Source organism: Oncorhynchus mykiss, chromosome 25 (genome assembly GCF_057628025.1).
Source record: "Oncorhynchus mykiss isolate SJ-2025 chromosome 25, ASM5762802v1, whole genome shotgun sequence".
Lineage (NCBI taxonomy): Eukaryota > Metazoa > Chordata > Actinopteri > Salmoniformes > Salmonidae > Oncorhynchus > Oncorhynchus mykiss.
In genome coordinates this window covers 38,626,889-38,698,977 of record NC_143046.1, presented here as the reverse complement: position 1 = coordinate 38,698,977, position 72,089 = coordinate 38,626,889, and the positions used below count along the sequence as shown (strand labels likewise).

The window sequence follows — 72,089 nt, the reverse complement described above, 5'->3', positions numbered from 1 at the left end:
CAGACTGAAGCAATACATCACAGACTGCTGAAAAAGGAAAGAGGAGAAATTGTGCGTTTCGGGCAGACGGCCTCTGGGGATCAAAAGCGTATTTGGCGGCAGGGGGATGCAATCATAAAATGAGGAAATTAGTCACTGTGGTGCAAAGCAACATAAAGCCAGTAGGTGCCTGGCGCTTAACAGTGCGATTTTCCCCCCAATCAAACTCATCATGGTATATTATGGGAGAGGGGGTCAAATTGGCCTGTTACCCAATATTGGTCAAGTTACATGCCTGGTGGAATATACTGTACAGTATCCTGAGGTAGTTTAACAGGGTTACACTATGTTAAAAAGTGAGAGGGAATAGCTTTAGAAATTAACTGACATAAGGTTCAGTAGGCTTACACATGCAACTTTTGGCTGATAATTCCTAAAACAAGAGGCGGCTAGAGTGATCGCTGACTGACAGTTCATGCAATTTTTGTTGAGAGGGGGACTAGATAAAAGAGGCGTCTAACCATCTTTGCATATTAGTTATAGTGAGACAATTGTGATAGGGGGGTTGTGCAATAAAAACATCTGTTGCACTGTTACACAGTGGTACAGTGGCAGTACAGTAGCTGGGGTGAATTGAGCTTCTATAGCAGATTATTTTCATGTAGTGTTCCTACTCCCTCAGGCTCATGGCTGCATGATGATATTACATGGATACACACACAATAACTTGCACAAGAGCTTAAACTATGTGATGTCTGCTTAGGCAGAAACTGCATTAAGCAGAAAACAAGATAATCCCTTATTGACTGAGAAAGGAATAGGCTAAATCAATCTGAGAAGAATTGGGTAACACTGTCAACCTAAGACTGACCAAGTTTGTGAAATCATACCCTTTTGTGAGGTACTGAATTGTTAATTCTGGGTTAAACTTGGAACCTTGTTATACTAGAGACATGATACATCAGGAGTAATACTATAGTATATGAGGAGTGATAGAGACTGGTTTTCACATCAGAAGTTAATGGTTATCTGTAGGAGCCAGATGGCTTTGGAATGTACTGAGTAGAGGGGAGGCAGTCACATGATTGCTACAGGTGATACGGGTGGAGAGCTTTGGATTAGGCATCAAGGTGGTTGAGGTCAGGTCAGGTCACCTTAAGGGAGAAGGAACAGTTATTACTCCATCACTTCGTCTTCCCGTCAAACCCTAAAAGATGTAAGGATTGGAGAGAAGGAGAAGTGCATCTAAATTGGAGTATATATACTTGTGTTGGTGGAAACATGTTTTGTCTGATGCAGCTGTATTGACCCTCTGGGAGAATAAACTTGGTTAAGCTTTCATAGTGTCTGTTGAGTTTTTTACTCTGAGAATTAGAACCTAACAGGATGGAGCATCAAACATTCCCCAGCAAGAAACTGGAAAAATAAAGGCTCAAACAGAAAGGGGAATTAACAGTCACTAACAACAACCAAAAGAGGTGGGGTTCTAGGAGGGGTTCAAAAACACACATGGGGTTGTTCCCTGAAAGTTGACAAGCAACAACTGGGACTGAAAAGAAACCCACCATGAGTGCCCACAAAATTAGTCCCAAGAAGAGGCAAACACAATTAAAACCCACATCAAGCTTAAAGACAGGAAGCAAACCAAAAGGTGGAGGAAAACAAAAACAGGGAAGATCAGAAAAAATATTTGTTTATTTAGAAATCAAATAGAGAGAGCCAACTAAAGGTGTTAACCCTCCACATCTCTCGAGGCAACTGGAGCACCGGACCAGCCACAGTGAAACACTTTCTGACCAACGAGATGAAAAACCAGCACAGGTGTAACATACACTGACTAACGAAGTGATACCAATTGGTGCACCCAGACTCTAAATATAAATGAAAAAACAAGGCCTGTAACACCTTCCCCTTAACACAACAAACACAATACCAGACAAAAGTTTGGACACACCTACTCATTCAAGTTTTTTTTTACTATTTTGTTTACTATTTTCTACATTGTATAATAATAGTGAAGACATCAAAACTATGAAATAACACATATGGAATCATGTAGTAACCAAAAAGGTGTTAAACAAATCAATCTATATTTTATATTTGGGATTCTTCAAAGTAGCCACCCTTTGCCTTGATGACAGCTTTGCACACTCTTGGCATTCTCTCAACCAGCTTCATGAGGAATGCTTTTCCAACAGTCTTGAAGGAGTTCCCACATATGGTGAGCACTTGTTGGCTGCTTCTCCTTCACTATGCGGTCCAACTCATCCCAAACCATCTCAATTGGGTTAAGGGAGGGTGATTGTGGAGTCCAGGTCATCTGATGCAGTGCCATCACTCTCCTTCTTGGTCAAATAGCCCTTACACAGCCTGGAGGTGTGATGGTTCATTGTCCTGTTGAAAACAAATGATAGTCCCACTAAGTGCAAACCAGATGGGATGGTGTTTCCCTGCAGAATGATGTGGTAGCCATGCTGGTTAAGTGTGCCTTGAATTCTAAATAAATCATGGACAGTGTCACCAGCAAAGCACTCCCACACCATCACACCTCCTCCTCCATGCTTCACGATGGGTACCACACATATGGAAATCATTCGTTCACCTACTCTGCATCTCACAAAGACACAGCGGTTAGAAACAAAAATCTCAAATTTGGACTCATCAGACCAAAAGGACAGACTTCCACCGGTCATGTTTCTTGGCCCAAGCAAGTCTCAACTTATTTTTGGTGTCTTTTAGTAATGGTTACTTTGCAGCAAATCGACCATGAAGGCCTGATTCACACAGTCTCCTCTGAACAGTTGATGTTGAGATGTGTATGTTACTTGAACTCTTTGAAGCATTTATTTGGGCTGCAATCTGAGGTGCAGTTAACTCTAATGAACTTATCCTCTGCAAAGATAACTCTGGGTCTTCCTTTCCTGTATCGGTCCTCATGAGAGCCAGTTTCATCATAGCGCTTGAGGGTTTTTGTGACTGCACTTTCTTCACACTGAAGAAAGTTCTTGAAGAAAGTTATTGACATTTTCCAAATTGACTGACCTTCATGTCATAAAGTAATGATGGACTGTTGTTTGTCTTTGCTTATCTGAGCTGTTCTTGCCATAATATGGACTTGGTCTTTTACCAAATAGGGCTATCTTCTGTATACCACCCATACCTTGTCACATGATAACTGATTGGCTCAAACACATGAAGAAGGAAAGAATTTCCACAAATTAACTTTTAATAAGGCACACCTGTTATTTGAAATGCATCCCAGGTGACGACCTCATGAAGCTGGTTTAGAGAATGCCAAGACTGTACATAGCTGTCATCAAGGCAACGGTTGGCTATTTGAGGAATCTCAAATATTAAATATATTTTGATTTCTTTAACACTTTTTTTGTTATTACATCATTCCATGTTTTATTTCATAGTTTTGATGTCTTCACTATTATTCTACAATAATAATACCAAAGCGACCATCTCCTTCTCGATAGTTGAGTAGTGTTTTTGAAAAGTACCCCTTATCGTCTATCTGCAGGAACACAGCCCCTGCTCCTACATCGCTGGCATTGGTGTACAAAGCAAATGGACAATGGAAATCCGGAGCTGCGAGCACCATTGTAGAGACCAAAAGGGTCCCAGCATTTTGAAACCTGAACAGGAGAGACGAAGGTAGGAAAACAAACCATCAGGAGAAACGAAAGGAAACAACTCGTTGGCGCTCTCAGTTAAATGGACCAGCCAATATCCCTTCAGCAGATCCAACTCGCTAATGTACTTAGCAGGGCCATACAGTCCACACAATCGTCAATCCTGGGCAAAAGGTAAGAGTCTGACTTAGTAACGGTATTGAGTTAGCGAAAATCGGAAACAAAACCGCAGAGACCCATCCACCTTAGGTATTAACCTTTTGTGACTAGGGGGCAGTATTTTCATTTTTGGAAAAATAACGTTCCTGTACTAAACGGGATATTTTGTCAGGACAAGATGCTAGAATATGCATATAATTGACAACTTAGGATAGAAAACTCTCTAAAGTTTCCAAAACTGTAAAAATATTGTCTGTGAGTATAACAGAACTGATATTGCAGGCGAAAGCCTGAGAAAAATCCAGTCCGGAAGTGCCTCATGTTTTGAAAGCGCTGCGTTCCAATGCGTCCCTATTGAGCAGTGAATTACTTTTTCTCCGTATTCCCCAAGGTGTCTACAGCATTGTGACGTAGTTTTACACATTTATGTTGAAGAATACCCGTAAGCGGCAACATTGCGCAAGTGGTCACCTGATGCTCTCAGAGTGATTCTGAGAGCATCAGGTAGCCATTATTCCAATCGGTCCTACTGAAAAACCAATTGTCCCGGTGGATATATTATCGAATAGATATTTGCGAAACGAAACACCTTGAGGATTGATTATAAACAACGTTTGCCATGTTTCAGTCGATATTATGGAGCTAATTTGGAATATTTTTCTGCGTTTTCGTGACTGCAATTTCCGGGCGATTTCTCAGCCAAACGGGAAGATCAAACGAAGCTATTTCGCCTACAAAAATAATATTTTGGGAAAAAGGAACATTGGCTATCTAACTGGGAGTCTCGTGAGTGAAAACATCCGAAGCTCATCAAAGGTAAATTATTTAATTTGATTGCTTTTCTAATTTCCGTGACCAAGTTACCTGCTGCTAGCCTCTTAGAGTCATGTGAGACGCTAGCGTCCCACCTAGTCAACAGGAAATGGAAGTGCGGAATGCCAAATGCTAATAGTACTCGATAAAACTCAAACTTTCATTAAAACACACATGCAGGGTACTGAATTAAAGCTACACTCGTTGTGAATCTAGCCAACATGTCCGATTTTTAAAATGCTTTTCGCCGAAAGCATGAGAAGCTATTATCTGATAGCATGCAACACCCCGAAATACCTGAAGGGGACGTAAACAAAATAATTAGCGTAGCCGGCGCTACACAAAACGCAGAAATAAAATATAAAACATTCATTACCTTTGACGAGCTTCTTTGTTGGCACTTCTATATGTCCCATAAACATCACAATTGGGTCTTTTTCCCGATTAAATCCGTCCATGTATACCCAAAATGTCAATTTATATAACCCGTCTGATCCATCCAAAAGCTCCGTTCCAAAACGCAACGTCATTTTTAAAAATTAAATAAGTTGCCTATATTCTTTGACAAAACACTTCAAACTACTTTTGTAACCCAACTTTAGGTATTTGTAAACGTTAATAATCGATCAAATTGATCACTGGGCGATCTGTATTCAATAGCAGCTACTCTTGAAATCATCGTCCTTTGTCTCTCTCCCATAAGTCTCTTCCTGTTTACTGGACGAAAGGAAGGGCCTATTTGTCATTCCATCAAGGATTTAAACCAATGAAAATGCCAGTACTGGAGACATCGTGTGGAAGCTGTAGGAACTGCAACCTTACCGTTATTTATTTCCCTTTGCGATAGACGATTCAGAGACTGGCGGATGAATACTTTTTGGGGGTTTTTGTGACCAGGTTTTTCTTGGGATTTCGCTTGCTGTTCACGTTCTGTTATAGTCACAGACATTATTTAACCAGTTTTAGAAGAGTGTTTTCTATCCACATATACTAATCCCATGCATATACTATATTCCTGGCATGAGTAGCAGGACGTTGAAATGTTGTGCGATTTTTAACAAAATGTTGAAATAAATCAGGGGAGCTCTAAGAGGCTAGCTGGACAAAATGCTATGCTAGGCTATCAATAAACTTACACAAATGCTTGTCTAGCTTTGCCTGTAAAGCATATTTTGAAATTCTGAGATGGCAGGGTGATTAACAAAAGGCTAAGCTGTGTCTCAATATATTTCACTTGTGATTTTCATGAATAGGAATATTTTCTAGGAATATTTATGTCAGTTGCGTTATGCTAATTAGTGTCAGTCAATGATTACGCTCCCTCATGCGGGATGGGGAGTCACTAGAGTTAATGTACAGGGCGAGCTCCACAGACTATTACCACAATGTGCAATGCCGTGCTCAAGCATGAACTCCACCTCACTGTGGAGTTCTCTCTTTTCAGGATTCACTTGATAGGCATGTTGTTTGATTGGGGAAGTGTCCCGAACATCAATTTCATGTTCTAGTACATTTGTCTGAGTTGGTACATCCGAGAACAAACCCAGACATTCCAAAAGAAGTACAACAATGTCACCTTTTTCCTCCGGAGACAAGTGTGACAAAAAGACAAGAGGTTTCAAGAATCTCTGAGTTACTCAGCCGGCACACAGGCATAGGATATATTCGCATTTCTTTGTGCTCTTGAGGAAGACTATAGTCAACGGTGATAGCAGTGGCCACAGGCAGAAGATTACTACCGGTTTCGGCCCGATCGTAGTGGGAGAAGTATGGATTCAACATGTTGACATGACACAGTCAGGTTTTTTTTTCCCTGAGCTCTGGAGTGGCGATGACGTAATCCACATTACTGATTTTTTTTCATGGTGTAATGGTTTGGAAAGCCATCTTGCAACAGTGACCACAGAACATGCAACAAAACTCACAGGCACGGTGCGATTTATATTGAAAAGCGCTAACACGCTCCAACAGATTTGTTTTTTTGTTCTTTGTCCTGAAACAACCCCTCTCTCAGCAAGCTCAATGGGTCTCTGACATGATGTACAAACACAAGCTAATTCTGACTGACTGAAACCAAGAGATTCCCGAACAACCTCCGCACTGCAAAAGGCACAAGAGGGTCCCCTTCATCCTAGTCTTTCCCTAACTCAAAGCGGTAAGCTCTCAACATAGACTTCAGAACAACTTGAGACTGTGTGGCAGGCACTTGAGGAGCAACAGGTAACACCCAACTGCTGTAACACTTGCTGGAAGTGGACCTTTGACATGATATTCAAACCTTGGTCCGATTGCACTACCTGCGGATGTACAAACATTGAAAAGAATGTCACCTAGGCCTTAAGAATGCTGGGAGCCGTAATTTTCCTCAGTGGAATGGCCTCAGGGAAACAAGTGGCAGCGCACATGATGGTTAAGAGAAACTAGTTAGCAGTATTTTCTTTGGGCAAAGGACCAACACAGTCCACCAGAACCCTGCTGAAAGGTTCATCAAAAGCAGGATGAGGCTGCAAAAAGTGCAACCGGTGCAGCTCGACTCGGTTTACCCGTCCTCTGGCAAACGAGACGGTATTTACAGTAAATCACAACATCCTGTTTCAGACCAGGCTGGAAGAAGTAATGTAAGATACGGTCATTCGTCTTGTTGACGTCTCGGACAGATCGAACATGTTAGGACCGCTGACATTCTCCTCAACACTAGTCTTGCCCCAACAACTTTCTTAGACATAGCATGTGTAATGGCACATGCTGAGAACACTCTATGGTACGTTTCTGATAATCCATTAGGTTACTCCACTCTGGGTTGCTTACAAACAACAGGATATGGCACAACCTTCCCTCCAGACAAATCGTTTCCCAAAATGAATGAGACCTCTTCCACTGGTAGGCTAGGCCTCACCCCAATGACAATGGAAGCAGAAACAAGATCAGACTTGAATTCCACATTATACATGCAATCCATCTCCAAACCTTGTACTAATACACTGTAACCAGTTGCTGAAGTGTCAGAAAAAAAGCTGAACACCCTCCAGAATTAAGGAAGAAGTGGCTGGCTGCCCCAGTGTCTTCACTGGCTGCTTTACTGCATCGCCATTGTTTAGGACATACACCAGTCCTATTCACACACTTGATGGGCTGGAGGGCTTCCACAAGAATACATTTATTTTTCTGTTTCAACTTAGGACACAGAGACGATGTGCGTCATTACTGCCGTGAGAAAAGATACCTGGGGGATACAAAAAAAACAACGTTTTCTGACAATCCTTGTCTTTGGTCACTGGGGGAAAAGACTGAAATTTGCAGTAGGAGGAGACTTCTCTGGATTGCTTTTTGTTTAGGGATAACTACTGAGTGCTTTGTTTGTGAAGGTAGTTCCATGTGTCAACGCAACCTCATCTGCAAGGACTGCAGCTTTCTCAAGAGTAAGATTCTTGTGCTCATAACATGCAGGGAGCAACCCTTTTGTGAAGGCAATAGTGCTCGGGAAGTATGAGTGTCTTTGAATCCTGAAGGTCCTTGACCTCTTGAGAACCACACCACAATGAAATACATGCTAGTTCCCTTGCGAATTCAACATGGCTTTATGATTTGGTCTTTCACAATTTACGGGACTGTTGTCTGTATGCCTCTGGGACCAACTCATAAACTGAACAATAGCAGTTTTAACAGTGTCAATCTGAGCTCTGGTCAAGAGATAAAGCGGCATACACTTTGAGCTTCTCCCACAAGAAAACTCAAGGAGCTATTTTAGGGATGTGGCAATCCGTTTAAACAGAGTAAAATGTACATCCACCTCCTTTTCGTTGAAAGGTGATATAAGCGGGCTGTTCCGACCAAGATCAAACTTTGCTGAGGTAGCAGGATGGCCTGACTTGATTCAGAGTACTTCTAGATCTCTATTTATCGTGCTACCAGCACCATCTCTTTTAATCGAATGGCATGCTCACGTTCCTGTTTTTGTCTTAACTAGCATCTCCCATGTAGGGGTTTCCACAAATGCTTCCAACTTAAAGTCCACAGCTTCTTTGTTTATGAAGTTTCAAAATAATTCCACCAATCATATAACCACTCTGGTTGGATGTCTGCGACAAAATACCACAAGTGTCTTTAGAACACTCAAATATCTGATTAGAGCAACTACCATATTGCAGGGAAACAAAATCCTGGACGAGCCCCTATTTTGTTAGGTTCCCTAGTAAGAAACCATAAATTGTTGCTCAAACAGTAGGGGGAACCAACAAAGAGTCATTAACAACCGAAACAAAACAGGTGGGGGTCTAGGAGAGGTCCTCAAAGACATTCATGGGGGTGTCCACTGAAAGTTGACAAGCAACAACAACTGAGACCGAAAAGACACCCACCATGAGCTCCCACTAAATTTGCCCAAGAAGATGCAAACAAAATGAAAACCCATACCATTCTTAAAGACAGGAAGCAAATCAAAAGATGGAACAAAAACAGGGAAGAAGGATTTTTTGTTTTTTATCAAATAAGGAGAGCCAACTAAAGGTGTTAACCCTCCCCATCTCTCAAGCCAACTGGAGCACTGGGCCAGCCGCTCTTAAATATCACCTGTGCCAGCGAGATGACAAGTCACCACAGGTGAAACACATACTGACAATGAAGTGACACCAATTAGTGTGCCCAACACGCTAACGTCAACCTCTAAATATAAACAGAAAAACCAAGGCCTATAAAAAACCCCAAACAGCCAACCTGATATCCAATGAGAACATCTGTAACCCTGAGTAATAATTTCATAGAAGAATAAACAGAAATATTTGCATATTAAAGGTTGTCACTGACAACCATGGATGACGACAAGATAATGATTCCTGGCCCACTTTTGAGGAAATTTCCTTTCAAATTGAGCTTCTTGGAAAATTTAGTTCACAGCAACCTTGTCAATTGATGAGGGACCTGAGGACACTGCATCTGCCACTGTCTTCTAATGGCAGTCGCTGATGCCTCAGTGACTGAAAATGCTCCTTGAGCATATACTGTATACAACAAGGTGGCGGCATGAATCCATAAATAGTCATGAGGCGAAAAATGTGTTAGGCCAAGCATATTACAAACAGCGACAATTCCCATGATCCAACCTATCATGGATATCATGTGGCACCCATATGAGTCCAACATTTATTCTACTGTCAAAATTGACTAGAAAGTGTAAATAGAATAATTTTGGTCATAAAGTCAGTCTCATCCAAAACAGAATTTTGTGTGGTCGTGACTACATCACAACGTAAATGTAGGTTGGGTTAGTTTCAATCCTGCCCACAGCTGGCAGTAAACAAGTAATCATCAATTCGGAGTACAGCTGCATGCAACCCAATTGTAATGTCTGTGGTAAGTTTAGGTTGGCTTTGGATATCCCTATGAGGCTAGTTAGGGACTGCCGGTAAATTACACAATGTACATGGGACAATATGTTACAATTCCAATAGCTCCAATTTTCAATGACTTAACCTCAAAACCAACTACACATTGTAAAAATTCATTAACAAATATTGAAAGCATTTAATGAGAACTGAAGAGATTGTGTAATACTGTACTCTTTCTAATGTAAGTTCCCTGTGCTTGGAATTGTAATGGTTCTCAAATATGTACATTAGAGATAGTTGAACTATAACACACTCAGAATATGTACACTGATCTCTTATTGATGTCACTTAAATCCACTTCATCTACACAGAAGGGGGAGGAGATTGGTTAAAGAAGGATTTTTAAGTCTTGAGACATGGATTGTGTCTGTGGGCCTTTGAATGGGGTGTGGTAGTAAGTGACAGGCGAACATGTTTGTGTCACTACCTGCAACGCTGCTGGGTTTTTTCACACTCAACATTGTATATGTATCCAGTGTATATGAAGAATGGCCCATGCCCCAATTAATTGAGGCTGGTCCGAGGCCAAAAAGGGGGGTGCAACTCAACATTAGGACAGTGTTCTTAATGTCTTGTACATTCAGTGTACATATGCCTAAGATATTATAATTATAAGATATTATAATTATCCTATCATTTGTTCACAGTAAAATAGTGCTTGAGATGATTGTAATGGCCTTATCTAGAAGAGCCCTGAGACTATTTCAGGGAGTTGAGGGGGCGTAAATGGCTGAGATTGGAGATGGTTAACACGGTTTATTAATAACATGTTTTAACAACACTTCCAGGTTTCTAGATGGTTCTTCTCTTCAATTTTTCTTCTGTCTCTCTCGTTCTGTGTGACTCCAGTAATATTTTCCATTATGATTTGTGTTCTCTTTCCTTCTTGCACTTCCTCTCTAACTTTCTCTCTGTCACAGACACCCAAACACTCTTTCCTTCAAACTCCATTCACCCTTCCCTTTCTTCACTCTCAGGTCTGAGCAGGACTAACTGGTTCACTCATGGCAACCGAGCCAGGAGTCATGGACACCTTGGCAATTGCTTCAGTCAGCTCAGCTCAAGCCCGGTGTTGAGACGCCCACGGCCCCATTCTGTGACAGGAAGTCATAGTGGCCACAGTTCCTTGAGTCTTGCAATGAACATAATCTAGACACCTTAATTTGATCTGCATCTCATTAACAAGTAAACCTTGCTCAAATTCAGACTAAGGTACAGTAATTGGTGAGTTAACCTTTTTGAATACAGCAAATGAGGTTGTTAAATCCAAAGAGAGTGCATTCGGAAATGATTCAGACCCCTTGACTTTTTCCATATTGTTACGTTACAGCCTTATTCTTAAATGGATTAAATAAAAACAAATCCTCAATCTACACACAATACCTCATAATGACAAAGCAAAAACAGGTTTAGACATTTTTGCAAATGTGTTAAAAATACAAAACAGAAATACCTTAATTGCATAAACTACCGTTAAAAAGTTTGGGGTCAATTAGAAATGTCCTTGTTTTTGAAAGAAAAGCTTATTTTCCGTACATCAAATTGATCAGAAATACAGTGTAGACATTGATAATGTTGTAAATAACAATTGTAGCTGGAAACTGCAGATTTTTTTAGGAAATATCTACATAGGTGTACAGAGGCCCATTATCAGCAACCATCACTCCTGTGCTCCAATTGGCACCTGTTAGCTAATCTAAGTGTATCATTTTAAAAGGCTAATTGATCATTAGAAAACCCTTTTTGCAATTATGTTAGCACAGCTGAAAACTTTTTCTGATTAAAGGAGCAATAACATTGGCCTTATTTACACTAGTTGAGTATCTGGAGCATCAGCATTTGTGGGTTCGATTACAGGCTCAAAATGGCGAAAAACAAAGACTTTTCTTCTGAAACTCGTCAGTCTATTCTTGTTCTGAGAAATGAAGGCTATTCCATGCAAGAAATTGCCAAGAAACTGAAGATCTGGAACAACGCTCTGTACTATGTCGTGGAAATTTCCTTTATTTACCAAATTATGGGAGCAAACCACACACAAGTCAGAGTTAGTTATCAAAGTCCATCTTTAATTATATCAGCTCTATCAGACTCTCAGGCAATTCAGTGTCTATAAATGAATTCTCTGAGAGCCCCTTCCACATTTCAAATGAGGTCCTTTATAGCAAAGACACACACAGGATAAGACAGCATCGGCATAATTCATCGTTCAGCTTTGTCTCCTTTCTCAAACTCAGAACCATAAACCAACCCTCCATATCAACAGGCATATATTAAATTGTCATTTAGATACAACCAACTCTAAATACAACCAATCCTATCTTGACAAGATCACAGAGACACACTGACTGGCACACAGACATTGTGGAGCCAAGAGATATGTTTACACATTATGATACTTTGACCTCTCCCCTCTCTGCGGCCCATGCAACTTAGTCTTGACATAGAACAGATAACTGCAACCCTGCCACAGTACTATACAAAAATAACATTCTTGATGAGAAGTAACTTACAAACATATGATGAATATAAAACATTTTACATATGTTACCAACAAATTCTGATTATTCCACGACAACTACTCCCTTCACAGAACAGCCGAAACTGGCTCAAACCAGAATAGAAAGAGGAGTGGGAGGCCCCGGTACACAACTGAGCATGAGGACAAGTACATTAGAGTGTCTAGTTTGAGAAACAGACACCCCACAAGTCCTCAACTGGCAGATTCATTAAATAGTACTCCCAAAACACCAGTCTCAACATCAACAGAAAAGAGGAGACTCTGGAAGGCTGGCCTGATGAAACCAAGATTGAACTCTTTTGCCTGAATGCCAAGCGTAACGTCTGGAGGAAACCTGGCACTGTCCCTACGGTGAAGAATGGTGGTGGCAGAATCATGCTGTGGGGATGTTTTTCCAAATGTATTTGCCACATGTGCCGAATACAACAAGTCTAGACTTGACCTTGAAATACTTCATTACAAGCCCTTAACCAACAGTGCATTCCAAGAAGAAAATATTTACCAAGTAGACTAAAATAAAAAAGTAATAATAAAAAGTAACACAATAAGAATAACGAGGCTATATACAGGGGGCACCGGTACCGAGTTAGTGTGCAGGGTTACGGGCTAGTTGAGGTCATTTGTACATGTAGGTGGGGGCAAAGTGACTATGCATAGGTAACAAACAAACAGTGAGTAGCAGCAGTGTACAAGAGGGGGGCTTCTCAATGTAAATTGTCCGGTGGCAATTTTTATGAATTGTTCAGCAGTCTAATGGCTTGGTGGTAGAAGCTGTTGAAGAGCCTCTCGGTCCTAGACTTGTTGCTCTGGTACCGCTTGCCGTGCGGTAGCAGAGAAAACAGTCTATAACTTGGATGACTGGAGCCTCTGACAATTTTATGGGCTTTCCTCTGACACCACCTATTATATAGGTCCTGGATGGCAGGAAGCTTGGCCCCAGTAATGTCCTGGGCCCTTCGCACTACCCTCTGTAGTGCCTTATTGTCAGATGCCGGGCAGGTACCACGCCAGGCGGTGATGCACCCGGTCACGATGCTCTCGATGGTGCAGCTGTAGAACCTTTTGGGGATCTGGGGATCCATGCCTCTCCAAACTCTCGACGCACACGACTACAGCCCCGTCAATGTTAATGGGGGCCCCGTCAATGTTAATGTGGCCAACCTTTTCCTGTAGTCCACGATCAGCTCCTTTGTCTTGCTCACATTGAGGGAGAGGCTGTTGTCCTGGCACCACACTGCCAGTTCTCTGACCTCCTCCCTTTAGGCCGTCTCATCGTTGTCGATGATCAGGCCTACCACTGTTGTGTCGTCAGCAAACAATGATGGTGTTGGAGTCGGGTTTGGCCACGCAGTTGTGGGTGAAAAGGGAATACAGGAGGGGATTAAGTAAACACCCTTGCCTACTCTTACCACCTGGGGGCGGCCCGTCAGGAAGTCCAGGATCCAGTTGCAGAGGGAGGTGTTTAGTCCCAGAGTCCTTGGCTTAGTGATGAGCTTCGTGGATACTATGGTGTTGAATGCTGAGCTGTCAATGAACAGCATTCTCACATAGCTGTTCCTTTTGTCCAGGTGAGAAACGGCAGTGTGGAGTGCGATTGAGTGCGTCATCTGTGGATCTGTTGGGGTGATAGACGATAGGCAAATTGGTGTGGGTCTAGAGTGTCCGGGAGGATGCTGTTGATGTGAGCCATGACCAGCCTTTCAAAGCACTTCATGGCTACCAACGTGAGTGCCACAGGGCGGTGATAATTTAGGCAGGTTACCTTCGCTTCCTTGGGCACAGGGACTATGGTGGTCTGCTTGAAACATGTAGTTATTACAGACTCGGTCAGGGACAGTTGGTCCAAGCATGCTTTGAGTACACGTCCTGGTAATCTGTCTGGCCCAGCGGCTTTGTGAATGTTGACCTGTTTAAAGTTTTTGTTCACACCGGCTACCGAGAGCGTTATCACACAGTCATCTAGAACAGCTGGTGCACTCGTGCATGCTTCAATGTTGCCTCGAAGCGAGCATAAAAGGCATTTAGCTCGTCTGGTAGGCTCGTGTCACTGGGCAGCTCGCATCTGGGTTTACCTTTGTATTCCGTAATAGTTTTCAAGCCCTGCCACATCCGTCAAGTGTCAGAGCTGGTGTAGTAGGATTCAATCTTAATCCTGTATTGACGCTTTGCTTGTTTGATGGTTCATCTGAGGGCATAGTGGGATTTCTTATAAGCATCCGGATTAGTCTCCTGCTCCTTGAAAGCGGCAGCTCTAGACTTTAGCTCGTCATCGATGCACTTATTGATGAAGCCGATGACTGAGGTGGTGTATTCCTCAATTCCATTGGATGAAAAAATGTTTCATAAAATAATATCTTTGTAAATATGGGGTATTGTGTGTAGATTGATGAGAATATATTTTTTTAATCCATTATAGAATAAGGCTATAACGTAATAATGTTGAAAAAAAGTATTGGGATCTGAATACTTTCCAAATGCACTGTGCATCAATCATTAGTATTATCTGTGGTTTAATCTCTATCATTTCAGAGGATGAGCTACAGAAAAAAGGTAATAATAATTTCAGTTGAAGATGATCTAATGCCTCAAAATTACCACCTCTTTTTATTTTTTTATTATACCTTTATTTAAATAGGCAAGTCAGTTAAGCACAAATTCTTATTTAGAATGACGGCCTACCCCAGCCAAACCCTCCCCTAACCCGGACGAGATGCAGTGCCTTAGACCTCTCGGGAGCTCCAGGAAAGCTTAAGCACAATTAACCCTACGTTCAATAACCTGGAATCTGTAGAGTGAAGTGGAAGGAATAATTGAACATAGTGTACAGTACATTTAAGAGACAACTCAGCAATCACTCCTGTTTGAGCTAATCAGCTATAACTATCATCCTGGTTCCTCACAATGAACTTTGTACCATATTGTGAACCTGACACTCATAGGGTTATGTGGGGGTGGTAATTGACCACATGTCAATTCTAAGATAAGATCCACACTGGATTAGGGAATCCAGTGTGGGAATAGGGAATAGCTCCTATTTTAGCTCATCAGCTCCAACTGTCACTCAGGTCTGCTGGTTACCTGTGTGTCCCATGGGGGGGTGGGGGTTGTCCATCTGTGAAAGGTAAGGTTGGATTAGAAGACAGTCTGTGACTTATAAGATACAGAGCTGTGTTAGTGGCATGGAGACTGAAGGTGGGTGGGGTTGGTGCAGATACAGAGATGTGTTAGCGGCATGGAGGCTGAAGGTGGGTGGGGGTGGTGCAGATACAGAGATGTGTTAGCAGCAGGGGGGTGGAGGAGGGTGGGGGTGGTGCAGAGACAGAGATGTGTTAGCAGCAGGGGGTGGAGGAGGGTGGGGGTGGTGCAGATACAGAGATGTGTTAGCGGCATGGAGGCTGAAGGTGGGTGGGGGTGGTGCAGATACAGAGATGTGTTAGCGGCATGGAGGCTGAAGGTGGGTGGGGGTGGTGCAGATACAGAGGTGTGTTAGCAGCAGGGGGGGGTGGAGGAGGGTAGGGGTCATGCAGATACAGAGATGTGTTAGCGGCATGGAGGCTGAAGGTGGGTGGGGGTGGTGCAGATATAGAGATGTGTTAGCGGCAGGGGGTGGAGGAGGGTGGGAGTGGTGAAGATACAGAGATGTGTTAGCGGCATGGAGGCTGAAGGTGTGTGGGGTTGGTGCAGATACAGAGATGTGTTAGCGGCATGGAGGCTGAAGGTGGGTGGGAGTGGTGCAGATACAGAGATGTGTTAGCGGCATGGAGGCTGAAGGTGGGTGGGAGTGGTGCAGATACAGAGATGTGTTAGCAGCAGGGGGGTGGAGGAGGGTGGGGGTGATGCAGATACAGAGATGTGTTAGCAGCAGGGGGTGGAGGAGGGTGGGGGTGGTGCAGATACAGAGATGTGTTAGCAGCAGGGGGGTGGAAGAGGGTGGGGGTGGTGCAGATACAGAGATGTGTTAGCAGCAGGGGGGTGGGGGAGGGTAGGGGGTGGTGCAGATACAGAGATGTGTTAGCGGCATGGAGGCTGAAGGTGGGTGGGGGTGGTGCAGATACAGAGATGTGTTAGCGGCATGGAGGCTGATGTTGGGAGGGGTTGGTGCAGATACAGAGATGTGTTAGCGGCATGGAGGCTGAAGGCGGGTGGGAGTGGTGCAGATACAGAGATGTGTTAGCAGCAGGGGGGGGTGGAGGAGGGTGGGGGTGGTGCAGATACAGAGATGTGTTAGCGGCATGGAGGCTGAAGGTGGGTGGGAGTGGTGCAGATACAGAGATGTGTTAGCGGCATGGAGGCTGAAGGTGGGTGGGAGTGGTGCAGATACAGAGATGTGTTAGCAGCAGGGGGGTGGAGGAGGGTGGGGGTGATGCAGATACAGAGATGTGTTAGCAGCAGGGGGTGGAGGAGGTGCAGATACAGAGATGTGTTAGCAGCAGGGGGGTGGAAGAGGGTGGGGGTGGTGCAGATACAGAGATGTGTTAGCAGCAGGGGGGTGGAAGAGGGTGGGGGTGGTGCAGATACAGAGATGTGTTAGCAGCAGGGGGGTGGGGGAGGGTAGGGGGCGGTGCAGATACAGAGATGTGTTAGCAGCAGGGGGGTGGGGGAGGGTAGGGGGCGGTGCAGAGACAGAGATGTGTTAGCGGCATGGAGGCTGAAGGTGGGTGGGGGTGGTGCAGGTACAGAGGTGTGTTAGCAGCAGGGGGGGTGGAGGAGGGTGGGGGTGGTGCAGATACAGAGATGTGTTAGCAGCAGGGGGGTGGAGGAGGGTAGGGGGTGGTGCAGATACAGAGATGTGTTAGCAGCAGGGGGGTGGGGGGGGTGGAGGAGGGTGGGGGGCGGTGGAGACTCAAGAGTTATCACGGTTACGTCAGTGATGAAAGAGGATGGGATACGGAGACGAGCCATGAGTGCTGTAGCATAAATACTTTCCTTCATCTCAAATGCCATTGACTACAATGACTTTGTTTTTAAGAATAGTGATAAACGAGACAAGTTCTTGTCTCATAATGCTGTTTCTATGGGAACAAGGCATCTGACTGACCCAACATAACCTAGATTGCATGTTGATTTATAGTGAAGGAATAAGACAAAAGGATCATACACTAAAGGTGATCAAAATTGCTATTTAATCAACTGGCTTCTGGTTTATTTGTTGGTGTGGCATTTGACTACATACTCCCCCAGAATCACTTGTTTATTTTCTGTTCCAAGGGAACCTTTAGACTCTAGATCCATGTGAGTGAATGAATCTCCTCCAACCATTTGAATTAGAGGCAGCAATAGAAATATCCTCTAGCGGGCACGGCAGAGGTCAATCTTATTCTCTGAGACTTTCAAAATAAGGTTAAAAACCTTGGGAGGATATTCCATGGGAAGCAGTTGATTTTAACGACAAACCGATAGATTTTCTTGGCAAAATCAACATAACCAACACATTTCGGCCCTAAAAACCGTGCATCTCCAGAGTAGTATAAGTATACCTTTTAACGAGGAGATTATTTGAGCTCATTTTTAACTCACCTGCTGTTATTGTTTTGTCTAGACTTTATCGTCTGGCACGTGTCCTCATTCCAGAAACATCTGTCGGCGAGATTGGTTGCCTTCAGTGACCACTGAAATGTTCCCTCCATTATGTCTGTTACCATGACAGCAACAGGAAAGTCGTCATGTTGGTACTTATTTGCTTGGTAAATAAGCATATAATCAAAACATGTTATTAATGAATCTATGGACCAACCCCAAGGAATATATCCACTGAAATGACAAATTTTCTTCTATCCTTTCCATCCTCAACAAACCAGATCTCCTTCTGCTTCCTTTATATGGGCCATTTGTCATGACACGAGGTCGGTATGTATCTTGGTTCATTCAGTCGGAAACAGATTTCATCTCGCAATGATACTCTGAGGTCAATATCCAAACACATTTCCAATGCATAATTAATGGCTTGTTGGTGGATTAGGAGAGGGGCAAGACTCTCACGGGGAGAAACAGCTGTGTGGCGTGCTTAATGTGCAGGTTGCATGTTGGTAAAATATGGGTCGGCCCATGGAGGGAGGAGAAAGAAGGATAGATATTCCCCAATTATCAATCTTACTGGGAATGATTTTTCACAAATGTGACTGTTTTTATGAGTAGAAGTTAATATTTTGATACCATGTGCATACTTTAGTGGGATGAGCGTTATGTTTCAGGTATCTGACAAAATCCTTGAGTTTATTTTAATGAAGAATGGGTATACGGTCATCCAAAATGAGATCAATCTTACTTTCTTTAGTTATTGTAGTAAATCTGTGATAAATGTGTTTAGAGACAGACAGATTTAGACTACTACAAATATCACAAATACATAAATGTGTGATTCATATAAACATTTATTGGTTAGTTTGTAAATTGCACATTTGTAAATAATATATATATGGTCAGTTTGTTAACCCATTTACACATGATATGTAGTCATGTAAGAGATGGTCAAAAGTTACAATTCTCGTCGTGGCAATGTCATATAACCATCTGAACAAGGAGAAGGTGTTTCACATATCAAAAGGAGTACTGGAGAAAAAAAAAGTTATATTAATAAACATTGATATATCTAATATACTGTATTTATATTCATATAAGCAATTTTTTACATGCAATTGTAAACTTTTTGCCAATGCCATCTTATCAAACTTGCAAGCAAGTTCCGGCAATTAGCACCAAAAAGCAGAGGACCTGGCTATTTACACTAATATTTTCAATAAATAATTAATTGGATCTATTTTAATTTATACTTTTTTTAAATAAATACTTAATTCTTGATCAATTTTTCATTGATTATTCTTTTCTTAATTCTATCTATTGTCAAATCATTTGTATATTATTCATCTCATGAAATACACCTGTAATGCTTTTCTTCTTTTCCTAGTGCCAATCATGAATTAATGGACGATGTGATTTATTTCTAGTGCCAATAATGATAGTTAATAATATATAGATTCATATAAATACATAAACAACTTGAATTAGGAAGAATGGATCAAAATACGAGATCACAGGGCAAAGATGGAAATTAGTAGAAAATGTGGTCTACAAGCACAGCTGGCTGTGCCCAAAATCCTTAAATTCCTTCCATGATCACAAGTACACGGACCAATAGGTGACGTTGAAAAAGAGAAAGGGGAAGAGGGCTCGGGCGTAGAGTTCGACCCGCTTGGCGGCTGAGGGGATGACGGGTTTGGGCGGTGGCGGTTTCTTGGCCTTGGCCTAGCTTTTGCTAAGGCCGTGAGGCAAGGTGATGGGCTTCCCGTAGCAGTTGAAGAGCTCAAGGTCCTGCGGCAGTGAGCCAACAATGCTGAAGTCATTGGTGCGCAGGTCTGACTTGGAGGTGCAAACCTTTTTGCACCGGGTCTCTCCCACCTGGAAAAGGGAAAAGAGGATAGAGTAACAGCTGCACAATCATTGGAGGAGCAGAGGGTCAGCCAAAGAGCAGTGCCCCTTAACCCCTTAACTGCTTAAGTGCTGTGCTCAAGTGCACAATGGCAGTGGGTGGTGAGGTGGTGATGGGAACAATTGAAAACATTGCATTTGTCGCACTACTCCAAACACTCCTGTCCAGTCACTCTCTAGCTCCCTGACTTTCTCTCAGTTAACTGCAACATACATCTCGGCAGGCAATGCAACAGGAGTCAGCTAGAGCTCCAATCACATCCCATTTCCTCCTCCCTTGCCACAGATGGCAGCTACCGCCAACGCTGAGCCATTGTGGCCAGAGCCAGAGAGACGTCGACAGTAGTGTTAAGCCAACCTGAGAGGAGCCTGACTAAACGTGGGAAAGAAAATCAACAAATGCCCTGTTCTGTTTCTGTCATACCCAGCGACTCACAGTCTCACTTTTAAGGAGCCGGGGAAGCGCGGGAGGAACGCAAATGGGTGCCACAGATCACCTGGCCCTTATTACCAGGGGAAAGGGGAGACAATGGAGGAATTGAGGACTTGCCTGACTCGACTTTGGAAAGGAATGGTGATGATGCTTGCCATACCCTTTGTACATCTCAAAACCTGTCCTCCGAGCACCTCCAATTGAATTAGGCATTCATTCGTGTGACATTCTGACATGAGCTGATTTATGACTGCGGTGCTTTGCCAACTCTGTCAGGACTCTTTGGTGTGGTTTCCATCAGATCTGTTCTGTTTTTTTTCCAGTGGTTGTAGGGTAGGATGGAGACATACGGAGATGATCACTCTTGCACGTCCATATATATACATACATATACAGTGGGGCAAAAAAGTATTTAGTCAGCCACCAATTGTGCAAGTTCTCCCACTTAAAAAGATTAGAAAGGCCTGTAATTTTCATCATATGTACACTTCAACTATGACAGACAAAATGAGGAAAATAATCCAGAAAATCACATTGTAGGATTTTTAATTAATTTATTTGCAAATTATGGTGGAAAATAAGTATTTGGTCACCTACAAACAAGCAAGATTTCTGGCTCTCACAGACCTGTAACTTCTTCTTTAAGAGGCTCCTCTGTCCTCCACTTGTTACCTGTATTAATGGCACCTGTTTCATCTTGTTATCAGTATAAAAGACACCTGTCCACAACCTCAAACAGTCACACTCGAAACTCCACTATGGCCAAGACCAAAGAGCTGTCAAAGGACACCAGAAACAAAATTGTAGACCTGCACCAGGCTGGGAAGACTGAATCTGCAATAGGTAAGCAGCTTGGTTTGAAGAAATCAACTGTGGGAGCAATTATTAGGAAATGGAAGACAAGACCACTGATAATCTCCCTGATAATCTCCCTCGATCTGGGGCTCCACGCAAGATCTCACTCTTGTGGGGTGGCTGACGAAATACTTTTTTGCCACACTGTATATGTGTATAATAGAGGTTGACCGATTAAATCGGCATGGCCGATTAATTAGGGCCGATTTCAAGTTTTCATGACAATTGGTAATCTGCATTTTTGGATGCCGAGTATGGCCGATTACATTGCACTCCAGGAGGAGACTGCGTGGCAGGCTGACCACCTGTTACGCGAGTGCAGCAAGGAGCCAATGTAAGTTGCTAGCGAGCATTAAACTTATCTTATAGAAAACAATCAATCAATCTTAACATAATCACTAGTTAACTACACATGGTTGGGGATATTACTAGTTTAACTAGTTTGTCCTGCCTTGCAAATAATGAATGTGGTGCTTGTTAATTTATAATCGAATCACAGCCTACTTCGCCAAACAGGTGATGATTTAACTAGCGCATTTGTGAAAAAAGCAATGTCATTGCACCAATGTACCTAACCATGAACATCAATGCCTTTCTTAAAATCAATACGCAAGTATATATTTTTTTACCTGCATATTTAGTTAAAATAAATTCATGTTGGCAGGCAATATCAACTAGGGAAATTGTGTCACTTCTGGCCGCCTGGCTCGTTGCAAACTGTGTGAAGACCATTTCTTCCTAACAAAGACCGTAATTAATTTGCCAGAATTTTACATAATTATGACAGAACGTTGAAGGTTATGCAATGTAACAGCAATATTTAGACTTATGGATGCCACCCGCTCAATAAAATACAGAACGGTTCCGTATTTCACTGATAGAATAAACGTTTTGTTTTCAAAATGATAGTTTCCAGATTTTACCATATTAATAACCTAAGGCTAATATTTCTGTGTGTTTGTTATATTATTAAGTCTATGATTTGATATTTGATAGAGCAGTCTAACTGAGCAGTGGTAGGCAGAAGCAGGCTCGTAAGCATCCATTCAAACAGCACTTTCCTGCGTTTGCCAGCAGCTCTTCGCAATTCTTGAAGCACAGCTCTCCTTCCAGACTCATATCAAACATCTCCAATAGAAAATCAAATCTAGAGTCAGCTTTCTATTCCGCAACAAAGCCTCCTTCACTCACGCCGCCAAACTTACCCTAGTAAAACTGACTATCCTACCGATCCTCAACTTCGGCGATGTCATCTACAAAATTGCTTCTCACTCTACTCAGCAAACTGGATGCAGTTTATCACAGTGCCATCCGTTTTGTCACTAAAGCACCTTATACCACCCACCACTGCGACCTGTATGCTCTAGTCGGCTGGCCCTCACTACATATTCGTCACCAGACCCACTGGCTCAAGGTCATCTACAAGTCCATGCTAGGTAAAGCTCCGCCTTATCTCAGTTCACTGGTCACGATGGCAACACCCACCCGTAACACGCGCTCCAGCAGGTGTATCTCACTGATCATCCCTAAAGCCAACACCTCATTTGGCCACCTTTCGTTCCAGTTCTCTGCTGCCTGTGACTGGAACGAATTGCAAAAATCGCTGAAGTTGGAGACTTTTATCTCCCTCACCAACTTCAAACATCTGCTATCTGAGCAGCTAACCGATCGCTGCAGCTGTACATAGTCTATCGGTAAATAGCCCACCCATTTTTACCTACCTCATCCCCATACTGTTTTTATTCATTTACTTTTCTGCTCTTTTGCACACCAATATCTCTACCTGTACATGACCATCTGATCATTTATCACTCCAGTGTTAATCTGCAAAATTTTAATTATTCGCCTACCTCCTCATGCCTTTTGCACACAATGTATATAGACTCTCCTTTTTTCTACTGTGTTATTGACTTGTTAAAAACTTGTTGACGCCAGGGGTTGTTGTTGACGCCAACGCCACCCCCGTTCAGCTCAAACCGTGGCGCATGTAACGCAAAAATATTCTTAGAAATATTTAACCTCCACACATTAACAAGTCCAATAGCTCAAATGAAAGATAAACACATTGTTCATCTACCCAGCATGTCAGATTTTTTTTAATGTTTCACGGCGAAAACACACCACATATTTATATTAGACCACCACCGAAACCAAGACAAGAGGCAGCCATTTTGTCCCAGAAAATATAAAATTATAAAAGCAGGATTAAAAAATGAATCATTCACTAATCTTTTGAAAATCTTCATCAGATGACAGTAATAGGACATGTTACACAGTACATTTTTTTTTCCAATAATATGCCATTTATATCCATAAATGTCCATTTACATTGAATTCATGTTCAGAAAATACTCAAAAATGTCAGCAGAAAATGTAGGTAGCGCCGCAAGATAACGTAAATAGACATCATAAACTTTGACTAAATATACATGTTCTACATATAGTTAGAAAGATACACTGCTTCTTAATGCAATCGCTTTGTTACATTTATTTTTAACGTTACAGAAATCGCCCACTATTCAATATTCTGAGACGGCGCTGAGATATAAGCTATATTTCTCCGCTATGTTGGAGTCAACAGAAACACAGATTTCAGCATAAATATTCCCTTACCTTTTGATGGTCTTCGTTCAGAATGTACTGGAAGGGTTCATACTTACTCAATACATCGTTTGGTTTCAAGTCTTGCGTCTTTGTATTAGCTACTGCTAATAACATCAGCTGAAATGCACCCAAAATGTCCTCTGGTACGGAAAAGTTGTGCATCAAAACTTCAAAATTACATATTATATGTCGACTAAACAGGTCAAACTAAGTGCAGAACCAAGCTTTAGGATGTTATAGACATACAAAACAATTTTCAATTCAACCGGTCATTGTTTGTCCTTCTTCGGAATGCTGGAACAAAGGAATGGCTGGGACCAATTCGCGCCCTAACGCACAGGTTTTTTCTCACGGCACTTACTCAATTCACTCCCATAGGGCCAATTCTCGCGGGATTTGAACGATTAAACGCTCTACAGAATGAGGACATCTAGTGGAAGACATAGAAAGTGTCCCCAGATCCATAGCTGGTTGGGAAGGGTGGGGGCGATGACGTCAAAGTTGCCCCAACTTTCATGACCACAAAACTAGTTTGGAAGAATGCCTGCCCTGTGAGTTCTGTTATACTAGAGAACTGTTATACAGACATAATTCCAACGGTTTAAGAAGCTTTAGAGTGTTTTCTATCCAATAATAATTATTATATGCATATATTAGCAATTTTTGACAGATTTTTTTTCAGTTTACTATGGGCACGCAATTTCTCCAAAGGGGGCAGTAGTCAGCCATATCTTTAACAGGTTTTGTTCACTCCATGTGTAACTCTGTGTTGTCTGTTCACACTGCTATGCTTTATCTTGGCAAGGTCGCAGTTGCAAATGAGAACTTGTTCTCAACTAGCCTACCTGGTTAAATAAAGGTGAAATAAAAAATTAAAAATGTAAAAAATGTATGACTTCAAGGCTATCAACTCCCGAGATTAGGCTGGCAATGCTGTCGTGCCTATAAGAACATCCAATAGTCAAAGGTATAGGAAATACTAATGGTATAGAGAGAAATAGTCCTATAACTCCTATAATAACTACAACCTAAAACTTCTAACTGGGAATATTGAAGACTCATGTTAAAAGGAACCACCAGCTTTCATATGTTCTCATGTTCTGAGCAAGGAACTTAATGTTAGCTTTTAGACATACATATTTTACATATTGCACTTTTACTCTCTTCTCCAACACGGTGTTTTTGCTTTATTTAAACCGAATTGAACATGTTTCATTATTTATTTGAGACTAAAAGTTCAAATAAAAGTGTTCATTCAGTTTTGTTCTAATTGTCTTTATTATATTATATATATATATATATATATATATATATATATATATATATATATATATATATATATAAATTGGTTCTATTTAATCGGTATTGGCTTTTTTTGGTCCTCCAATAGTCGATATCAGCGTTGAAAAAAAAAATAATCGGTCGACCTCTAATGTATAACTCTCGACATATACAAAGAGTGCAACATTTTGACAGTGTAGTGGTGTTGTCAAACCACCGTTTTACTTTAACGCTAACTGTCAGTTTCTTTCAGGAAGAGATGAGAATGCACCAGATACACAATTACCTCATGCATGGCAGAATGTCTCTAATGTTGATGTTTTGGAGCTGTAATCTGGATTTTCTATTTTTTTCTTTGGTGAATCGAATCAGTGGGAAGTAATTTCTGAAAACACACATTTCAATCTTTCTCATCGGCTACAGGGGAAATGAGATACTAATCATACAGTTGGTACTTTTTCACTCAACCATTAAGCTCATTAATTGGCGTTACGTTTGATTTTTCCTTTATTTAACTAGGCAAGTCAGTTATGAACAAATTCTTATTTTCAATGACAGCCTAGGAACAGTAACTGCCTGTTATCTGCCTGTTCAGGGGCAGAACGACAGATTTGTACCTTGTCAGGGGTTTGAACTTGCAACCTTCCGGTTACTAGTCCAACGCTCTAACCACTAGGCTACCCACATTCCACTAGAGTCATCTTCTCGCAAATCGCACAAGTCTTGAATTAACATACATGAAGATGTAAATTAATTTCTATAAAGTGTATGATGGAAAATAACATTTCACAAACTAAATCTGTACCTGTGTCAATCTTTATCCATGTAAGGCCAGAGTGCAGGAGATGTTAGGACAATTCAATCACTCATAAATGCCATTTATTGGTATCTCTAACTTCCCTCTCATCATGCCTAAGGATATATGCAAGGTTAAATAACCATTCCTCATTCAACTGTGAGGGAAGTGGTTAGGGACAACTTCATCTTGACCTTAGATCAGTGTCTGGGGGCAACTTATTTCTAAAATCACACAAACCTCCCCCCACTCACCAGAAACAAGCCCATCCCCTTCCCCACCTTTCCCTCACCCGCCACACACAACCACCACTCACCCACTTGCAGTGTGCTGACATGACAGGGCGTCCCGCTGGTGCCGTTGACCGTGTTGTTCCTGCCCGCCGCCTTCTCCTTCCACTTTGCCTTGGACGCCATCTTGGCCTTCGCTGCCTCAATGCGCTTGGGGCTGTTGAGCATCATCCTGCACCATGGCATACTCCACCTGCGAGGCGAAGCCAAACAGCAGACATGCGATGAACCAGACGTCGATGGCCTTCACATAGGACACCTTGGGCAGCTCTGAGGCCAGGGACGTGCACTCAGAAGACAGGGAGAGCACCGAGAGGATCCCTGGGAGGTTAACAGGATGGGGTTGAAGATGTGGCCTTGTCAATTAAACATTCAAGGAATGAGAGCATAGCTTAGCGTTGGGGATACTTCTACATTTGTCTTAGGATCTCAAATTAGCATTTGACCCCATGGACTCTCTAATGCGCGACATAAAATGCACAGCAGACAAGGAGATTCAACTTCAGACCATGAGGATCGCAGTATTTTATTCGTTTTCATCCTTGCCTTTAAATCAGAGGTCTAGACTTTGATCTAAACCAGGTGAGTGGTAAATAGCAGGGAGAAGACACAGCAGCCCTTGAGAGTTGGAATTGAATACCCCTGGTGTACAGTACATAATAATGGATATATGAATCACCTAAACTAGGCAGTGGTAATGAAACACTCACAAGCCCATATCCCAGGATTTACAGTACAAAGAGCCCAATTATAAACCTGCTTTACCTTTCTCATTCTAGTGAGGAAGATGGCTCAACTAGCCACTGATAACGGAGGGCTATGTTTTATTTTTTTTCTCCAAATGAACATTTAATCTAGGTGGTTGTATGCATAAAAATCGTTATATAAAAGCGGGGTCCTTATTTCGGATGATTATCTAAACCCATTCGAGTTCACCGTTGCTCCGAAATCATTTTCATCACAGCATGTAAGATGGCCTATTTTTACATAAGACAAGGAAGATGTTGGCTCTGTTGAAACAGCATAATGCTTGCTTTGCCGACGCTTGGCCCCCGATGGGGCGCTTTATTGTGGGAAAAAAATGAGTCTGAAACCGACACACATAGTAGGAAGCATGTATGGAAGTATTCCAGACATTTAATAACATGTACGCTAACATACACACACACTCACAGAGATGAATGAATGACATATGTCAAATGGTCACACGCGGGAGATGACTGACCTTTGCTGATCCCATTTACTGAGGTGTCATGAGGTGGCCCTCCAGAGGAAATGGCGGGATGGGATGAAAGTGACAAACAGCTGGAGGTGAATGGTCCTCTTATCCACACAGCTCTTTCCAGACCCATCGGACTGTGTGACTTGACGTCAAATGGGTGAGAAGTTGACATTTCCAACTCATGCAGGCTTGTTGACAATGGACCAGGCGAGTTACCCATACAAAATAAAAAGGTATCATTATCTATTATGTATCACGTAGGGGTGACAGTGGAAGGACAATGGGTGGTCCCAATCACATTGCACTCCCTCGGACAGACAGTGAAAAAGTAACATGGGAGATTAGATTATATGAAAAAATGGAAAGCAATCATGTCATCATGCAGTGATGGCAAATATTAGGCTGCATTTGATGCCTCGATATGTCAAGACTAGTCTCGAAATCCAAACTGAATCACACTACGTTTCACTATTGCTTCAATTAGTGAAGCGAAACAATAGTGAAACAGTGAAGCAGTGATTCAGTTTGGATTTGGAAGCTAACACCACAGACAACACCACAGTGATATGGGAGACTAATGCAGGCTTGTCTGTTACCCAAAGGGACCAAGGAATCACTGCTTTCAGGGTAAGGCTAGGATAGGGGTTTTACGGTCAGTGGTTAGGATAGGGATCAGAGGTCTTACCCAGAGGGACCCTGGCAGCGCTGGCATCAGGGTTGATCCAGAATGAGAGCCAAGAGAGGACCATGATGAGGAGTGTGGGGGCATAGACTCCCATCATGTACAAGCCCACCTGCCTCCTCAGGGTGAAGATCACCTCCACACACGTGTAGTAGCCTAGAGAAGTAAAGACAAGGGGGGACAGAGGAGTGTGAAAAGCCTGCACAACCAGATTAATGTTGGCCATCCCTTGTATAAGTATATACATTCACAAACTAAAGTGTACCAAGTTTTTCAAGCTACTGTTAGGGTAACACAGATTCATAATGAAGTAATCTAAAAATGTATTTGGGTATACAATAATATGACTACTAAATGACTGTTGTGATAACTAACTATAATTGCTAAATACCATTGCATTACATCGGTCTATGAATGAAATCATAATAATGAACTACACGTCTTTTCCAAGAGTTTAACTAAGGACAAGCAGAGGGAGAGAACGCATCATCATCAAGATACCCTATATACCAGGCTAAATGTGTATGTTCTCACACTCGTCTAATACCGGAGGCTATTTCCTCTTGGATCTTTTTTCAGAAGCAGAACAGGAGGTGCAGCCCCTGGCGTGTTCCATTTTGTCCGATTCCGCTCTCTTTCCCCCTATCTGCTAAAGCTCTGCTGTTTAATTGCATTTGTGAATAACCATGGTATCTCACTTCCTAGACAGACTGCTGTTTCTTTCCCTTGTTATCTGCTTTGGAGTAACATCATTGAAACAGTCTCTCTCATGTTCAGTCGGGCACTCGGTATAACACACTAGGGGAGTCAACGACCAATCGTATTCACCTTAAGAAAACTGAAATCACGCCCAATGGATGCCGAGCCCGCCCCCTTCATGGCTATAATAAATCAGGGCTCGCACTCATTTCTTAATTTCTTCGCTCTTCAGCTCCTGTCACGCAATTTCCAAACTTTTCAAGCACACGAAGACCACGAGATTCGGCTCCGACTTAGTTGTCTGTTAGTGGCAACAGTGCGTACTCCTCCCCCTAGATAAGGGGACTCCAACATGTCGATTGTGAACAACCAAGTAGCTTGCAGCCCACCCATGAGTAGCTCGCCAAACAATTCTGAAAGTACATCAAAATTTCACGTGTCCCACCGCAAACTTTTGTTAACAAATCTCACAAGTATCAGACACTGCAATCTCCCAGCTACTATCTAAACAATGCAACATTGATATTTTCGCAGCCCTAGTTAGCCACTATTGGACTATTGTAGCTTGCAACATGTTTAATTTTAAAAAAGTAGCTCTCATGCTACATGCTATATGCCCTAGATGTTGTGAGTGTTGTGTATTGGTTTTTGCTAAAAAAAAAAAACAACAACTTTTTGCTCTGCTTGTGTAGCTAAAGCTTCCTTACTTGTGTAGGATTTGTGTTTGCTAAAAGCCCATTAATTGCTGCTCTGCTTGTGTAGCCAATGCTTCCTTACTTTAGTAAGATGGCCAGTGTAAGACTAAGTTCAAAAAGGCTGACCTCCAACCGCGCCTTAGGGCATGTGGTTTCAGAATGACAATTTAAGATACTCGCGAGTGCGGTCCTGTTTGCCTGGGTTGAAAACACACTCAGGAGTGAGGCCAGGAGGGATCAGCAGTGGTTGTCGGAGTTGATAGGGGTGTCATCCCAGCCGAGGTGAGGCTCATTCCAGTTTCTCTGGCGCTGTTCAGAGTCTGGATTCTGGTGATAATATACTATCCCTGGTTAGCTCTAGAGAGTTTTCAGAGTCTGAATTGGATGACATCAGTCCGGGGCAGCCTAAAGCCCTGGCTTTGGATTTGGCGGGGGAGAGTGAACCATTGGTGGTTAATGCGCCTATGATGGAGCTGTGTCATAGGGCAGCAGATCACCTGAGGGCGGATTGGCCATCTTCTCCCCCACAGTGAAGTTCCTCCAGGTTTGGGGGAAGGTATTTACCTCGTGACCTGCAGTGGTGAAGCGTAGCTTACCGCTGTTTAAAGATTTAGCCTGATGAGCTAAAGTTAACCTGGGATTCCCTTCATTTAGCCATGTTGGTGCTACCAGGTTATTTAGACTTCATGAATGTAGAGGGTATGGAGGTGGCGGGACTGGTTTACATACAGCCAATGGATGGAAAGCAATTTACTTAACTCCAGAGGTTAAGAAGGGGGCTAATCCTAGCATGTTGCTTCCAAATAAACAGTGCTGGTTCTCGGCAGATCAGCTGGACAAAGTGTATCAGGATGAGTGTTGGCGGCCAGGTCGTTGATTGTGGTTACAATGCTGCAGATTTACCATGTTGGTTTGCTGCAGTAGCTGAATAGGACCGTGGAGGTGGAGAAGCCGGATTCAGAGCTACCCGACACAATCCGTGCTATGGCTGATTTAGTGCTGCATCTTTCCCGCTGTATTATCCTGGCTGTGGAAAAGTATGGGGGCGATGGTAGTGGCTCAGTGCCACCCCTGATTAACTTTGTCCCGGATTACAGAGGAGGGACAGGCGGATGTATTTGGATGAGCCAGTTACACCAATAAGGTTGTTTGGCTTGGCTATGGAGTCCTTATAGGCCGTTTCGAGGAGAAACAAAATAATGGGTGATGGGGGGGCTTCAATATCAGTTTTTGACTGTTTTGGTGCTTCTGGGCAGCGGTGGACATATTGGCACAGATGCCATGCTGGGTCAAAGGAGAGCAGGGTGAAAGTAGACTCTTCAATGACGCAGGGGGAAGAAGCAGACCTTGTGACCCTAGCTGGAGGCCGAGGTAGGGGGCAAGTTACTGGTTGCCGAAGTCCCCGAACACGGTGTGGGCCGGATATTAGAACGGAAGGTACGTTAAGAGGGTCTGTTGTTGATTCTGGTGACTTCCTGTTGGCCCAGACAACCCTGGATCCCGGAGATCATCCACCTGTTGGGTGGGGACCTGTGGAGGGTTCTATGTTATTGGGATCTATTGTGTCGGGGGCACGGGAGAGTTTGGCACCCACCACTGCAGATGTGGGTTTTGGCCCCTGAAAGGTTGAATTTGACGTCTACGGGTTTTCCTTTGAACATGATTAAATCAAATCAAATCAAAGTTTATTTGTCACATACACATGGTTAGCAGATGTTAATGCGAGTGTAGCGAAATGCTTGTGCTTCTAGTTCCGACAATGCAGTAATAACCAACAAGTAATCTAACTAACAATACCAAAACTACTGTCTTGTACACAGTGTGAGGGGATAAAGAATATGTACATAAGGATATATGAATGAGTGATGGTACAGAGCAGCATAGGCAAGATACAGTAGATGGTATCGAGTACAGTATATACATATGAGATGAGTATGTAAACAAAGTGGCATAGTTAAAGTGGCTAGTGATACATCTATTACATAAGGATACAGTCGATGATATAGAGTACAGTATATACGTATGCATATGAGATGAATAATGTAGGGTAAGTAACATTATATAAGGTAGCATTGTTTAAAGTGGCTAGTGATATATTTACATAATTTCCCATTATTAAAGTGGCTGGAGTTGAGTCAGTGTCAGTGTGTTGGCGACAGCCACTCAATGTTAGTGGTGGCTGTTTAACAGTCTGATGGCCTTGAGATAGAAACTGTTTTTCAGTCTCTCGGTCCCAGCTTTGATGCACCTGTACTGACCTCGCCTTCTGGATGATAGCGGGGTGAACAGGCAGTGGCTCGGGTGGTTGATGTCCTTGATGATCTTTATGGCCTTCCTGTGACATCGGGTGGTGTAGGTGTCCTGGAGGGCAGGTAGTTTGCCCCCGGTGATGCGTTGTGCAGACCTCACTACCCTCTGGAGAGCCTTACGGTTGAGGGCGGAGCAGTTGCCGTACCAGGCGGTGATACAGCCCACCAGGATGCTCTCGATTGTGCATCTGTACGATGGTACAGTCAGTATATAGGGTGTTGTATACATATAAGTGGCACGTTTGAGGGTTGGTGTCAGGGAAAAGGAATTTCTCCTTTGGTGGACATTTTGTTGTTGTTGCAAGAGCTCTTTGAACAGGGCCTTTCTTTTTCCACATTTAAGGTATATTTGGCAGCCATCTCAGCTTGTCATGTATGGAATGAGGGTGCTACCCCGGGGCCTCATACACTGGTGGTGTGGTTCCTGAAAGGCGTGTGTCGGCCCAAGCCAGTGTCTAAGCCTATGGCACTGATCTGGAACCTGGCTTTGGTCCTGGACGCTTTGTGTGAGCCTTTATTTGAACCATTGGAGTCTGTGGACCTGAAAGTCCTTTCATACAAGACTGCCTTTCTCATGGCCTTGGTGTCGGCCAAGCATGTTGGGGGTTGTCCACACGTACACCTTTCCTGTTTGGAGTTCGCACCTGGTTACGGCATAATGCAGTTTTTGTTCCCAAGGTAATGCTTATGTCTTTACAGGTCCCTTGCTTTCGAGCTGTTCCCATTCTCACCTCCTCCGTTTACTTCTAGTGAACAACGGAGGTTGAAACACTTGTGTCCGGCATGCACTTTATGCACGGATATGGATAGAACCAAGGATATCCGCGTTCTTGGCCAGATTTTTGTCTGTTTTGCTAATCCATCATTGGATTCTGAGGGTCATCAACCCAGGGCCTATGACAGCAAATGACAAGGGTTGCCTAGCGGTGTGCATGCTCACTCCACCAGAGGTGTGGCGGCTACTTGAGCATAGTTCTAGGGCATGAAGATTGGTATTTTGTATTAAGGATCTCCCATTAGCTGCTGCTCTTCCTGGGGTCCTTCAACATTAAGGCAGTTATGAAATGTAATATTTAAAATTGTATATAACAATTTACCCAATACATTTAGTGTTTCCGTCAGGCCACTACTCCACTATCACATATTTGCAATAAAATATCCATATGTACGTGTGTGTAGAGTGTCTTATGTGTATGTGTGTCTGTGCCTGTGTGTATGTCTCTTCACAGTTTCCGCTTTTCCATAAGGCATATTTTTATGTTTTTAAATCTGATTATGCTGCTTGCATCAGTTACCTGATTTGGAATAGAGTTCCACATAGCTATGGCTCTATGTGGTACTGTGCGCCTCCCATAGTCTGTTCTTAACTTGGGGACTGTGAAGAGAACTTTGGTGGTATGCATGGGTGTCCGAGCTAGGTGCCAATAGTTTAAAAACAGACACCTCAGTGCATTCAGTATGTCAACATTTCTTACAAAAACAAGTAGTGATGAAGTCAATCTCTCCTCCACCTTAACATGCGTGTTCATTTAAGGGCCAGCTATGCTGCCTTGTGTTGAGCCAATTGTAATTTTCTGAGGTTTCTCTTTGTGGTACCGTACCACACGACTAAACAGTAGTCCAGGTGCAACAAAACTAGAGCCGGTGGGACCTGCCTTATTGACAGCGTTGTTAAAAAGGCAAAACAATGCTTTATTATGAACTGACTTATCCCCATCTTAGCTACTGTTGTATTAACATGTTTTGACCATGACAGTCACCTCAACTTGATCAATTTCCTAATTATTTATCACAAGATTTTGTTGAGGTTTAGGGTTTAGTGAATGATTTGTCTCAAATACAATGATTTTAGTTTCTGAAGTATTTAGGACAAATGTATTCTTTGCCACCCTTTCAGAAACTAACTGCAGCTCTTTGTTAAGCATTGCAGTCATTTCAGTCGCTGTAATAGCTGAAGTGTATAGTGTTGAGTCATACACATACGTAGAGACACTGGCATGTCATTAGTAAAGATTGAAAAAAGTAATGGGCCTAGACAGCTGCCCTGGGGAATTCCTGATTCTACCTGGTTTATGTTGGAGAGGCTTCCATTAAAGAACACCCTCTGTGTTCTGTTAGACAGATAACTCTTTAACCACAATATAGCAGGGTGTGTAAAGCCATAACACAAGTTTTTCAACAGACATCAACAGACTATGATCGATAATGTCAAAAGCCGTACTGAAGTCTAACAAAAGACCTCCCACAATATTTTACATTACTATTCAGACCCTTTGCTATGAGACTCGAAATTGAGCTAAGGTAAATCCTGTGATCATCCTTGAGATATTTCTACAACTTGATGGGATTCCACCTGTGGTAAATTACATTGATTGGACATGATTTGGAAAGGCACACACCTGCATATAAGGCCCCACAGTTTATATATATCAACCTGGTCTCAAGGCATTTAGTATTAATCTGTAAGTAAATCGAATAATTAATTTAGTATGATATGTTAGGTTTGTATGTTATGCATTAATTTGTGGATGTCCATCACCCATTTTGTATGATATGTTGCTAAATGTATGAGTGTGTTACGAATTCTAGCTAGGTCAGCTAGGTCGCTAACATTAGCTAGGTGGCTAACGCTAGCTGGTTTAGGGGTTAATGTTAGGGTTAAGGTTAGGGGAAGGGATAGCTAACATGCTAACTAGTTGCTTAGTAACTAAAAAGTATTAAGTAGTTGAAAAGTTGCTGATTAGCTAAAATGTTAAAGTTATCCATGAGGAGATTCGAACTCGCAACTTTTGGGTTCCTTGACGTTTGCGTTATACGCCCACCCATCCACCCTTTGCTTAAGTAACCTTTTGTCTTATGTAATCATACCAAACGTAACACATCATACTAATTTAAGTGACGCATATGTACATTTACTACGATATATCTAGTCTGTGAGACTAGGCTGGCTATATTCATAACTATTCGTTTTCACACCATGTTTCCTGGCTACTCGCTCTACCTTTCCCTTCAATAGAGCTTGTGTTTAGTATTTTATTAGGATCTCCATTAGCTTTTGCCAAGGCAGAAGCTATTCTTCCTGGGGTCCAAACAGCTTGCCCGGAGAAATGGAACCAATGGAATAGTCACAGAAGTGCAAACCCCTGCCCTTCTGGCACTCAAACAGGCTCAATCAAACAAAGTATTTGAAAGAGAAGGAATCATACTTTAACCAGGCTTTGAGACCCTGTAGGGGTTTCGGGAGGACAGACTGAGGTTGTTCACCCACCTCCAGTCTCACTGTGTGATCTTCATGCCATGTTAAGGGGGGGCTGCCATAGAACAGGCTCCCACCGGTCACAGACAACGGTGATCTTTGTGTCTCGCTGGTTCGTCACAACAATCCCATTAAAAAGGTCAGCCTCACTGCCAGCTGCGTTGCTCCCCTGTATGAGTGTGCTGGGGTTGTGTTCAAACTGAGTGCTAACTGTGTAGGCCTTTCGCTATTGGCGCTATGCTAGTCTCCAGTGACAATCGCTGCTTTGTTTTTAGTGTTAGCATTTTGGTTCTCACACTGACAAGTGAAAAAAAGGCCTGGGTTTTTAAAGTGCTTTAGCGAAGTGTGACCTATCAAGGTTTTAATATCTCCAGGCATTGAGCATGAGGGCAACTATTTAATTCTTCCACGTGCAAGTGCAGGACAAGTGTAAAAAAACACCAATAAAGCTTTGGCCAAAGCTAGTTAGCTACATACAGTGATGCAGTAATGAGGATCGTATGGAATACTACGTTACAAGGCTACTCTTGGTCCGTGACTGGGCTGGATTTCTTCCTGTAGTCCGTGATTGACTGTAGACCCTGCCACATACCTCTTGTGTCTGAGCCGTTGAATTGAGATTCTACTTTGTCTCTGTACTGACGCTTAGCTTGTTTGATAGCCTTGGGGAGGGAATAGCTGCACTGTTTGTATTCGGTCATGTTACCAGACACCTTGCCCTGATTAAAAGCAGTGGTTTGCGCTTTCAGTTTCACGCGAATGCTGCCATCAATCCACGGTTTCTGGTTAGGGAATGTTTTAATCGTTGCTATGGGAATGACATCTTCAACGTACGTTCTAATGAACTCGCACACCGAATCAGCGTATTCGTCAATGTTGTTGTCTGACGCAATATGAAACATGTCCCAGTCCACGTGATGGAAGCAGTCTTGGAGTGTGGAGTCAGCTTGGTCGGACCAGCGTTGGACAGCGTGGGAGCCTCTTGTTTTAGTTTCTGTCTGTAGGCAGGGATCAACAAAATGGAGTCGTGGTCAGCTTTTCCGAAAGGGGGGCGGGGCAGGGCCTTATATGCGTCGCGGAAGTTAGAGTAACAATGATCCAAGGTCTTTCCACCCCTGGTTGCGCAATCGATATGCTGATAAAATTTAGGGAGTCTTGTTTTCAGATTAGCCTTGTTAAAATCCCCAGCTACAATGAATGCAGCCTCCGGATAAATGGATTCCAGTTTGCAAAGAGTCAAATAAAGTTAGTTCAGAGGCATCAATGTGTCTGCTTCGGGGGAATATATACGGCTGTGATTATAATCGAAGAGAATTATCTTGGTAGATAATGCGGTCTACATTTGATTGTGAGGAATTCTAAATCAGGTGAACAGAAGGATTTGAGTTCCTGTATGTTTCTTTCATCACACCATGTCTCGTTAGCCATAAGGCATACGCCCCCACATTATTGAAATGTGGTTTGTGTTTTGGCGCCACGTGACTGCCGTGGCTTCAACTAAGTAGGTGCTTTAGTTTGGTAAAAGTGAAGGAGTAAATCAAATCAAATTTTAGTCACATGCACGGAATATAACAGGTGTAGTAGACCTTACAGTGAAATGCTTACTTACAAGCCCTTAACCAACAATGCAGTTTTAAAAAATATGGATAAGAATAAGAAATAAAAGTAACAAGTAATTAAAGAGCAGCAGTAAAATAACAATAACGAGACTATGTACATGTAGGTAGAGTTATTAAAGTGACAATGCATAGATGATAACAGAGAGTAGCAGTAGTGTAAAAAAGGGCGAGAAGGGGGTGGCGATGCAAATAGTCTGGGTAGCTATTTGATTAGATGTTCAGCAGTCTTATGGCTTGGGGGTAGAAGCTGTTTAGAAGCCCCTTGGACCGTGCGGTAGCAGAGAGAACAGTCTATGACTAGGGTGGCTGGAGTCTTTGACAATTTTTAGGGCGTTCCTCTGCCACCTCCTGGTATAGAGATCCTGGATGGCAGGTAGCTTGGCCCTGTGATGTACTGGGCCGTTCGCACTACCCTCTGTAGTGCCTTGCGGTCAGACGCCGAACAGTTGCCACACCAGGCAGTGATATAACCTTCTGAGGATCTGAGGACCCATGCCAAGTCTTTTCAGTCTCCTTAGGGGGAATAGGTTTTTCGTGCCCTCTTCACAAGCTACGGATTCCATGAATTGCAGTGGCTGAGCTCAAACTTCATCTGAGTCCTACTATGGAGAAGCCACACAGGGCGGAGAGACACCTTAATTACACCATGCTAGCCCCTTGCTACAGAGACCATCTTTGGTCGCTCTCCCCCTTTGAACACCTCCCCCCGTTGACCACTCAAGCATGCACTTTCCCGACCCTCAAAATTACCTTCTGTCTCATGAATGATATCGTTGTTTTTCTATATTGCTTGTCTTTTGTTTTTCTTTAAAGCAGTTTGAGATTTATTTAATTAATAGCGCTATAAAAGTTGAACAAATTATTATTATTAGCGTTAGTATTGAGCCACGTAAAACATTTGAACTCACAGGGAATAATTAATGAATAGATGAAAAGGGAAAATCCAGAGCCTTTACATTCTTAAGCCAAGCACATGTAGGTCTCTGACACTCCAATTTATGGCAAAGCTTAATCAGGAGACTTGAAGTTCATTGGTTCAAAGGATTTCTCACTGTGCAACCAAATGCAAGGGGGAGTCTGGCATCAGTAAAATCAATTAGACCAATATGGTTTCATTCGCATATTCCTTAAAAATAACGGCATTTATACATACATGCATATGACAAGTAATCATGACTTATACCTGTAGTTAGCACAGTTTCACATATGCATGCATATGAGGAGCATACATGTCCCTGCGTAGAATTTGGTGCAGTTGCCATACTCTATATCCTCCTGTTTGATATCAAACTGGGGCAGGGCGATCTCCTCCATCTGGACAGGGTCCCCTGACTGCCACATAAACTGCAGGTCATCTGTTGTATAGCCAACTGTAGACACAGACAGACGAATTCACACACAGAGAAGCATCCATAGGCACGCGTACACAGGCAAACGCACGTGCAAACACACCCACACACATCATCGTCATAAACAACAGTTAATACTATATAATACTATGTATAAATCTCCATCCATAAATCTCCATCTCCATCTCCAGGCATGATTACACTATATCTCAATGTTGTTTGAAGTACATTTTTCAAATAATAGTAATCAAACTCTGCTTAGAAGATGCTTTTTCCAGTAGTCATTTTCAATTACTTACAAACATGAAATATAGGCAGATTTACATGTCCTATAGATTTTACTAGTGTTGTTTTTTTAAACCAGGCTAGTCCGTTAAGAAAAAAATCTTATTTACGATTACGGCCTGAGAAGTGGTGAAGGGCAAGTGCAGCTCTAAATAAATAAAACAAGACAGGAAAGACACAACAGGAAAGACATCACAAGACATAAGACAGTACAGACAGTAACAACAATGCATACTAAAACAGTGATAAACTGGTTATAAATTAAACAAATTGGTCTCTAAATCGGGTTGAATGGCGGGAACCCGGTTACCGGGACTTACCACCCAAAACTACTCCCTTTCCCTGGGATAAATAACAGCGAGATAACGGGGCATGATAATCAATTATTTAAATGAAGAGCATGGGCGTGAAATGGAACTGTTCAATTATATGCAATGTCTAAATCTGGCTTATCTACAGCATCTGCATGATGAATCATCAGGGTGGGACAGACAGCCCATCTCAGATTGGAGCGCAGTTCACAATGCATGTAGATCTATCACCATGGTAACTTTTTTTCTTGTGACAGGTAAGCCTACATTTGCTGCAGCATAGTCTATAACAGGGTTACCCAACTGGTGGCCCGCAGGCTGAATTTGGCCCGCGTGTGGTTTTATTTGGCCATTTTCATTGTTGTACATAAAATACTATAAAAACACCAGGATTTCAGCTCCAATTAATTTTAGTTTAGGAAACTCTGTTCCCAAGTATTCCCAAGCATAATACAGAAATATGTGACCGTATAGAAATAATAATAATTAAACATTAGATTTATATAGAGCTTTTCTATCAACTGAGGTACTCAAAGCGCTTTACATAGGTGAGGGAAACTCACCTCATCCACCACCAATTTTGTGCCAGAATGCTCACCACACATCAGCCATCAGGTGGAGAGGTGAGGAGTAATATACACTACCAGTCAAAGATTTAAGAACAGCTACTCATTCAACGTTTTTTCAGTATTTTTACTATTTTCTACATTGTAGAATAATAGTGAAGACATCAAAACTATTAAATAACACATATGGAATCATGTAGTAACCAAAAAAGTCTAAAACAAATCAAAATATATTTTATAAATGAGATTCTTCAAATAGCCACCCTTTGCCTAGATGACAGCTTTGCACACTCTTGGCATTCCCTCAACCAGCTTTATGGAGGTACAGTGGTTGCTCCACTAAAAGTTTTGTGATTATGCTGCGGGACTGAGAGGTAACGTGTGGTTTAGTACGGTACCCTGCGTCATTGCTTCATTGCTCCAGACCAGTGCAAGGGGGAGTTAGAGAACTGATTATGCTATGGGTCCCAAGGCACTACTGTGTCTCTGTAGTATTGTAGCCTACTCCCGGCCAGTCACATTGTACTGCGCCTTAGTGGCGCAGCAGACACTGCATCGCAGAGCAGGCGGTGGTGGACCCCCACCCTGCCCCACTGGGTAGCACAGAGCAACACTTTAAGGGGGCATTGCACTAATAATGGCGCTGACTTGGGAAATGTACCCGCTGTTCTTAGTGCCAGTCTTCATTTTCAAACTAAAACAATGTCACTAATAATGGTGTGAAAAATGTGTAAAAAATGCCCTTTAGATATGAATTTGGAGAGCAAATAATATATGTATTTTTTTTAATCATTAGACCTCCCACTAAACGCGTCACATTATACTTAAATCCAAACTCTAAAAGTAATTGGAAACGTAGATACAAATTATTTGTGACGTGGTTACAAAGAACTTAAACAAGATGCTGTGTTTTTATTTACAGTAGTGATGGACAGCTGGTGCATTTTGAAAACAGGTATTTCAAACACTTGTAGACCGATTAGCAGGACAATAGACTCTTTATAGCCCGGCTACTGTAGGTGTGAAAGTGTATTTTTTCAGAGCATACAACCATGCCGACAACCAACCGTGGAGATAAGTGGACAAAGGGCTGGACAATGGGCCACACCGAAAAAAAACTGCATGATTGCCATGAAAAAGGTTTGTTTTGCTAGACTCTTAAAATGTGTATGCAGCATTTGTGTGTTGTAGTCACATTTCATTTTTAATTGATCTACCGTTTCTATCATAGGCCACTATAATAGATGGGGGCTCAGGGCGGTACCATTCTGTTCATCTGATGAAGCTGCACATGGATCAGATTCAAACTTTGAAGACCGAGATCAAGTCATTGAAGGCAGACCAGCAGAAAGAGAAACATAATCTGAGGGCAGAGATACGGGTGACAGCTGATCCATTGGTCCAGAGCCAGGCAGAGAATGACGCATTGAAGAGGGCGAGGAATGAGATGGAGTCACAATCCATGCCAGGCACAACTGTGAGCTCTGGAACTCCACCTCCGACAGGCAGAGTCAACACACCTGGCGGGTTCATCAGGTCGTCGGTTCACCCTGAAATTTCCAGTCCTCTTCTGACAACAGAACTTGACCAACTGCTCACCAGGAACAGAAAGAGCCGTCCGGATCGTTATGCTGTTCTGCTATAGGCTAATAAACAAATGCAGGTGGCTTATATCTTAAAAATGCTTTAAATGCTTTATTATCCAAATGTAAAAGCATTTACTAGACAGTACTGTATTTCTTCATCAGCATCTTTATGCTTTCGTTAATAAAAATAATAAAAAAATACTCTTTCAAAATGCCGATGTTTATTCAGTTATGGATCCATAACGAATTATTAAGGTAATAAATACCAATGAATTACACAAATATTGGAACAAGGTTGTCTAATGAAGGTAAACAAATGGTTGCTTACTTGAAAATACTCTTTCGAAACACACACGGTCACGTTGTACAGCGCCATTATGGATATTAGCAGGTAGCTGGACAATACACGTGCATAGAAGAAAGGTAGAGAGAGAATGTATTTCTTAGTTAGGTTGGCTGTATCACAACTGGCCATGATTGGTTGAAATTTCAATTTAATCCAACAGAAAAGACAAAACGAAACAAAACAAAAAACAAAATTATAATAATTATTATTATGTATCACATCCGACCGTGATTGGGAGTCCCATTGGGTTAGGGTTAAATAAAAACAGAAATAAATGTTTTGGCCCTTACAAATATTATTTGACCCTTTATTCATATTACAATCGCTCACTTTCATTAAAAAAACAACAACGAAATAACCTCAAGTATCGTTATATATTATCTTATGATATTAAAAGTGGTATAGGTCTTATTTATTTAAAGAGCATGTTGAAATTAGAAGGAATAGGATTTAAAGCAATAGCCTACAACTATTTTAGCACCGCTTCGTGCTGCGCTGAGACAAGCATGGGGACTTGGTAAATCAATGAGATTTTTATTTTTACTGAATCTCCGTTTGGCTATTGGTTAGACTACAATTATAGTGTTGAAATGTTATGTTCTTAGTGTAACCTTTATTTAACTAGGCAAGTCAGTGAAGAACAAATTCTTATTTACAAGGACAGCCTACTCCTTACTCCCAATCAGGGGAAGAACCCCGGTCTCCTGCGTGCCCACACAACACAGGGATTCTTTAGCTGAATAGCCCAGTACTGTAGCGTACTCCCGACCGTCACGTTGTACATCGCCATATTTTCTGTTCCACCCATATTTATTTAAAAAGCATATTGAAGTTAGAAGCAATAGGATTTGAAGCAATAACTATTTCAATATTGTTTCACGCTGCTATGAAACAAGCATGGAGACTGGTCTTGATAAATCAATTAGATTTTTATTTTCACTGAATCTCCGTTTGGGTATTGGTTAGACTACAATTAGGGCGTGGAAATGTTATGCCCCTTAGATATGAATTATAATCCTCTTATGCTATTAGTACTGTAGCCTACTCCCGACCGTCACGTTGTACAGCGCCATATTTTCCATTCCATCTGACGGAAACCTTGGGGGTTTTGTTTTTTGTTTTTCTTGGAATAGAAACACCATAACATTAATCAAATGAATGAAGCTAGATTTCTTAAAATCAACCCCATATACTGTGTTCATAGCGGCAGGGTTGCCTAGTGGCTAGAGAGTTGGACTAGTAACCGAAAGGTTGCAAGTTCAAATCCCCGAGCTGACAAGGTACACACTGTTCGTAGGCTGTCATTGAAAATAAGAATTTGTTCTTAACTGACTTGCCTAGTTAAATAAAGGTAAAAAAAAAAGGTTTTCAATTCTCTAGTAATGCCATTATTGAAGACGATCAAATGTTTCTCAAAGATGCCCTCTGGTGGTCAAACTAGCACTAACTTGCATTAATGGTAAAAATGACTGACAATTAAATAACATGCCATAGAATTCTGCAGCAGCCAGCAATGTGTGCTGCAGTATGACAAACCTTTTAAAGGAGGAACCACTGTAGTCACCTGGAACACATAACAATTAACAGGTGTGTCTTCTTAAATGAGTTTGAGCCAAGGTGTTGTGACAAGGTGTGTGTGTGGGGAGGGGGGGGGATATTATGGCAAAAACAGCTCAAATAAGAAAAGACACATGACAGTTCATTATTACTTTAAGACATGAAGATCAATCAATACGGAAAATTTCAATAACTTTCTTCAAGTGCAGTCACAAAAACCATCAAGCGCTATGATGAAACTGGCTCTCATGAGGACCGCCACAGGAATGGAAGACCCAGAGTTACCTCTGCTGCAGAGGATCATTTCATTAGAGTTACCAGCCTCAGAAATTGCAGCCCAAATAAATGCTTCAAAGATTTCAAGTAACATACACATCAACATAAACTGTTCAGAGGTGAACGTGTGAATCAGGCCTTCATGGTCAAATTGCTGCAAAGAAACCACTACTAAAGGACACCAATAAGAAAAAGAAATTTGCTTGGTCCAAGAAACACGCACAATGGACATTAGACCGGTGGAAAGTTGTCCTTTGGTCTAGAGCACAAATTTGAAATTTTTGGTTCCAATCGCCGTGGCTTTGTGAGACGTGGTGTGGGTGAACGGATGATCTCTGCATGTGTATTTCCCAATGTAAAGCATGGAAGAGATGGTGTTGTGGTGTGAGGGTGCTTTGCTGGTGACACTGTCTGTGATTTATTTAGAATTCAAGACAGACTTAACCAACATGGCTACCACAGCAATCTGCAGCGATACGCCATCCCATCTGGTTTGGCTTAGTAGGACTATGATATGTTTTTCAAAAGGACAATAACCCAACACATGTCCACTGTGTAAGGGCTATTTGACCAAGAAGTAGAATGATGGAGTGCTGCATCAGATGAGCTGGCCTCCACAATCCCCCGACATCAACCAAATGGAGATGGTTTGGGATGAGTCGGACTGCATAGTGAAGGAAAGCAGCCAACAAGTTCTCAGCATATGTGCGAAATCAAGACTGCTGGAAAAGCATTCCAGGTGATGCTGGTTGAGAGAATACCAAAAGTGTGTAAAGCTATCATCAAGGCAAAGGGTGGCTATTTGAAGAATCTCAATTATAAAATATATTTTGATTTGTTTAACACTTTTTTGGTTACTACATGATTCCATAGTTTTGATGACTTCACTATTATTCTAGAACACCTACTCATTCAAAACCCTTGAATGAGTAGGTGTTCTAAAACCTTTGACCGGTTGTGTACGCCAATTAGGAATGAGGGGGATGATTAAGTGCCAATGATGGAGTGTGGCCAGGTTGGAAATTTAGCAATTACACCCCTAGTCTTACAATAAGTGCTGTTGAATGACCACAGAGAGTCAGGACACTTCTTTTAACGTCCCGTCCAAAAGACAGCACCCTACACAGGGCGATGTCCCCAAATGTAATCAAGGTTTGAAATGATTATGATTTAGTCAAATATAATATCTTTTTAGACTTCTTGCGGTCAATTTACAGTCTAAAAATATTTGTTTTATTATGTTCCGGCCCCTGACCATCTGCTCAAGAAAAATTGGCTGGAGGCTGAATCTAGATGATCCCTGGTCTATAATATAAAGACAGAATGTGTATTTAATTTACCCATCTCCATCTGGCTTTCGGGGTCACCTCTTTTTTGTTGTTGTAAAGATTATAATTTTAAAAAATGGATGCTGCTGAGTTTTAAAAACAGCCTATCACTCGAATATCGTAGCTTTAAAATCAGTGCACGCACGAGCACTCTCTCGCAGTCTTTTTCTCTCTCCATCAATTCCATTCAAATTGCATCCAAAATAGATCATCACGTTCTACTGATATATAGCCCTATATATTGATGTCCCAGCCTACCTCTTTCAGGTAATCCATTCAATTCAGTATTAGTCTTATAATGATCTAATTAATGATGAGTTATGCATAATAAGCTTCTAACTGATGGCCTCTGTCTCTTGAGCAATATGCATTTACTTGTGCTCCGCTGGCCTCTCCTTAAAAAACGCACCTTAGCTCTTGGAGTCCCATGCAGGAAAAGCTAGACTAGAATAGCGTGCAGGACATTTTTAGCATTTCTTATACCAAAAGACGATTGTTTGCTGAATGTTAAAAACAGCAGCCAATAGGAAATCACAGGTACTTTGAAAGAAGAGCGAACATGCAATGGCTTTAGGCTATATCAGTTATTTATTCAGACCCCTAACTATTGAATCGTGAAGAGAAGTTAAAGCCTTCTCCATCTAATTCTAGTCCTATAATATTCAAGGATGTCATTTGAATGATGGAGATAAGGACAACGGACCTGATTTAATTTAACTGTTGAAAGCAAGGATGGAATGAAGCAATAATAAAGAGTGAAAGAGCCTACTAGACTAATAACATTAAGGGAAATATTATGAAAGGTATACATGCGTCAGCCTACTAATTATACAAATAGGCCCTATTATCTTTCAAAATTAAAATAAAATTTGCTAGCCTATACTTGTAACTTTGTAGGCCGCATGTGCTGCACCAGAATCCCATGTTCTTTCTCTCCGTGCTTAATCATGGTTTGAACAGTGCATAATTCCAGTCCATATAATACAATATAGTACAGTAATACAGTTCACACTGAAAAGGATTAGCCTACTGGCTACAGTAGTTTCATTTATTTACACAAAAGAGCATATACCCAGCTACATCTATGGGCTTTTATGTTTTTTCTGTTGTGCGTCATTTTTTTATTTTTTTATTTCACCTTTATTTAACCAGGTAGGATAGTTGAGAACACGTTCTCAATTACAACTGCGACCTGGCCAAGATAAAGCATAGCAGTGTGAACAGACAACACAGAGTTACACATGGAGTAAACAAGTCAATAACACAGTGGAAAAAAAAGAGAGTCTATATACATTGTGTGCAAAAGGCATGAGGAGGTAGGCGAATAATTACAATTTTGCAGATTAACACTGGAGTGATAAATTATATGCTTCCGGCGCCGACAGAGATGGCCACCTCGCTTCGCGTTCCTAGGAAACTATGCAGATTTTTATTTCTTACATTGGTACCCCAGGTCATCTTAGGTTTCATTACTGAATATAAGAGCAGCGTCAACTCACCATCAGTACGACCAAGAATATGACTTTCGCGAAGTGGATCCTGTGTTCTACCTTTCACCCAGGACAACGGAATGGATCCCAGCCTGCGACCCAAAAAAACGACTTCGTAAAAGAGGGAAACGAAGCGGTCTTCTGGTCAGACTCCGGAGACGGGCACATCGTGCACCACTCCCTAGCATATTTCTCGCCAATGTCCAGTCTCTTGACAACAAGGTTGATGAAATCTGAGCAAGGGTAGCATTCCAGAGGGACATCAGGGACTGTAACGTTCTTTGCTTCACGGAAACATGGCTCACTCGAGAGATGCTATCGGAGTCGGTGCAGCCAGCTCGTTTCTCCACGCATCGCGCCGACAGAAACAAACATCTTCCTGTTAAGAAGAGGGGTTGGGGCGTACGCGTTATGGTTAACGAGACGTGGTGTGGTCACAACAACATACAGGAACTCAAGTACTTCTGTTCACCTGATTTAGAATTCCTCACAATCAAATGTCGACCGCATTATCTACCAAGGGAATTCTCTTCGATTATAATCACAGCCGTATATATTCCCCCCCAAGCAGCGACATCGATGGCTCTGAACAAACTTTATTTGACTCTTTGCAAACTGGAATCCACATATCCGGAGGCTGCATTCATTGTAGCTGGGGATTTTAACAAGGCTAATCTGAAAGCAAGACTCCCTAAATTGTATCAGCATATCGGTTGCGCAACCAGGGCTGGTAAAACCTTGGATCATTGCTATTCTAACTTCCACGATGCATATAAGGCCCTCCCCCGCCCTCCTTTCGGAAAAGCTGACCACGACTCCATTTTGTTGCTCCCTGCCTACAGACAGAAGCTAAAACAAGAAGCTCCCACGCTGAGGTCTGTTCAACACTGATCCGACCAATCTGATTCCACGCTCCAAGACTGCTTCCATCACGTGGACTGGGATATGTTTCGTATTGCGTCAAACAACAACATCGACGAATACGCTGATTCGGTGAGCGAGTTCATTAGAACGTGCGTTGAAGATGTCGTTCCCATAGCAACGATTAAAACATTCCCAAACCAGAAACCGTGGATTGATGGTAGCATTCAAGTGAAACTGAAAGCGCGAACCATTGCTTTTAATCAGGGCAAGGTGACCGGAAACATGACCGAATACAAACAGTGTAGCTATTCCCTCCGCAAGGCAATCAAACAAGCTAAGCGTCAGTATAGAGACAAAGTAGAATCTCAATTCAACGGCTCAGACACAAGAGGCATGTGGCAGGGTCTACAGTCAATCACGGACTACAGGAAGAAATCCAGCCCAGTCACGGACCAGGATGTCCTGCTCCCAGGCAGACTAAATAACTTTTTTGCCTGCTTTGAGGACAATGCAGTGCCACTGACACGGCCTGCAACGAAAACATGCGGACTCTCCTTCACTGCAGCCGAGGTGAGTAAGACATTTAAACGTGTTAACCCTCGCAAGGCTGCCGGCCCAGACGGCATCCCCAGCCGCGCCCTCAGAGCATGCGCAGACCAGCTGGCCGGTGTGTTTACGGACATATTCAATCAATCCCTATACCAGTCTGCTGTTCCCACATGCTTCAAGAGGGCCACCATTGTTCCTGTTCCCAAGAAAGCTAAGGTAACTGAGCTAAACGACTACCGCCCCGTAGCACTCACTTCCGTCATCAAGAAGTGCTTTGAGAGACTAGTCAAGGACCATATCACCTCCACCCTACCTGACACCCTAGACCCACTCCAATTTGCTTACTGCCCAAATGCAAAAAAATGCAATCTCAACCACACTGCACACTGCCCACACTCGACTACAGCTCAGCATTTAACACCATAGTACCCTCCAAACTCGTCATCAAGCTCGAGACCCTGGGTCTCGACCCCGCCCTGTGCAACTGGGTACTGGACTTACTGACGGGCCGCCCCCAGGTGGTGAGGGGAGGTAACAACATCTCCACCCCGCTGATCCTCAACACTGGGGCCCCACAGGATTGCGTCCTGAGCCCTCTCCTGTACTCCCTGTTCACCCACGACTGCGTGGCCACGCACGCCTCCAACTCAATCATCAAGTTTGCGGACGACACAACAGTGGTAGGCTTGTTTACCAACATTGACCAGACGGCCTACAGGGAGGAGGTGAGGGCCCTCGGAGTGTGGTGTCAGGAAAATAACCTCACACTCAACGTCAACAAAACTAAGGAGATGATTGTGGACTTCAGGAAACAGCAGATGGAACACCCCCCTATCCACATCGATGGAACAGTAGTGGAGAGGGTAGTAAGTTTTAAGTTCCTCTGCGTACACATCACAGACAAACTGAATTGGTCCACCCACACAGACAGCATTGGGAAGAAGGCGCAGCAGCGCCTCTTCAACCTCAGGAGGCTGAAGAAATTCGGCTTGTCACCAAAAGCACTCACAAACTTCTACAGATGCACAATCGAGAGCATCCTGTCGGGCTGTATCACCGCCTGGTACGGCGGTGATACAGAGGGTAGTGAGGTCTGCACAACGCATCACCGGGGGCAAACTACCTGCCCTCCAGGACACCTACACCACCCGATGTCACAGGAAGATCATAAAGATCATCAAGGACAACCTCCACCCGATCCACTGCCTGTTCACCGTGCTATCATCCAGAAGGCGAGGTCAGTACAGGTGCATCAAAGCTGGGACCGAGAGACTGAAAAACAGCTTCTATCTCAAGGCCATCAGACTGTTAAACAGCCACCACTAACATTGAGTGGCTGCTGCCAACACACTGACTCAACTCCAGCCACTTTAATAATGGGAATTGATGGGAATTGATGTAAAATATATCACTAGCCACTTTTAACAATGCTACTTAATATAATGTTTACACACCCTACATTATTTCTCATATGTATACGTATATACTGTACTCTATATCATCTACTGCATCTTTATGTAATACATGTATCACTAGCCACTTTAAACTATGTCACTTTACTGCACTGTTGGAACTAGAAGCACAAGCATTTCGCTACACTCACATTAACATCTGCTAACCATGTGTATGTGACAAATACAATTTGATTTGATTTGATCAGATGGTCATGTACAGGTAGAGATACTGGTGTGCAAAAGAGAAGAAAAGTAAATAAATATAAACAGTATGGGGATGAGGTAGGTAATATTGGGTGGGCTATTTACCGATAGACTATGTACTGTAGCCTACAACATATACAGTATTTAATGGATAACGGCACAATTATTTGGGCTTTTTTGGGCTTGGGCTCATTAAATATATTTAATATATGGCTCATAAGACTCCGCTAGCATCAAGCTTGAATTTTCAATCAAAGCTCTAATCAAATCCAGACATAGGCCTATTTATATGCTTTATAATGCTTTTTAATGACACTTACGGTTTTGGCGGGAAATACCGGGTTAACCGGGGGAAAAGTGATTTATTCTCAGGATGGAACATTTGTAAAATACCCTTGTCTCTAATTGAAAAATTCCTTTCACATGAATTCAGGAATAACTATAACGAGCTCCTTCTCTAACGGATACCATATATGGTCATGTAAAACTGAGTCATTATCAGTTACTCACAGCTCTCCAGTTGCATCTTACAGCGCTGCGTATCCATGGGAAACAGGGTCAGGTCCAGGGGACAGGATTGAGTGACACACAACCTGGGAACAGAAAATGCAGAACCACAAGTATGCAAATAAATGGAATTATCATCTGTTCATTGCAATTGTTTCTTAAATGGTATAGACTGGTCAAACTGATGTGAAAAATATATAAAAAAAATGTCAGTGTCCTTGAATTTAAGTATGAGCTAGATGGAGATAGAGCTGCTGGGGAGTCAGACTTCTAAAACTCTTTCCCCCAAAATCTGTTCATGAATACCGCAAAGCTACATTATTCAGCAGAATTTGGGCCTCTATTTCATCATTTCAGAGACAATGGAGTGTGCTGAATGATTGAAAATGACGGTTCCTCCCACTCTTAAAAGCTTTTTTGTCGGCTCCGGAAATAAATTCTTAATGCAAGCGACGCCTTTATTGTGCATGAGCAGAGACGGAGTTGCATATTTATTTCCCAGCCTTCCAGTTGCACATGAAAGCTTTGTTTTTGGGTGCTCCAGACTCTAGAGGTATGCAACACCACTGAAAAGGGTGGTGTTACTTTAGTATTTTTACAGCTTTCTCCATCCAATCCTGTGTATACACAGTACACACATTACAGTAGATCATTACAAACACAGTAAGCTTAGGGAGTGACTCCGAGCTTTTAGCCCTGTGTGACATGAAAATACATGTGTGGGGCATCCAATATGGGATCGGAATTAAGCAGTCAAGCAGCCAAGCTTCAGTACTTGAGACTGTGAGGTTCAAAACTAAACATCATCCTATCCAGATACTGTAGTTACAACATCTAGTGCCACCTTGTCAGGTGATTATAAGGAAAATACTAATGTCATGTCTAGAAGAACCTAACATAGCAGGCGTAAAAGAAGCGACTGAAACTAGATCCCCAACATACTGGTCTTGACAAGAAGACAAATGTTGGAGGAGGTTCGCTTCTGCACTGTTCAACCAATCTAGTAAATTTGTTGTTAAGATGGAGTGTCGCTTTGTTAACGTCCAAAAGTAGAAGTCGTGTCACAGGCTCCCATTACATTTCCCCCAAAAACCGGAACATCCGGTTGTTGGGGACTCAGCAGAGGCTAAGTCTTGACAGATGGGGAGCAAGTAGAGGGAGAACTGACTGGGGAGATGAACATCGGACTGTATTAGTGGGGGAAAGCATTTTTAATGTGCTAATCTTTGGGCTGGGTGAAGTGGAGTGGAGTACTGTGGGAAAATACAAACTAGCAGTGAGAGAAGAAAAAGAGAGTGGGTGAGGGAAGACCACCCAGCTAGTAGAGTAGTTGTAACCAGCTGGTAGAGTGGAAATGGTGGGCATCTGAAGGGGGGGGGGGGGGGGGGGGGGGGATGCTTGCAATAATGTGTGTCTGTGTGTGTGTTAGTGGTGCGCGGGTCAGCCATTTGCTCATCCACACCTGCCCGCAATTGCTAATAACCCATCCACAACCACCCGACTATGTACTATGTGATGAAGGGAAAATGAGGCCCGTACCAAACCTTATCCCGCTAATACAACTGACTAGGTATCCCCTTTCCTTTCCCTTCCCTTAATAGAGAAAATGTGCTGTAGGTTACAGTCAGAGACAGCAGAACAATTTGACAGATTAAGAGGTTTCTGATTCTAATTTCTGACATTTGGTAGGCTTTGTCTTTAGTCAACTTGCCTATAACTAGATACATACAGCTTATCTTCTGCCAATATACAGTATGTTGCCGTAGAAAACGAAATAAACCCTTGCTCACCAGAATAATGTAATAAATAATTTAATGAATGCTTGAATATAGTTGACGTTGGTTCTGTCGTCTCTGCTTCTTTCGTGGAGCAAAAACACTTACTGACCATGGTCAAAATGCAATTGCATTAAAAAAAAATCAAAATCGAAAATTTTTATTTCTTTAAAAAAACTGGAAAGAATTGTCAAAATGTCCATATATCATCAATTTGACCAGTTTTACGGAAAATAGAAAGCCATGAAAACATCCCAACATGTTTCTGTCAGTTCAGCTGTGATTAATAGGCCTATTTATGTGGTTGAAATACTATTTGCTTTTATACTGAACAAAAATAAACAACAAATTCAAAGATTTTACTGAGTTACAGTTTGTATAGAAGGAAAATCAGAAATACACCCCGCCCCCCCCGTAAATGCCAAATTAAATGTTTCATCCCCCTCTTCCCCATAGGACGATTAGCAATACACATGAATGCTTCAAGTTCAACAAGTTTCTCTTCTAAAATACATAAATGTAACACTCACCTCATACTGATGAGTACGTCACCATTGCGGAAGATGAAGAGGAGAATGTTTTCCTGGGTGACGTCGTGGAAGTTGTCACTCTTCTCGTTAGCGAAGAACAGATCTGGTTTCTACAGGCATTTGAACATCTTTGGATCCACGGTGAGCGAGTCAGACTTAAAGTCCCGAGGTAGCTTGAGTCTGGGATCGTTCCATCGCTACCTCAGGAAGATGTTCACTCTGTAATCCTGTTATGTTCACAGTTGGGAACACAAAAACATGGTAAAACCTTAGTCTTGCGGTTAGTAATGGAGAGATTTGTCCTTGTATGTTTGCAAGTTTAAAAAAATGTAAGCTAAATCCAGGCAAAAAGACAACAGAGAAATCCAGGACACAAAACACCTGGCCCACAGCTATGCTAACCAATAGCTGAGCTAACGTTATGGTTCAATGTAAAGTTCATATATTACCCTAAATACAGTGGGGAAAAAAAGTATTTAGTCTGCCACTAATTGTGCAAGTTCTCCCACTTAAAAAGATGAGAGAGGCCTGTAATTTCAACATAGGTACACTTCAACTATGACAGACAAAATGAGAAAAAACATTTTGAGAATGAGAATTTTAAAAAAAATGTAATGAATTTATTTGCAAATTATGGTGGAAAATAAGTATTTGGTCACCTACAAACAAGCAAGAATTCTGGCTCTCACAGACCTGTAACTTCTTCTTTAAGAGGCTCCTCTGTCCTCCACTCGTTACCTGTATTAATGGCACCTGTTTGAACTTGTTATCAGTATAAAAGACACCTGTCCACAACCTCAAACAGTCACACTCCAAACTCCACTACGGCCAAGACCAAAGAGCTGTCAAAGGACACCAGAAACAAAATTGTAGACCTGCACCAGGCTGGGAAGACTGAATCTGCAATAGGTAAGCAGCTTGGTTTTGAAGAAATCAACTGTGGGAGCAATTATTAGGAAATGGAAGACATACAAGATCACTGATAATCTCCCTCGATCTGGGGCTCCACGCAAGATCTCACCCCGTGGGGTCAAAATGATCACAAGAACGGTGAGCAAAAATCCCAGAACCACACTGCCAGTGTTCTGCCATGGCAGAACACTGACATTCCTGTCAGGAAAACACACACAGAATGAGCAGTATGGCTGGTGGCATTGTCATGCTGCAGGGTCATGCTGCAGGGTCATGTCAGGACCTAGTGAATGACCTGTAGAGAGCTGGGACCAAAGTAACAAAGCGTACCATCAGTAACACACTATGCCACCAGGGACTCAAATCCTGCAGTGCCAGACGTGTCCCCCTGCTTAAGCCAGTACATGTCCAGGCCCGTCTGAAGTTTGCTAGAGAGCATTTGGATGATCCAGAAGAAGAGTGAGTGAAAACCTCCTTCCATCAGCAAGGGCATTGAAGATGAAATGTTGCTGGGTCTTTCAGCATGACAATGATCCCAAACACACCGCCCGGGCAACGAAGGAGTGGCTTCGTAAGAAGCATTTCAAGGTCCTGGAGTGGCCTATCCTGTCTCCAGATCTCAACCCCATAGAAAATATTTGGAGGGAGTTGACAGTCCATGTTGCCCAGCAACAGCCTCAAAACATCAATGCTCTAGAGGAGATCTGCATGGAGGAATGGGCCAAAATACCAGCAACAGTGTGTGAAAACCTTGTGAAGACTTACAGAAAACGTTTGACCTCTGTCAAAGGGTATATAACAAAGTATTGAGATAAACTTTTGTTATTGACCAAATACTTATTTTCCACCATAATTTGCAAATTAATTAAAAATCCTACAATGTGGTTTTCTGGTTTTTCTTTTCTAATTTTGTCTGTCATAGTTGAAGTGTACCTATGATGGAAATTACAGGCCTCTCTCATCTATTTAAGTGGGAGAACTTGCACAATTGGTGGCTGACTAAATACTTTTTTGCCCCACTGTAAACTCAGCAAAAAAAGAAACGTCCTCTCACTGTCAACTGCGTTTATTTTCAGCAAACTAAACATGTGTAAATATTTGTGTGAACATAACGAGATTCAACAACTGAGACATAAACTGAACAAGTTCCACAGAAATGTGACTAACAGAAATGGATTAATGTGTCCCTGTACAAAGGGGGGTTGAAATCAAAAGTAACAGTCAGTTTCTGGTGTGGGCACCAGCTGCATTAAGTACTGCAGTGCATCTCCTCCTCATGGACTGCACCAGACTTGCCAGTTCTTGCTGTGAAATGTTATCCTACTCTTCCACCTGCAAGTTCCCTGACATTTCTGGGGGGGGAATGGCCGTAGCCCTCACTCTCTGATCCAACAGGTCCCAGACGTGCTCAATGGGAGGCCAGGCTCTTCGCTGGCCATGGCAGAACACTGACATTCCTGTCAGGAAAACACACACAGAATGAGCAGTATGGCTGGTGGCATTGTCATGCTGCAGGGTCATGTCAGGACAAGACTGCAGGAAGGGTACCACATGAGGGAGCTCAGACCATAATTGTTTACGAGAACATTTCACTCAGTGACGTTTTATGTAACATTCTGTTGTGGTGTATGCCAAATTCTGTTGAAGAGCAGGTGTAGGGAGGGGCTATTAGTGCAAAGATGGAGACGGATGACCTGTCAAATAATCTTCAAACACATTAGCTGTGTCTACGTGTGTGTGCCTTGTTAATTTTTTTCATCAGTTTAATTAACAGTTTTTTTTAACCATCTTCATTAACAGTGTAAATTCATAAACTAAATGTCCAATAGTTCTTCAGCTGTAGGGTATTCAATGCGATAAGCGGGTGGTTTGATTTATTATGATTTTTTTCTTTTGAGGGTGAGCTCACTCAATATACTTTAAAATGACTAAAACCAATTCGAAACTGTGTAGAAATGATAATGGACCTACATTTGTACTGTTTGACTATGTCCAGCTCACTAATAATCACCTAAATTAGAGCTAGACAGTCAGGGAGTATCGAAAACTGACAGAGAGGAAATACACATGACCAAAAGTATGTGAACACCTGCTCGCTGAACGTCACATTCCAAAATCATGGGCATTAATATGGAGTTGGTCCCTCCTTTGCTTCTATAACAGACTCCACTAGATGTTGAAACATTGCTGTGGGGACTTACTTCCATTCAGCCACGTGAGGTCGGGCACTGATGTTGGGCGATTAGGCCTAGATCGCAATCAGCATTCCAATTCAACCCAAAGGTGTTTGATGGGGTTGAGGTCAGGGCTCTGTGCAGGCCAGTCAAGTTCTCCCACACCGTATGGACCTCGTTTTGTGAATGGAAGCATTGTCATGCTGAAACAGGAAAGGGCCTTCTCCAAACTGTTGCCACAAAGTTGGAAGCACAGAATCATCTAGAATGTCATTGTATGATGTAGCGTTAAGATTTCCCTTCATTGTAACTAAGGGGCCTAGCCCAAACAATGAAAACTCCTTCAATCTTTACAGTTAGCACTATGCATTGGGGGCAGGTAGCGTTCTTCTGGCATCCACCAAACCCAGATTAGTCTGTCGGACTTTCCACTGCTACAAAGTCCGATGGCAATGAGCTTTACACCCCTCCGGCCGACGCTTGGCAAAGCATATTTGTGATCTTAGGCTTGTGTGCGGCTGCTCGGCCTTGGAAACAAATTTCCTGACAAACAGTTATTGTGCTGACGTTGCTTCCCGAGACAGTTTGGAACTCGGTAGTGTGTGTTGCAATCTAGGACCCCCGATTTTTACACGCTACTCGTTTCATCACTCGTCGGTCCCATTCTGTGAGCTGGTGTGGCCTACCACTTCATGGCTGAGCCATTGTTTCTCCTAGACATTTCCACTACACAATAACAGCACTTACAGTTGACCGGGGCAGCTCTAGCAGGGCAGAAATTTGACGAACTGACCTGTTGGAAATGTGGCATTCTATGACGGTGGCACATTGAAAGTCACAGAGCTCTTCAGTAAGGCCAATCTAGTGCCTATGTTTGTCTATGGAGATTGCATGGCTGTGTGCACAGTTGTGTAAACCTGTCAGCAATAGTTGTGGCTGAAATTGCGAATCCAATCATTTGAAAGGGTGTCCACATACACTATATATACAAAAGTATAACCAATTTTCAGTGTGGCCCTCGTTGAAGACCGAATGCGGCGCCTGCGGCAAAGTTTGTTTGACACCCCTGCAATACATTATGGCCTTAAAGGTCCAGCTGTTTTTATCTCAATATCATATGTGAGCCATTCGAACATAAAGCATGTTTTAATAAAAAAATTAACACATTTGGGCAGAAATGCCTCCTGGAACTTTCAAGTGCCTTAATGTTGGGGCTAGGGGGGCACAAGGCCCCTCCCATTTAGCTGAAAAAAATATTATTTAGAAATATTTAACTTTCACACATTAACAAGTCCAATACAGCAAATGAAAGATAAACATCTTGTTAATCTACCCATCGTGTCCAATTTTTAAAATGTTTTACAGCGAAAACACAACATATATTTATGTTATATGACCACCAAATTCAAAAACACACACAGCGATATTTCACAGTCACAAAAGCATAAATATAGATCAAATGAATCACTAACCTTTGATTATCTCCATCAGATGACAATCATAGGACATCATGTTACACATGTATTGTGTGTTTTGTCCGATAATGTGCATATATACAGTGCCTTGCGAAAGTATTCGGCCCCCTTGAACTTAGCGACCTTTTGCCACATTTCAGGCTTCAAACATAAAGATATAAAACTGTATTTTTTTGTGAAGAATCAACAACAAGTGGGACACAATCATGAAGTGGAACGACATTTATTGGATATTTCAAACTTTTTTAACAAATCAAAAACTGAAAAATTGGGCGTGCAAAATTATTCAGCCCCCTTAAGTTAATACTTTGTAGCGCCACCTTTTGCTGCGATTACAGCTGTAAGTCGCTTGGGGTATGTCTCTATCAGTTTTGCACATCGAGAGACTGAATTTTTTTCCCTTTCCTCCTTGCAAAACAGCTCGAGCTCAGTGAGGTTGGATGGAGAGCATTTGTGAACAGCAGTTTTCAGTTCTTTCCACAGATTCTCGATTGGATTCAGGTCTGGACTTTGACTTGGCCATTCTAACACCTGGATATGTTTATTTTTGAACCATTCCATTGTAGATTTTGCTTTATGTTTTGGATCATTGTCTTGTTGGAAGACAAATCTCCGTCCCAGTCTCAGGTCTTTTGCAGACTCCATCAGGTTTTCTTCCAGAATGGTCCTGTATTTGTCTCCATCCATCTTCCCATCAATTTTAACCATCTTCCCTGTCCCTGCTGAAGAAAAGCAGGCCCAAACCATGATGCTGCCACCACCATGTTTGACAGTGGAGATGGTGTGTTCAGGGTGATGAGCTGTGTTGCTTTTAGGCCAAACATAACGTTTTGCATTGTTGCCAAAAAGGTCAATTTTGGTTTCATCTGACCAGAGCACCTTCTTCCACATGTTTGGTGTGTCTCCCAGGTGGCTTGTGGCAAACTTTAAACAACACTTTTTATGGATATCTTTAAGAAATGGCTTTCTTCTTGCCACTCTTCCATAAAGGCCAGATTTGTGCTATATACGACTGATTGTTGTCCTATGGACAGAGTCTCCCACCTCAGCTGTAGATCTCTGCAGTTCATCCAGAGTGATCATGGGCCTCTTGGCTGCATCTCTGATCAGTCTTCTCCTTGTATGAGCTGAAAGTTTAGAGTGACGGCCAGGTCTTGGTAGATTTGCAGTGGCCTGATACTCCTTCCATTTCAATATTATCGCTTGCACAGTGCTCCTTGGGATGTTTAAAGCTTGGGAAATCTTTTTGTATCCAAATCCGGCTTTAAACCTCTTCACAGCAGTATCCCGGACCTGCCTGGTGTATTCCTTGTTCTTCATGATGCTCTCTGCACTTTTAACGGACCTCTGAGACTATCACAGTGCAGGTGCATTTATACGGAGACTTGATTACACACAGGTGGATTGTATTTATCATCATTAGTCATTTTTGTGCGTTACGTGCAGTAATGTTTTGATTCCAAAACATTCGGTGATTTTGCAGAAATACTCACAATAAACATTGATAAATGATGCAAGTGTTATTCACAGAATTAAAGATAAACGTATCTTTATGCAACCGCTGTGTCAGATTTTTTTTTTTACTTTAAGGAAAAATAATAATCTGAGAACGGCGCTCAGAACCCAAAGAAATAGCCGTCATTTTGGCATCAACAGAAGCTACAAAAAACACTATAAATATTCACTTACCTTTGAATATCTTCATCAGAAGGCAGTTCCAGGAATCCCAGTTCCACAATAAATGACTGATTTGTTCCATAAAGTTCCAAAAAGCCCATAATTTAGCCACTTGTTGTTAGCTTGTTCAGCCCAGCATTTAATCCTCAAAAAGCATGAGCAATTCCTCCAGACAAAAACTCAAAAAGTTCCGTTACAGGTCATAGAAACAAGTCAAATGATGTATGCAATCCATATTTAGGATGTTTTAAACATTAATCAGCAATAACATGAATAAGGTGAATTTCATTGTCTGAAGAAAAGTATAGGAACGGGAGGACACTCTCTCGTGACCGCGCGTAATGAGACAGAGGCTTTCTGCCAGACCACCCACTCAGAGAGTTATTATCTACCTTTATAGTAGAATCATACAACCAGAATCTAAAGACGGTGACATCTTGTGGAAGCCCTAGGAAGTGCATGCTCATCCATATCTAAGGTGGACATCCAATGGCACTGTTTTCTAAATTGAGTTCTCACTTCCTGTTTGGATTTCTTCTCAGGTTTTTGTCTGCCATATGAATTATGTTATACTCACAGACATAATTCAAACAGTTTTAGAAACTTCAGAGTGTTTTCTATCCACCCATCTGGGAAAGAGTAGGAGGCCGTTTACTCTGGGCACGCCTTTCATCCAAAAGTGAAAATGCTGCCCCCTAGCCTCAACAGGATATGCCATCTGTAAATACTAATAAAATTGTTAAATCACGAGCCTAGTAAGTTTAGACACGGAAAAAGTCAAGAACCTTCCCGCTAGCCATGATTGGCTGAGATAATGGATGGGCTGAACATGCCAAGAGATGAGTTCAGATTGGTCTGCCATGTAGCATGCTGTCATCTATAACATGAGCTGGACAGTATGTGTAGGTAATCCTTTCGAACGAGGCTTTTTAGAAAAGATATCACATAGTAAAACTGCAAAAGTGTTATCAACTTTCAAAGCGGAATTACTTTCCCATTGTTCCTCAACTTTAATGTATGATATACCATTTTCTAGCTCTGAGTCTCTACTTTTATCCATTGTAAAAAACACAATTTCAAAATGTTGAATCGAGCCGGTCAGTCACGTATCATTTCCGGGTAAAAATTAAGTACCTTACTATAATTGTTTTCAATTAAAATGTTCAAAAAGAAACAAAAAATACTGTAACTTCAAAGCAATTTTCTAAAGCAATAATTTTGCTAGGCCTGTCAGGGAGTGGTCGGAAAGGGGAGGGGAAAACTAGCTGTCATTGGCAGAGCCAGCCTGGTGAAGTCAAGGCAGGCTAAAACTCCATCCCACCAAAACAGGCTGAACTTTCAGGTGTTGTTTTCTCCAAAAACCTCTTACAATAATGGGCATTATCCTCATTTAACAGTATTATTCCAACCAGATAGTGTGGAAATATACAGTATATGAAATAAAGGCAAATAACAATTTTGACTGCACTGGGCCTTTAACAACTTACCATAATAGTATGTTTAACAGGCCTATCTTTAACTGTATATACCCTGACATTAACTCAACCAACATATGTTGCATTCCAAATTTCACACCTGATTTTTGTATATCTCTAAAGATGAAATGTATTCTCCATGGCCGGGTATCAACCGTGCCACTATGAATTTGGCAAAGATTTAACACATCCACCAAGTGTAATCAAAGAGGAAAACTAGAGTCGGAGATGCCTTATAAAACATTGTGGGGATTTATTGTCCACTGCAACATCAAATTAGTCATCCTCTCCAGGCAACTGTGCCTCAAAGTGAAAATGGATGTATTAACTATGGTGGGCGTGCAGCAGAGAGGAGCATTCAGCTGAGGTGTAAATGACCGACGAGTATTTAAAAAGATCAGAAGCACCGTTGAGTGATAAATGGAGAACCAGCTGTCTCTCTTCACCCCGCTCTCATTCCGTACTCTCTTTTTCCATGCTTGGATATAGCTAAGTGGAAATTTGAAAGAAAAGAAGAAGATGAGCACCTGTCTGTCTTCTTTCTTTATGACTTTGTCTCTGTCTGTCTTTCTCACTATTTTCCCTCTCAAAAAGCCAATCGCTAAAACCACTGTTAGCATTAAGTGCGCCGGGAGACCGCAGACACACAACACTGATCATTGGACAAAACATTCCAGAATACAAAATCTAAGGCTTTGTTATAGGTGTCACTCCCCATGAAGTGCAAAGACATTGGTAAGGGAATGCCTCCCTTAATTGGACAAAAATGAATGGGATCATATTGCCATTGGGTAAAACATATGCACGATGGCAGATACCACTCAATTGGATGGCAATTCATCCAAAGCTTATGGCAACTGGTATATGGCAAATGCCAAGTGTCATACAGCAAAAATCCCAAAGAGGGTGAGCGCGCTCCATCGTAAATTTTCATATTGAAAATGGACATCAAGTCAACACCCAAGTGTCAAATTTTGAAAATGTATCACCCTCTAAAAAAGTGCTTTTTGGACCCTTTATCAAAATGAATGTAGATGTTTTTTTTGTCAATAATAATGTATAAGAACTGTATGAACATACCTTTGTCATATTTTATTGAGTTGTCCATAGGCGTATGTTTTGTCCATTTGCAATATGCTATCATAGGAAGTCTGAAAGTCAGAGGACAAAGGTCAGTGAACCATTGCCAAATGCAAAACAAAACGTCCAAATGCAATATATAAGTATTGAAAGTGCCAAATCAGAATGTTATGTCCATTTGCCATATATGATCATAGGAAGTCGGCTTCCGAACCCAAAAGTCAGTGAACCATGTCCAAATGGAATTAATACTGCCCAAATGATACAGTGGGGCAAAAAAGTATTTAGTCTGCCACCAATTGTGCATGTTCTCCCACTTAAAAAGATGAGAGAAGCCTGTAATTGTCATCATAGGTACACTTCAACTATGACAGACAAAATGAGGAAAAGAATCCAGAAAATCACATTGTAGGATTTTTAATGAATTTATCTGCAAATTATGGTGGAAAATAAGTATTTGGTCACCTACAAACAAGCAAATATCTGGCTCTCACAGACCTGTAACTTCTTCTTTAAGAGCCTCCTCTGTCCTCCACTCATTACCTGTAACCCTGTACCTGTAATGGCACCTGTTTTAACTTGTTATCAGTATAAAAGACACCTGTCCACAACCTCAAACAGTCACACTCCAAACTCCACTATGGCCAAGACCAAAGAGCGGTCAAAGGACACCAGAAACAAAATTGTAGACCTGCACCAGGCTGGGAAGACTGAATCTGCAATAGGTAAGCAGTTTGGTTTGAAGAAATCAACTGTGGGAGCAATTATTAGGAAATGGAAGTCATACAAGACCACTAATAATCATCCTCGATCTGGGGATTCACGCAAGATCTCACCCCGTGGGGTCAAAATGATCACAAGAACGGTGAGCAAAAATCCCAGAACCACACGGGGGACCTTGTGAATGACCTGCAGAGAGCTGGGACCAAAGAAACAAAGCCTACCATCAGTAACACACTACGCCGCCAGGGACTCAAATCCTGCAGTGCCAGACGTGTCCCCCTGCTTAAGCCAGTACATGTCCAGGCCCATCTGAAGTTTGCTAGAGAGCATTTGGACGATCCAGAAGAAGATTGGGAGAATGTCATATGGTCTGATGAAACCAAAATATAACTTTTTGGTAAAAGCTCAACTCGTTGTGTTTGGAGGACAAAGAATGCTGAGTTGCATCCAAAGAATACCATACCTACTGTGAAGCATGGGGGTGGAAACATCATGGTTTGGGGCTGTTTTTATGCAAAGGTACCAGGACAACTGATCCGTTAAAAGGAAAGAATGAATGGGGCCATGTATCATGAGATTTTGAGTGAAAACCTCCTTCCATCAGCAAGGGCATTGAAGATGAAATGTGGCTGGGTCTTTCAGCATGACAATGATCCCAAACACACCGCCCGTGCAACGAAGGAGTGGCTTCGTAAGAAGCATTTCAAGGTCCTGGAGTGGCCTAGCCACCAAATTCATAAAAAATCCTACAATGTGATTTTCTGGATTTTTTTCTCATTTTGTCTGTCATAGTTGAAGTGTACCTATGATGAAAATTACAGGCCTCTCTCAGATTTTTAAGTGGGAGAACTTGCACAATTGGTGGCTGACTAAATACTTTTTTTGCCCCACTGCATGTATCACAAAGTTAAAAACTTCTTAGAACCACCCGTCCCGGATCCGGTATATTTGTCATAAGCAACCGCTGATTAGCATAGCGCAACAGTCAAAAAATATTGATTGAAAATATTCATATTCATGAAATCACAAGTGAAATATAGAGAAACACAGCTTAGCCTTTTGTTAATCACCCTGTCGTCTCAGATTTTGAAATAAATTCAAGCGTTTGTGTAAGTTTATCGATAGCCTAGCATAGCATTATGTACACTTAGCATCAGGAAGCTTGGTCACGAAAATCAGAAAAGCAATCAAATTAACCATTTACCTTTGATGATCTTCAGATGCTTTCACTCACGAGATTCCCAGTTAGACAGCAAATGTTCCTTTTGTTCCATAAAGATATTTTTTATATCCAAATACCTCCGTTAGTTTGGTGCGTTAGTCCCAGGAATCCACCGGAAATAGCGGTCACGACAACGCAGACAAAAATTCCAAAAAATATCCAGAATGTATTTTTATAATCAATCCTCAAGGTGTTTTTCAAATATCTATTCAATAAGATATCAACCTGGACAGTTGGCTTTTCACTAGGACCGGGAGGAACAATGGCCACCTCTCTCTTTTGCACAAAAATCACTCTGAAAGCCCCCACCTGACCACCCACGTAATGTGGTCGTTCACGCTCATTCTTCAAAATAAAGGCCTGAAACTATGTCTAAATGCTGTAGACACCTTAGGGAAGCCATAAAAAAGGAATCTGGTTGATATCCCTTTCAATGGTCAATAGGGATGCGTAGAAACACAGATGTTTCAAAATAAGAGTCACTTCCTGATTGGATTTTTCTCAGGCTTTCGCCTGCAATATCAGTTCTGTTATACTCACAGACAATATTTTTACAGTTTTGGAAACTTTAGAGTGTTTTCTATCCTAAGCTGTCAATTATATGCATATTCTAGCATCTGGTCCTGAGAAATAGGCCGTTTTACTTTGGGAACGTTATTTTTCCAAACATAAAAATAGTGCCCCCTAGCCCTGAATCAACCTAGGTCTATTTGTCATGTATGATGAGAGAAGTGGGACTCTGTCGTTTTTTTTACGATTTTTTGAAAAACATCCAAAATGACCAGGGACCCTACTGGATGGGCACAGGTGGACCCCTTGAACCACCCTAATGGCATTAAAAAAAAATGAAATGGGCTCCTGTTCCGATCACCATTGGCACGGCTGTCTATTTCCAATATGTTTCAATTGGCATTTACCATCACGAATTTGACATGCTCAAAAATACTGCAGAAATGCGAAACTGACTGGCCCGATGAACTCGGGATGGCCAGGCAGTGATAGTGGTTCCTCTCCATCGCTCGTTGTGTTGATTTCATCATGTCCATTTGGTGATGGTTTTTCACTCTTTAAACATATTGCAAATGTCCAAAAGTCAGCCAGCAAGTCAGCGTCCATCAGTCAATAAAATATGATTCTGAGACCAAACTGATACTAACTGACACCAAACCCACTTTGTCCAACTCGGTTTAGAAGCCAACTATCACATATTTCAGAGCAGGCCCAAAATTCACAGTGCCTTCTGTTTAAACCATAGGAAAAACATAAACCACGTAGTTACGTTCTAGCTGTGGGTCCAGTTGACAATATGTGTAGGCCTAGCTGAGGCGACCCTGAAACCCGAGTTTTGTCTCGATAGGTCATTTGGAGCCCGAGCAGCGACCTTACTTGGTGCTGAAAAATCCACTTTTTCCGGGCGTTGCTACGGCGTCCTTGAATGAGCTATCGGACAGAAATGTTAGGGTCCGTCTCTGCGGTCCGAGGCTGTTTCAATGCACCTAGTCTTGTGACTCTGGGACATTTCTAAATTATGTCATTTTCGCCATGGTCAAAATAAATTGAAGTTATTGCAAATGTAAGAGGCTGTTTCTCGGTCCGAGAACCTTCTAGAGCCACATAACTCACACTTGAGCTCTAGAACAGGTTTCTAAAGTTTCAGAGCTCTAGGTCTGACGGTTCTTTGATAGTTTGAACGAAGGTAATGCAGGCTCTGTGTGTCTGTAAGCCCCACACTGTGTCACTCCATCCTTGCTGTGTGTGTGTGTGTGTGTGTGTGTGTGTGTGTGTGTGTGTGTGTGTGTGTGTGTGTGTGTGTGTGTGTGTGTTTCTTGGAAATCTGATGGGAGAAATGACCGATTTACAGTTCATGAGGGTTGCCTAATCACACATATGAAGTTCTGGAAAGATCTGACTTTAAGTTGTTGGAAAAATGACTTGTGTCATGCACAAAGTAGATGTCCTAACCGACTTGCCAAAATTATAGATTGTTAACAAGACATTTGTGGAGTGGTTGAAAAATGAGTTTTAATGACTCCAATCTAAGTGTATGTAAACCTCCGACTTCAACTGTATATATTTTTTTTGTATAAAACAAATGAAAAATCCAGGGAAGAGTTATTGTGACAGGGTAATGTATACAAGGTAATGTAGGAACCAAAGTGTTGGTCAGTTTTTGCTAGAGGACCCTATAATCTTCAGATACTTAATGTCGCTGAAATATTTATGCTTCACACCTATTCCTCTGATTTAGAACAGGGATTGGGCCGCCTGCAGACCAATTTCAAACCCCAGAAATATTTATTTTATAAAGAATGTTTTTGAGAACTCAGTCGGGGTCTCAACTTACTGTTGAGAGTCAGAATAATACAATACACAATGTGCAATTTAGTCACATCAGTCACTCATTTAGCCCATGTCAACATTTTAATTTTTATCATTGGTACATTGGTTTAGCGCCCAGCTATCTAAACTTGTAATATGCATGGTCAAATTACCAACCAGGTTGGGGCCCATTGAACATCAGTTATCATATTAAAAACGGCAAACATTTGCCTCTACCCTATAGAAAAATTTGTAGAATTCCAGGAAATTAGCTGTAAAACTTAATTTCTCTCCACCCTATGGCAAAATGTGTAGAATTGCATGAAATGTGTTATAAAAGTGCTACATCTTCTCTCAGCCCCATGGCAAAATGTGCAGGATTAGCATTAGCAGCTAACATGATTTAGTCACAACTTGCTAAGAAAAAACAAACTAGCTGTTTGAAGACCGTAAGAAACACAAACAAATAGTGTAATTATAGAAACCTTGTGGATTTATATTAAAAAGCAAAGTAGAAACAGCATTGTTGTTATCAACATCTTGTTGCATGTACTACATTGACCATGAAGACCAATGACTGTATACGCAGACTGAACGCAAGTGGTCTTGAGTTCAAGTAACAACAACTGCGCTCCTTGAGTGACAGGGGGCGGTGCTTGGTCTGTGTGTAAAGTGGCATAGAGCGAGAGAGAGAGGGAGCGGACGACTCAAGTAGTGGAGTAAACTATAAAAATGGACGTTACATGTAGTGTATCACATTTAACAAACCAAACATTTTAATACCGTTATAGATGGTAAAGTAAAAAAACAAACCAGTCCGTGCATCAATATTGGTATATAGTATACGGCACAGCCCTATCAAATACACTACAAGTTTCCTGCAACAGGGTGATCAAATGAAGATCCTACATCTGTAGGCCCAGAGTGGCTAAGGAACAGATTGTTAACTATTCTGCTCCTCCCATATGTGGAATGAAAAGACTGAAAAGAAAGTAGGTAGGTTATTAAGAAGTTTAAACAGCATTCTTTTTAATGTCTCTAAAAGTGAGTCAGGGTCAAATCTCGTTCTTGAGTTTAATATATGTTCATTAGCATTTGGAAAAGCAGTTCTTTCAACAATTAAGCCATCAAAGCCTCTATTCCAATAACGATCCAACGTTAAATCGTCTGATGCATTGTATTCTGCATCTTCCCAAACATGTAGGAAGAAGGCTTTTTTTTCCCCAATTCACATATTTTTTAAATAGTATTTTACCTTTATTTAACTAGGCAAGTCAGTTAAGAACAAATTCTTATTTTCAATGACAGCCTAGGAACAGTGGGTTAACTGCCACAGATTTTTACCTTGTCAGCTCGGGGATTCAATCTTGCAACCTTTCAGTTACAAGTCCAACGCTCTAACCTCTAGGCTACCTGCCGCCCCACGCTGATTAATAATGTACTATTATATTGGCGATTGATGAAATTACATGTTGATCAAGTGGAATTGGACCATGGTGGTTGGAGTAGGTTAAAGATGCCCCTAAATAAGGATCTAAGATTAGGGTTGTGATTTAGCCTAATGGTTAAGGTCAGGATTTGGGGAGGGTAAACTGATTCTAGCGGCTCTAGTTAAAAAAAAAAACTAAAGCAATGATAAATCTAAGCGTAGGCGGTAGTGCTATAGGTTCAGTGGAGTGTGAAATATTTGTACTATTTTCACAATCACAATTATTGCTGGCCTTGTAGCGAAAGGGCTGGATGAATAAACAAGTTGTTGGTGTGTCGAGGATTGGCCTCTCACTGGCCAATCTGAGGGTGCTGCATGGCAAAATATTTGATTGCTTCAGGTTGTGTATTGAGGGTCTTTTATGTATTGCCTTGGAATCAACTCCAATTACAATGTTAGTCGGTTATAGTTTGTTAAATGGCTTACAGAAACAAAATGCAGACATATCCCATCTTTACTAAATAGGTTAACTTGAACCCATTTGCAGTCCACATCGTTCTAAGTAATTGTCTGGTTTCAATAGCATTCACACTGATATAGGGGCTAGGCCTACTGTAATTGCATTCTGGCTGAGTATGGACATGCCAAACATTGTCAATAAGCAAGATTCAATTCATTATTGATAAGGCCTAAAAAGAGAACAGATAATTTTATCAAATTCTAAACAAAACGACAATTTGTTTTAAACAGACTACTTAAAAGGAACCACAATTTCTCCCCGCGGGCATATAATATTAAAACAAAGCAGACTATGGAGGGTTTTACGCACATCCAAAGCAGGACCTGCATAGCTAAAATAATGTGGGCCTGCCTACAAAGCATAGATTAAAAGGGAATGTCCGCTCATCACAAACTTTATATTTTAATAAAGCTTTGGTGATTAATATGTATTTCCAAATGGTCTTAGCAGCCAAACCCTTTATTTTAATTGTATTTATTTTTATTTAATTAACCAGGCAAGTCAGTTAAGAACAAATTCTTATTTACAATGACGGCGTACAGTTGACAGTCTTGACTATTTCGCAAATTGCATTGGGCAGCCATCATTTAGAGGCTATGCTTGGTTTTTAATCATTTAAATAAAAACAAAATTGGAAAAAAAAACATGAGCTTTTAGGCAAGTATACAGGCACCAAATGCACATTAGGCTACAATTGTTCCATCTGCATATGGGCAGCGTGTGTCATGGCTGGATAGGCTGTGTTTCCGCTGTCATAATTCATGCTATAACAAACTGCGTTACTGCACTGTTGGTTAAGGGCTTGTAAGTAAGCATTTCAGGGTAAAGTCAACACTTGTTGTATTCAGAGCATTTGACAAATATGGTTTTATTTGATTTATAACAAGGTTTTGGTTGGTCTTAAATATCCATATCAGCGCTTCCTGAAATTAGCACTTTGAATCATGTTTTTAAGGACACACCTCAAATATTTCCACCCTGCCCATCTGAGCACAAGCGAGCTGATATAAGACAGGTAAATTGCCAAACCTGACGTAGGGGCTGGAAAATGCCAGTGCGCTAGTTTCGACATGACAAAATTGCAAACGAACTTACGTTTGACACTAGCGCCACCTTAATGCCAGCCGAAAATAGAGCCCTAGATCTGTGCCTAGGAGGAATTTCTAACACACAGTGAAGAAGTCTTACTATAGTGGTCTCCTGGATTGACCCACAGCTGTTTATGAAAACGTTAACTTCATCCTCCACAGGAATGCCTGAAAAAAAGAAAAGTTAGAGTAGCAGAAATGGAAAACAGGCAGCCTGAGGACCTCTCATTCCCAATGCTACTGAACTGTACAGGTTTAACCTGTGTTTTAAATTAGATAAAATTGTACTATCCTGCAAGGAGGGAAATTCATTTCCACGCGTGTTGCCATTTACAATATCAATACTAAACTTCCCTACAGCAGATAAAACAGACAGAACATAAACATTGGAATATAGTCGATTAGCTGTTAAGGGTGTTTATGGTTGTGGGGATGAAGCTCCTGTTGAACCGGGCCTTCTCCCAGCGAAGGCACCAGTACCCTGCGGCCAGAGGGTCGTCATTCAAAACAGTGGTGCCGTGAGTTGTCAGAGGCTATGGTGGTTGCTTTGCATCGATTGCTATGTCAATAATGGCGCCGGAGGGGATGGCTACCATTTTACGGGCTCCTAACCAACTGTGCTATTTTGTTCGTTTTTTTCACATTGTTTTTAACTCATTTTGTACATAATGTTGCTGCTACCGTCTCTTATCAGAACAGTAATTACTCAACACGAACTGGTGGAGATTTTTTCTTTAAGTGTCCGACGCAAAGGATATATTGCTTTGTCGAGACGAGGCCTAAATCCCCATCATTCGTGTCAAGAAAAGGCGGAGAAAAAGGTGGAGGAGGGCGGGATGCCTTGTAAAAATTTGCAGACGAATACATAAACCACCACTACCCTCCGTATTATTGGTCAACGTGCAATCATTGGAAAACAAACTGGATGATCTACAATTAACACTATCCTACCAACGGAATATTAAAAACTGTAATATCTTATGTTTCACCGAGACGTGGCTACACGACGACACAAATAATATAGAGCTGGCTGCCTTCTCCGTGCATCGGTAGGACTGAGCAGCGACATCTGGAAAGACGAAGGGCAGGGGTGTGTGTCCATTTGTCAATAGCAGCTGGTGCGTGATGCCTAATATTAAAGAATTCTTGAGGTATTGATTGCCTGGGAATGCATCATAATAAGTTGTAGACGACACTATCAACCAAGAAAGTTCTCATCTATATTATTCGTAGCCATCTATTTACTATTTACCATCACAAACTGATGCTGTCACTAAGACAGCATTCAACATGCTGTATAAGGCCATAAGCAAACAAAAAAATGCTAATCCAGAAGCGGTGCTGCTAATGGCCGGGAACTTTAATGCAGGCAAACTTAAATCAGTTTTACCTCATTTACCCCTGTATAAAGGTCTTACTCACATTGGCTTCAGAGAGCGTGATCACATCCGGAAAAGCTGAAGTTCTCATGAATGTTTCAGTGTTACTTGCCTAGAAGCGAGCATAGAAGTGAATTAGCTCGTCTGGTAGGCTCGTGTCACTGGGCAGCTCTCGGCTGTGCATCCCTTTGTCGTGTGTAATAGTTTGGAAGCCCTCCAAGTCGGAGCCGGTGTAGTACGATTCGATCTTTGTCCTGCATTGACCCTTTGCCAGTTTGATAGTTTGTCGGAGTGCATAGCGGGATTCCTCATAAGCTTCCGTTTTAGAGTCACGCTCCTTGAAAGCGGCAGCTCTACCTTTTAGCTCAGTGAGAATGTTGCCTGTAATCCATGGTTTATCGTGGGGGTATGTACGTACAGTCACGGTGGGGACGACGTCCTCGATGCACTTATCGATGAAGCAAATGACTGATGTAGTGTACTCCTCAATGTCATTGGAGGAATCCCAGAACATATTCCAGTCTGTGCTAGCAAAACAGTCTTGTAGTTTAGCATCTGCTTCATCTGACCACTTTTTTTAATAGACCGAGTCACTGGTGCTTCCAGCTTAAATTTGAGCTTGTAAGCAGGAATCAGAAGGATATAATTATTGTCACGAACCGGCTCAAAGCCCGTAACAAAGGGAGACAACGTGGAGATAAGTAGTAACAAAATATATATTTATTAACTAAAGCAACTAAGGAAAATATACAATGGTGTGTGTGTAATCCGTAGTGTAAGTGAGTGTTATGCATGCATGAATGTGATAATGCAGGGTGTTGAAAGGTGCCAAAGCAAACAAACAAAAGGCCACCAAGAACCACAACACAATCTACAAACCTGGCCCAGGTGTTTCCCATGTAGCTGACGACCCTCTCAACGCCGCCCACTGGCATCCTAATAAGGAAACAAGAACAAAGACAGAATACGGCAGACAGAGTGGGAGGGTCGTCACATTATGGTCAGATTTGCCAAATGGAGGGCGCGGGAGGTCTTTGTACACGTCTCTGTGTGTGGAGTAAAGGTGGTCTAGAGTTTTTTTTTTTTGCATATTTAACATGCTGATAGAAATGAGGTAAAACTGATTTAAGTTTGCCTGCATTACAGTCCCTGGCCACGAGGAGCACCGCCTCTGGATGAGCGTTTTCCTGTTTGCTTATGGTGGTATACAGCTCATTGAGTGTGGTCTTAGCGCCAGCTTCGGTCTGTGGTGGTAAGTAGACAGCTACGAAAAATACAGATGAAAACTCTCTAGGTTGATAGTGTGGTCTACAGCTTATCATGAGATACTCTACCTCAGGCGAGCAAAACTTTAAGACTTCCTTAGATATTGTGCACCAGCTGTTGTTTACAAATATACATAGGCCGCCACCCCGTGTCTTACCAGAGGCTGCTGTTCTATCCTGCCGATAGAGTGTATAACCCGCCAGGTGTGTGTTAATGTCTTCATTCAGCCACATCTCAGTAAAACATAAGATATTACAGTTTTTAATGTCCCGTTGGTAGGATATACGTGCTCTTAGATCATCCCATTTATTTTCCAGCGAATGACCGTTGGCTAACAGTACGGATTGCAAATGCTGATTAGCCACTCGTCGCCTGATCCTCACAAGGTACCCCGATCTCCTTCCACAAAATCTCAGTTTCTTTCTCCTGCGAATGACTGGGATGAGGGCCTGTTCAGGTGTTTAGAGTAAATCCTTCCCGTCCGACTCATTAAAGAACAATTATTTGTCCAATTCGAGGTGAGTAATCGCTGTTCTGATGTCCAGAAGCTCTTTCAGGTCATAAGAAATGTTAGCAGCAACATTATGTATAAAATGATCTAAAAACAATGCAGAATAAAATATAAAAAAATTGCACGGTTGGTTAAGAGCCAATAAAATGGCAGCCATCCTCTCCGGTGCCATCACACAATAATCAATTCAAACATTGAGTATCGCCGGTTCACTATATTTCTTTCGCTCCAATTGTTACCCATTTCAGGAAACTAGGTGCATGTCGCAGGTCACTGCTTCACAGGAGAGCTGTTTGAAAGTAAACAATGTTTTTGCAAAATGCCTTTTTGGCAGAAATGCCTTCTGGAACATGTGAACTTTCATGTGCCTTAATAACAAACTTGTATGCCATCTGTAAATACGAATAAAATTGTTAAATTATGAACCCAGTTGGTTAAGACACAGAAAAAGACAGCAGCCTTCCCACTAGCCATGATTGGCTGAGACAATGAGTGGGCTGGACATGCCAAAAGATGAGTTTGGATTGGTCTGCCATATAGCACGCTTCTGTCTATTTGAGCTGGTCAGTATGTCTAGGTAATCCTGTCTAACTCTGCTTTTTTTGTTTCTTGTAAGTAAAACTGCATAAGTGTTGCTCTCCACTTTCTGGAGGACCAAGTTTTGAAATCAGTGGAATTTGAGTATAATAGCTAAGGAGATGGGCAACCATGGCATTTCAACTAAGGGCAACCATGGCATTCGACAGGAGACGTATCCATCCATGGAATTATGTATACAGAGATTTCAGAATTTCAGCCTACAGCTGTGACTCTAGCCAACTCAGTTGATATTCAGAAAACCTTATGTGTCACGATAAAATATATATAACATAAAACTGGTCGATATTTCATGGACCTGGGCGAAGGGATGGCAAAGAAACAGCTTCAAATCAAATTTCTGAGATTAAAATGCTGGCTTTAATGTAAGATCTAGCTTTCATCTCACCTTGATATGAAATCCAGATATAGGATAAGTGGGAGGAATAAGCAAGCAGTCATAGAGAGAGTTCACATGGCACGAACCACATCAAACTAGAGAACGATATTGGCCTTTGAGTCTATTGGTCCTTCTCCATCGGCTTTGCCAATAGTCCCTCTACATTGCAAAACTGCTGCTAAGCCAGCCGCTAGTCACCACCTGAGCCACGAGCATGGTACAATGCCGA

At 42.0% G+C, this 72,089-nt stretch overlaps 1 protein-coding gene across 1 annotated transcript; it reads right to left on the bottom strand.

Annotated features, from left to right (window-relative positions):
- Nucleotides 1-26,197: 26,197 nt before the first annotated feature.
- On the bottom strand, nt 26,198-52,116 carry LOC110505129 (glycine receptor subunit beta-like). The gene is made up of 6 exons (XM_090219774.1): nt 51,635-52,116; nt 49,333-49,415; nt 37,887-38,027; nt 28,083-28,235; nt 27,401-27,585; nt 26,198-26,368 (listed from the first exon to the last, which is right to left on the bottom strand). Exons 1-5 carry the CDS (start codon nt 51,637-51,639, stop codon nt 27,500-27,502), a joined length of 468 nt encoding a protein of 155 aa, XP_090075900.1. The 5' UTR covers nt 51,640-52,116; the 3' UTR covers nt 26,198-26,368; nt 27,401-27,499.
- Nucleotides 52,117-72,089: the final 19,973 nt, after the last annotated feature.

Bases quoted from the DNA above. Each gene is read 5' to 3' on its own strand.
- LOC110505129 (XM_090219774.1), bottom strand. The intron at 28,236-37,886 runs GTATGCTCCTCA...TTACTTCTCTAG, and splicing joins CAAATTCTACGCAGGGACAT to GCTACTACACGTGTGTGGAG. The intron at 27,586-28,082 runs GTAAGACCTCTG...ATTGTCAACAAG, and splicing joins CGCTGCCAGGGTCCCTCTGG to CCTGCATGAGTTGGAAATGT.